Source organism: Andrographis paniculata, unplaced genomic scaffold, assembly GCF_009805555.1.
Source record: "Andrographis paniculata isolate CXL003 unplaced genomic scaffold, ASM980555v1 Contig74END, whole genome shotgun sequence".
Classification (NCBI taxonomy): Eukaryota; Viridiplantae; Streptophyta; class Magnoliopsida; order Lamiales; family Acanthaceae; genus Andrographis; species Andrographis paniculata.
Window position 1 is genome coordinate 4,340,953 of NW_026137611.1, and position 69,497 is coordinate 4,410,449.

The 69,497-nt window shown below is 30.3% G+C and overlaps 2 protein-coding genes across 3 annotated transcripts; one reads left to right on the forward strand and one right to left on the reverse strand.

Annotated features, from left to right (window-relative positions):
* Positions 1 to 33,754: 33,754 nt before the first annotated feature.
* On the forward strand, positions 33,755 to 48,360 carry LOC127265847 (histone acetyltransferase HAC1-like). 2 transcript variants are annotated; one of them, XM_051295864.1, is made up of 18 exons: positions 33,755 to 34,003; positions 34,786 to 35,074; positions 35,521 to 35,632; positions 35,805 to 36,090; positions 36,177 to 36,689; positions 36,947 to 38,595; positions 39,037 to 39,333; positions 39,416 to 39,694; positions 40,265 to 40,393; positions 40,544 to 40,744; positions 40,867 to 41,009; positions 41,102 to 41,414; positions 41,601 to 41,740; positions 41,872 to 41,950; positions 42,520 to 42,906; positions 47,288 to 47,505; positions 47,604 to 47,697; positions 48,209 to 48,360. In XM_051295864.1, exons 2-18 carry the CDS (start codon positions 34,908 to 34,910, stop codon positions 48,209 to 48,211), a joined length of 5,010 nt encoding a protein of 1,669 aa, XP_051151821.1. In that variant the 5' UTR covers positions 33,755 to 34,003; positions 34,786 to 34,907; the 3' UTR covers positions 48,212 to 48,360. The 2 variants fall into 2 exon arrangements, with proteins under 2 accessions (XP_051151821.1, XP_051151820.1); XM_051295863.1 differs by lacking the exon at positions 48,209 to 48,360 and having other exon boundaries at positions 47,604 to 47,859.
* Positions 48,361 to 48,590: 230 nt separating this feature from the next.
* Positions 48,591 to 50,356, reverse strand: LOC127265848 (uncharacterized). Its single transcript, XM_051295865.1, has one exon. It carries the CDS (start codon positions 50,308 to 50,310, stop codon positions 48,685 to 48,687), a length of 1,626 nt encoding a protein of 541 aa, XP_051151822.1. The 5' UTR covers positions 50,311 to 50,356; the 3' UTR covers positions 48,591 to 48,684.
* Positions 50,357 to 69,497: the final 19,141 nt, after the last annotated feature.

Genomic DNA, 69,497 nt, shown 5'->3' on the forward strand with positions numbered 1-69,497 from the left:
AATTAATAATAATAAAATAATAATAATAATAGTTATAGTAATAATGATGATGATTTTTTCTATAGTGCAGTCATGAAAATAGTCTCAAACATTGATCAAATGTTTTTTAAAATTAATAGATATTAATAGTTTATTTGGTTGTGGTATGAAATTAATTAGAAATTGAGTATTATTTGAGTTTTTGTTTAAATAGTATTTTGATGTAGTATTTTGTGGGAAATAAATAATATTTCCTTCGTCCCTTAGATAATCTCTTTTTATTTTTTGTTTGTTTCATAAAAGATTATCTTTTCTATTTTTAGTAAATTTATTTCACCTTAAATCTACGCAATAAATATAAATCAATTTAATTAAAATTTTAATTCTTACAAATTGAGACTCATTCAAAATCCCTTTATTCCTACATCTTTCCCGAATAAACAAATATTTTTATCTATATTTAAAATTCTCGTTTTTTTTTAATAAAATTAGTTTTAAGTTAATTATAAATAAATATATTTTTTAGTTATTTGTATTATGTAAACTTCTATTATCTACAAAACGATATCCATATTGCATGTATTTTATTGAGATATAATTTTAAAATATTTAAAGTACCAATAACACTACTAGTATAAAAAATGATAAAATAATATCATAACTTATTACTGATAATTTACCAATTTATATTACCTGTGTCCCTAACAAAAAGGCTCATCTTTGCCGAGACGGAAGAAATATATTTTTTTATTAAAAACTATACAAGAAAAATAATATTGGCTCCGTTCATACAATATTTTTAGATTAAATAATTTTTTAATATGTGATATAAGAATTTGTATCAAAATATAAAATATATTATGTTAGATTCAATATTTGTCTTTTTAATTTTTTTAATGACTTTTTGAATGAGTATTTTGACTTTTTCAACTTTCATATAAAACATTATTATTTTTGGGTATCGTTGAATAATAATGTTGTGAGAACAAAACGATTTTGATTCAAAATATTTTTAAAAAACACTCTAAATGACGTGCTATAATTTTTCCGATATTGCACGAAATTAGTACTTTTATTTATATATATATATACTAGATAATTCTCCCTAAATAATGTGCTATAATGTTTTTATAATATACTATAATGTGTTTGTTTGAGAGATTGGATTTAATTTCCACTCTTCGTTCCAATTTTTTCCCTAAAAAACATCAAATCAAACATCTATTTTTTATTTTTTATATTATACTAAAAATCAATTTTACATTCAAAATATCACATCAACACCTATTTATATCGTATCATACAACTATTTAAATTCAAAATTTTTACTATTCAAATCACAACTCAAAATCCAAACCCCCAAACAAACACATCCCTAGATATCAACACTATACTATTTTCATCCACTTTGAAAGTTTAATTTGTTTTTTTTGTGTGTTGATATTTAAATATTAATTATTATATCAAAATATTGTACAAATCAAAAGAATAAATGACAAAAATGCTTCTATTAGTATCATAAATACTAATAAAATGATTTATACAAATATAAAAATATTTATAATATTAAGTACAGTGACGCAAAAAATAAATGTAAACTTATTAAGTGGACGGGAAGAGTTTTTAAAATATCAAATTTTATTTATACCATATCAAATCATTATTAAAATTCAATTTGTTCGGTTGTTATTTGAAATTATTTTAAAGTAAGTTGTTAATTTTAATTTTTGTTTAAATATTATTTTAATGTGAAATTTTGTAAAAAAAAAATATATATTTTTATTAAAAAGTACGCATTATTAGTATTAATTGGAATAAAATGGTAAAATAATAAATCCAAAATTTTACTATTTCTAAGTAAAAGAAATTCAAACCTCCGACAAACACTCTAAATCATTGGATTAGATAGTTAACTAGTTTAAATTAATTTATATAATATTAATAATATAGTATTGTTTTAATTATATTTTTATTGGATGGAATATTGAAATTTTAAAAAATAGAATAATATTTTTTTAAGATTTTAATATTAAATCTTTTATATTTTGAAATTAATTTTTAAAAAATTATTGTAAAAATAATTAAATTAACCTTAATAATCTAGTTAACACAATATAAAAATAAGTCACAATTATAAATTTTGTTATCATTTTTGTTTTACTATAAAAGATTCAAGTATAACTTGTTAAAACCATGCCAAAAATAAATAATACTTCCTCCATTCAATATTGCATTTCCGAATTACTGTAAACATGATAATTTATGATAAGTATAATTATTAATAATTAAAAATGTATTAGTGAAAATAATTATCCTATCATATAAATAATTATAAATTAAGATTAAAATAACTAATTATTTTAATTAAAATTGAAAAAAAAATAATTAGAAAATTTAAAATAAAATTAAAGTGTGTAATCATTTAAAAAAAAAAAAAGAAAATGATATGAGAGTTGGGACGGACATAAATGACAATGTGGACATGGTAGGTGGAACGGATGAAGTATTATTTTTCAATAACAGATAAAATATAATATAAATATAAAAATAAAAATAATATTTAATTTAATATCTTTTTCATTTAAAATGTATAAATGATAAAAATCCGAATGAAAAATCTACGAACAAACACATCCAAAATAATTCACAAATGAAGCAATAAATTTGAATTGAATATATTACCTACAGTGGAGGCATTTAAGGGTCACATATAATACTTTTTCTATTATTAGTTTTTAGGAATATAAATTTTTTTGGTTATTTGATAAGCCACTTCGATATATCATGTGTGTTTAGTTTTTTTTTTTTTTTTTTTTTTTTTTTTTCTGTATTATTTATTTTTTTTAAAAAAAAAATTAGTATTTTTTATAAAATATTATATTAAAATTACTATTAAAAAAAATTAAAATAAAATAAAGCACTGATTAAGCAAACAAACAAATGATATTTTATTTTTGCTTTGTTCTCCCAATATTATTTTTTAATTGCAAAATAATAATAATAATAAATACAAAATATTTTATGCAAAAGTAAAAAAAGAAAACTTTAAAAACTAATTATAAAAAATAAAAAAATCAAATATTCAATTTAAAAATAATATTTTATTTTATATTTTTGATACAATTTGTCATACTATAGATTAATAATCATTTTATCTAAAAATGCTGGATGAACGGAAATATGTTGTGTTGGTCTAAGGTGTGTTTGACAATTAAATGATAATTGTTAATTAGTTGATTTGACTAGCGGGATATTAATAGAAGTTTGTATTAGAATGTTTGATAGAACAACTATTCGATATTTGTTGTTTATATATAAAATGATAATTAATAATATTTTTTTATATTTTTAGAATCTCTATATACATATATTATGTTGAATATTGATTCATTTATTATTTTACTAAATTAATATTTTTAAACAAATTAATTTATTTTATTTATTTGTAATATAAAATTTATGCGAAAAATTTATATATAAAAGTAAATTATTAGTATTTTAATCAATTTATATATTTTATAAATAAAATAAAAGAAAAAAATTAATGGCTTTAAATTTGGAATTATTAAAATTATTATTTAGTTAAATAAAAAATATATTGAAATAATTATTAAATTTTACAATAGCCTAAAAGAAATACCATGACACAGAATAAAATAAAATAAAACACATAATAGAGGAGAAAGAAAATTAATATGGAGGGTTCGAATTTGAAAATTAATATGTGAGGTTGGTTATGAGTATTAAAAAATTAAACTTAGAAGGATTATGAATTTGCTCAAAAATCCGTCCTAAACCAAGTTAAATCAATAATTTTAAAAATTAATAATAATATATTATTATAATTATTCATATTATCGGAATTTATAATTTCATGCATTTCTCATTTTCATTGTTTTTTATTTTTCTATTTCTTTAATAATTTTATTTATCTTCTAACACAATTATTTCATTGCATGATACACTAATGTTACCGCATTAAAAATATATTATCGATATTGTGATTGTAATTTTTATAATTTTAAATGTTTAATACTACTTTTTTTTAATTATATTACTTAATCTTTTTCACTTCATTTGTCTACTATTACTATTTTCACCTTAACAAATATAATTGATATAAAAAATTGAAGTTTTTTTTTTTTGTTGAGTTTGAAAAGAAAAAATTGATTTGAATTTGATATTAAAATAATATTATTATAAGATATTTTGTAAAAGAGAAAAAAAGTATTATTTTTTTAAAAACATAGAATCAAAATAGTAAAATTTAAAAAATTTTGGAAAAAAAAAAAAAACCACAATTTCTGTGATGCTTTGGTTTAGTTTTAAAACTAAATCCCTACTATTGTTTACAATAAAAGTAAATTATTTTTTTATATAATAATTATATTAAAATTCAAATAAAAACTTTAATTTCAAATTCAGACAAACTATTGTGTGTTTGTTCGTGGGTTTTAGATTAGATTTTACTATTTGAAAGTTTTCTTTACCCAAAAAATCAAATAGAATATTTATTTGTATCTACTGTGTTATATTAAAATTTAATTTTCTAACAACATATATTTATACCGTATCAAATAAATAAATATACACACTCATGTTAGTTCCAATAAAAAATAAAATAAAATAAAAATTTTGAAAATATTACTCCCTTCGTATAATAAGAAGAATGTCATTTTTCATTTTTTTTCGTCTAAAAAAAATGATATCATTTCCTAATTTAGTAATTGTACTATATATTTAACATAATTGATACTCTTACAACTTCCAATATATAATTACTTTTATATCACACAATCTAATTTGGGAATTTTTAGCATTTTTACTGTAAACTAATATAATACTAATATTTAAAAATCTGCATAAAAAAACAAATTGTTTTTTTAGCAGGACGGAAATAGTTGGTCTGTTCATCCAACAAAAAAGTTGACACACTCCTTCGTTAATATTACAAAAATAATATATACATACTCTTGCACTATAATGTATATAAAAGTTCTCTTTATATAGATATTTTTAAAACTTTTAATATTGTTTATTTACAATATTTTTCTTTTTAAACAATCAAAATCAAATATTTCTTTTTCATAGTAAAAAATTACAACAAATACTAATTTTTTACTGTTTTAAAAAAATTCAAAACTTCAAAACTCTCGGAATCATACTATATTCACTCACAAAAACTTTCATAATTTCTCGGTCACAAATTTACCGTTCATACAATTAGATCACCCTTTAACGAACCTTATGAAAGTATATTCAATACTCCATCCTTTTTTTTCTTTTTTTTTTTCATTTTGGTATGTTCAATATTAATATATTTGTTTTATATTTTATTTTATTTTTCACTTAAATTAAAAAAAATATATATCCTTACACTTGACACAATATTATAAAAATACCATAAAAGAATATTAAAATCAATTGGTTATGGATATATTTCTATCATTCTATTGTACTACTTATTTAGGTCATCTTCGAGTCACGAATTTTATTTACGTAGCTTTAATTTCAAATATGGAATTGCTATAGCATTTTTATTTCAATCCACAACTCTATTTCTTATTCCAAAAAAAATATTCTTTAAATATTTTATTTTATATTATTTCATATAACTTTTAATATTTATAATTCACACTCATCTTTTATTAATATTTATAGAATGATTTATAACTATTATAATAATATGTTTTTAATATAAATATTTAATATTTTATTATTAACAATTTTTTTTTACAAGTTAAATACAAAAACAAATATTATATTAAATACAAAAAAATAAAAAATAGTAAACTAAAATAAACATTACGTTAAATATGAAAATTATACAATACTAATTAAAACAAAAATTACATTAAAATATGAAATTATATAATGATAAATTAAAACAAATATTACAATAAATACGAAAATTATACAATGCGATTAATTATTTGAATTACTATATTGCTTTCATATATGTTCAATTAACTCATTACAGAGTGATATATTAGCTTCTTTATCTATAATTTGTGTGGATCGCTAGAAAAATCTTTCACGTTAACGATGTTGGCCTATTTCCAGCTAACTTCAATAGGTGGTGCACCCGTTCACTGATAGAGACACTGAGTTCGTGTTCTTCCTCTATTATCATTATGCATTATAATACAAGTAGTCATTATTTCATGCAATACATATTTTTTTCCAAAAATGACCAGGTTCAACGATAATTCCCCAACGCGATTGTAAAACACCAAATGCACGTTCAACATCTTTTCTACACGACTCTTGCCTTTATGCAAAAAATTTCTTCTTTGGACCTCAAGAGTTATGAATAGTTTGTACAATCGTTGACCACTTCGGAAAAAATACCATAAACTAAATAATAACATATATTATATTATTTCCCTCAAATAACATAGTTTACCGGAGGGGACCTTCCATAAGTGAAATATGAAAATAAATATGAATGATCCAATACGTAGATATTATTGTTTGTCCTGGTAAACTAAAATATGTATGACAAATCCAAATATCGTAATCTGCCACTGTTTTAGAATAATAGTTGGTAAATCGCTTCGACTTACATATGCATATTTCCAGATAGTTGGACAATTTTTCCATTCCCAACGGATGTGATCTAAACTACCGAATATACCTGGAAAACCACGAGGTTCGTCAATATGAAGTTGTCTCGCAATATCATTAGCATTTGATGATTTAAGATATTGCTCATAAAAAACTTCCACCATAGCACGACAAGACATTTTTATGCTCTCAATGACTATTGATTTACCTATTTTAACATATTCTTAGTTGCCTTTGTTGTTGTACCATATGCTAACACGCGAAATACAACCGTTGTATTTTGATAAGGCGACAATCTGGGACGACTAAGTCCATCATATTTTTGATAAAAATATGAATCATTTTGTTTAATTACATCAGAAATATGAAGAAACAAACTTCGAGATATTCGAAAACGTCGGTGAAATGTTCGTTCATCAAATACTAGATTAGATGCAAAATAATCATTAAACAAATTACGAGCAGCTTCTTTGTAATTACGATTAACAACTCTATGGTTTGCTATAGACCCACGACGAGTCGATTGTTGTGTATCGAGAAAATGATTGAGACAAGTATTACTTGGCTCAAGAACTGAAGTGGCTAGTTCATATACTTTTGGGTATTTGTTACAATGTTTTGGCCCATTTCGTTGTCTTCTGACGAAGATGTTGATGAAAAAAACTTTCAGCTACCACATTTGAAGGCTCTCCCATGTTGAAACTCATTTTTACAATAGATTAAATATTTCGATATTGGATTAAGATATGTTACAAATGCCAAAAATGTCACAATTTATAAAAAGTAGATTATGGTAGGTTTGTAAAATGGTAGGTGGGGGGTAAGTTTGTAGAATGGTAGGTGGGGGGTCGTGTATCGTGGTTGGTTTTTGGAACGGTAGGTGGAGGGTAGGTGTATAGAATGGTAGGTGAGGTAAGTGGTTATACATAGTGACTTTTGCTTCATAATCCATACACTCCATATTTCTGTAAAATTCAACAGAAAAATATGTATTCTAAACGCTTTGTTGGATTCTCCCATACTAAAAATCAGTTTATTGTTGAGAAATTTCTCAAATTTTCTCAAGATTCAATTATAGGCACTGACCAATCATATGTAGAGTTTGGATCACGAGTGACTGAAGTCTATAATGCGCATAAGGATGAAGAATGAGTGGTACGCAGTGTCCGATCCTTAGAAACTCGGATAGGAAAACTACAAAAAGAAGTCAGACAATTTTTTATTTGTGTGAAAAAGTAGAAAATTTGCATCGCAGTGGGACGTCAAAATTGGATATAGTAAGCGGCTCTTTAATTTTTATTATTCTAAAATTTTAATAAATTTATTACACTAAATATAATTTTATATTTCAGTTGCGGGATGCCAGACAATTGTTTGCGGATAAATAACATCAGTTTCAAATATGATCATGTTTATGATCACTTAAAAGATTTTGAAAAGTTTAAAGATCACAATGAGTACGTGCCCAGTAGAAATATTTTACGAAAATATATTGCAACTCATGTTTTGTCATCATCGTAACATCCAACTAGCGATTCTCCTACGTTGTTTTCCTTTTTTATTCATTTGGATTATGAATGTAACATTGGGGAATCCTCTTTCAATATTCTGTATGTTGATTTTAAAACCCTACAAGAACATACACGTCCCACGAGAGTAAAAAAGTCTCAAATGAAAAAAAAGATTGACAAAATTTTGCAATCTAGTGTTGAAAGTAAACAACATCTCACAAGTTATCGAAACTATGTGTAGGCATTAAAAATTAAATGTCTAAATTAAATTAAATATTATGTATTTTGGAAGAAAATAAAATTCCAATAAAATAAATATATGATATTTAATTATGGATATATGTTAATTTTTGTACAATAAATATCAACCATTAATGTAAAAATTTGCTTAAAATGAAAGATATTGTACAAATATTATGTGTATAAATAGAGCCATAATAAATTTGACAGCAAACTAAATTAATCTTGTCAATAAAGGAAGTATATATAAATTAATATCTTCCGAAAAAGACAATGATATAAAGATCTTGTCAATAAAGAAAGTATATAAATTAATATCTTTAAAAAAAGGTAATGATATAAAGATCTTGGCGAAAAAGGAAGGTGTACAATCAAATCCGTCAAGAATGGAAAACGACATTTGATGGAAAAGGAAAGATTATAAAATCTTCCTATTGGCCAATCAGGACGTGCCACGTGGCACCATCCGAAAAGGAAGCCAAGGCCATCCTTTCCTATAAATAGGAGCCTTGGCCAATTCATTACACACCGAAGTTCATTTGAAGACTCACGCAAGGGTAAGTCTCTCTAGACTCTCTACAATGTTCTTCATTGTTCTTCGTGTCCTTTGAAGCGTTCTTTGTCGAAAAGTCACCGATTTGGACAAATGATCCAATCTTGGTTAACAAATCGATGAAGTTAATGTTCTTCGTCGTATGCCCAAGCCGGAGGAAGGATGAAAGCTCCCAAAGCCATTGAGGAATTCATCAAAGCCAAGGAAGAGCCTCCAAAGTCGCTCCAAAAGCTTCAAGACGTTCATCGCGTTCTTCATCAAAAGCGCAAATTCGGCCATTTTCGATCCAAAAGTCAAAGGGACATGCCGCCAAAAGCATTATGGAGCACCAAATCTACCCCTTCAAAGATCAAATTCCGACGGATCATCCAAATGAGACATCAATCCAAAGTCGACGACCAAAATCACCAACACGGATACCAAAGCCCTCCAAAAATCCAGAAAAAACAAATAAAAATGATAAAAGATTTCGGTAAAAAAAAATGTCCGAGAAAAAAAAAAATCTGACTTGCAAAAAAAAAAGAGTTAAAAAAAAGAATAGAGAATTTAAATATATTGATCAACAATCAAAATAAAGAGTACAAATTGATCTTAAACATTACGATTGTACAACTCTTCTTTGCTAATATCCAACAACTCTTCTAAGCTTTTTAAGTATTTTTTGTCTTGCGTGGGGACATCTTTTACGGCGGCGAGTTCATCCTTGACTTCAGCAATTTGAATGATGATATTCTCATTAACTATTTGACGTCACTTAATAAGGGAAATATTCTCTCTTTTTTGCTCTTGTAAAGGGCGAAATTTCACGTCAATATTCTCCACACATTTTTCTAACTCCTTGATAGCTTCGCACTCTTCAATATGCCTCTTCTCAAGGTGCGACAAGCGATCTTTAATCTCGGAAATCTGTTGGTTACGGGCCGCCAAGGATACGCGTCGATCGATTCAGAACATGCCTCATCAAAAGATGCAGCGTCATAAAAAAGGGCCTTGACTCAGTCTTCAATATGAGAAATCTCGGAGTACTTAAAGCTTTTCATTGATTGGAGCACTACGTCAACCTCGTCCTTAATCGAGGAAAGCAAATGAGCTGGTGTCCTCAAAAGCTTGCCCCGAAGATCCGACCATACTTTGCCTACATATTCGTGTTGGATCGCCTTCACAACGGACTGAACGACTACGGGCTTGGTTAGAGCATCCTTTACTTGCTCACTGCAAACACCTTTGCTTTCTCCAATCACCTCGGCAATGGAATCTCGGCTCGCCATCTTTTCAACCATACACGGGGTTTTTGCTCTAACTGAAAAGGGGATAAAAAAATAATTTCGTTAGAAAAAAAAGAAAAAGAAAAAAAAGATAGAAGTTACCTCTCTCGTGAAATCGCTCGAAGAATGGTGTCGGCTGAAACGAGGACTTGACGGGTTGATGATATTAGGATCTCGATGAGCTCGCTTCCAATGAACATCATGCTCACTACTGCTTCGCTCGGAGACAGAAGGTACAACCCGCTTTGAAGAACCGACATTGGGAGTACTTGAATTTCTATTGTTCCTCTCGGGAACACCCGGAATAAGTAGTGGCATCTTTCGAGCTTTATCCGATGGCTTGGTCTGATCAGCGGTCTTTTGTACCGGCAGAATATACTCATCCAAGAAAGACCCGCAAACTTGAGTCCACCACTTCTTGTAGACGTCGGAAGAAAATCCCCTCGGAATTGCAGGAATGCGTGGAAGTACAACTTCGGCTGAAGATTTCAAATGAGTGCTTTGGTGCCAATGTTGATAGTCTTCCTCAAAAGCGCAGCAACATACATCTTTCAAAAAAACTCTGGGAATCTCTTGGAAAAAAACCGAATTGACGGAAAAAGTGGTGGGGACTATACGGCTCCAAGAAGCATCGAAACCCATCCCGCAAAGTCAGAAAACAAGAGCAAATAGAGATGAAGTATTCTTGCTCGTAGTCTTCATGCTTCCCGTCATCAACGAACTGTACGTCGAAGTCTTTCTTGATCATGGTGCAAGCCCAACGAAAGTAGTTACCGCGCAAGATCTTTCGGCATGCAACATCTGCTCTATACGTACGAGCACTAACAGCCTCGGAGTGCTTCACCATCCCCGGACCGCAGATTCCCTTCCATACGTCGTAGTGGGTCTAAAAATACTCAACGATCCATCCGGTCAAAAAGTGGAGAGGAAGTGTCGTCCGAACTTTTCCAGGATAGGATGAATCCGCGATCAGGTTCAGCCCTCTATAAATGCTGGTCAAGACTGGAATGGCCAAGCTTACCGGAAATCCCGATGCTAGGACGCTTGCCATCTTGAAAGTTGAAGGACGTATCAAACCAACATCATCAAACGGAAGCACAAAGATGCAAAGCCAACAAGCAAGGAACACTGCGAGAAAAGTCACATCGAGGTGTTCCCGCCCAAATTTGAGTTTAGCAAAGGATGACTTTTGCGCCTTCGACCATGGCTCGTGGGCACCAATCTCTCCGGAAGGATTGTAAGTTGCATCAGGCCGAGAAGAACAAGTAGACTCCTTGCCGCGACGGATTTGAAGACCCTCGTATTTAACGGTCTTCTTGCACCAAAAGGAAATCCAGTCAGTTGCGCTGACACCACGTCGACCTTTGTCACGGTTGTGGAGAAGGTGGTAGGCCTGCAACAGATATCGGCACGAATGGGGAACCAGCTTTCTATCCTCTTTACTCCCGTATAGCTCCTTTGCGCTTGGTACCATCTCGTCGTAAAAAGAGTCAAGTATGGGGAGGCCCGCCAAGGATGCCAAGTCACGGAGAGAGATCGACACTTCACCGGCGACATGGTGTTGGTTCTGAGACACCGCGCCTCGCAGACGGCCTTGACGATCTCTAGAGAATAGTTGTAGGAGAACAATGAAGTATAGACCGCATCGTAAATACATCATTTCTTTAGCGGAATCTCTCATCGATCCAGCACATCCTCCGCCCATTCCCAATAGACAACTATTTATGAAAAGTTGTCATCAAAAGAAAGAAGATCATTCCAAGCGTACGCCCCCTCCATGATCCGGCGCCCCCAGGTTGGAAGTGAAAGAGTATCGTTCGGCATGTGTTGATTGAGTGAGAATTGCAAGGTATGTTTTCCGCCAGCGACATTCCGAGACCACGTCTTTGGAAAATTTGAAACCTCCAAGCGAGGGCGAGCAGCTCCGCGTCCTACGAGTGGTGGATGCACCAATAGATGAGTCGCCTTGTCCAACGGTTGACCTTCAAACTCGCAAATCACCAACTCAGTATTTCCAGAAGGGGAGGAGACATCCTTGAAATAAGCCATTTTGCCTACAAAAACAAAAAAAACACAAACAACAATCAAAAGATCAAAAAAAAAAAAAGAAAAAAAAAAGCAACACAAGATAAAGAAGCCTACGCTAGAATGAGAGAAATAAAAGTTGTGAGGAGTTGAGAATGACAAAATTCTCTTATGGTGAGAGGTTTATATAGTGTCTAAAAATTGAGACATGAAAAGACATGTATAAGAAAGGAAGAAGATAAAGAAATAAATGAGAAAATGAAATAATAATAAAAAAAAAGAAGGAAGAAGATAAGGAAAATACAAAAAGAAAAAAAAAAGAAAAAAACAAGAATATACATATATATATATGTATAAATAAAAAAAAGGGCAAAAAAAAAAACATATGCTATTAATAAATAAATAAATTGCAAAAATTTCTTTTTTTGGCAAAATCGCCATTTAAAAAAAAATTCAAAAAAAATGTGCAAAAAAAAAAAACAAAAAACAAAAATGGCAAAAAAATGCCAGTAAAAAAATAAAGGATTTGCCAAAAACAAAAAATGGCAAACAAACGCCATTATTTAAAAAAATAGGGAGAAAAAAAAGGCCTTGAAAAAAAAAATGAAAAAGATTTTTTTTTTTTTTTTTTTTTTTTTTTTATGTTTGGAGACTCGTTCACGCCTTAAACGCTTTGCGTCGGCTTAAACAAGTCTTGATGGAGTATTTTGTAGGCATTAAAAATTAAATGTCTAAATTAAATTCAATATCATGTATTTTGGAAAAAAATAAAATTTCAATAAAATAAATATATGGTATTTAATTATTGATATATATTAATTTTTGTACAATAAAAATAAACCATTAATGCAAAAATTTGCTTAAAATGAAAGATATCGTACAAATATTATGTGTATGAATAGAGCCATAATAAATTTGGCAGCAAAATAAATTAATCTTGTCAATAAATGAAGTATATAAATTAATATCTTTCGAAAAAAGTAATGATATAAAAATCTTATCCATAAATAAAGTATATAAATTAATATCTTCCAAAAAAGGCAATAATATAAAGATTTTGGCGAGAAAGGAAGGTGCATAATCAAATTCATCAAGAATGGAAAAAGGCATCCGATGGAAAATGAAATATTATAAAAAATTTCTATTGGCCAATCAGGTTGCGCCACATGGCACCATCCGAAAAGGAAGCCAAAGCCACCCTCTCTTATAAATAGGAGCCTTGGCCAATTCATTATACACCGAAGTTCATTTGAAAATTCACGCAATGGTAAGTCTCTCTAGATTCTCTGCAATGTTATTCATTGTTCTTCGTGTCATTTGAAGCGTTCTTCGTCGAAAAGTCACCGATTTGGACAAATGATCCAATATTGGTTGTCGAATCGATGAAGTTAACGTTATTCGTCGTATGCCCAAGCCGGAAAAAGGATCAAAGCTCCCAAAGCCATTGAGGAATCTATCCAAGTCAAAGACGAGCCTCCAAAGTCGCTCCCAAAGTTTCAAGACGTTTATCGTGTTCTTCATCAAAAGCACAAATTCGGCCCTCTTCAATCCAAAAGTTAAAGGGATACGCCGGCAAAAGCGTTATGGAGCACCAAATCTACCCCTTCAAAGATCAAATTCCGTCGGATCATCCAAAGGAGACATCAATCCAAAGTCGACAACCAAAATCACCAACGCGGATACCAAAGCCCTCCAAAAAACTGGCAAAGCCAAACCGAAGACCAAAATTCATTCAGATCAAAGAAGCCACTCAAATCCAAGTTGAAAAAAAAATGAATCGACCCGGGAAGAGAATCAAAGAATCCGAATAGAGAATAGGACTCGCATATATTTAAATTAAATATAATTTGTACGATTTTATATTTATAAAAAATATAACACAATTTTTTTGTCTACACTATGAACAAGTCATATGGACAAATTAACACGTATAAATGAAAAGTAGAATATAAAATACTTAGACGTGATGATAAAATATTGACAATGGATCTTAATAAAGTTTTATATATGAATCTTCGCATGTTATATTATAATGAACAACAAGAAATAATAAGAAAAAGAACAACACAGTATCAACAAAATTCGACTGTTTCATTTTCGTAATTCTTCGATGCTATTGGTGAAAGTGGTGGTGACGTAGATATGTACAAAGTGTTTGTAATATATTTTATTTTAATCCAATGAATAATGTCTAATTTCTATGTCATAATTTTCGTTGTTGTATTTGTATGTAATATATTACTCCCTGCTTCCCGCGAGGGATGAACCTTTTTATTAGGAATACGATTTTTTAGATAGCGTAAATTAGTAAGTTATTAATAATAAATTATGATATTAATTTATTATTTTTTATATGAATAATATTATTGGTATGAGAGAGATAGAAATAAAGGGGTTTTGAGTGGGTCCTACGAGTAAGATGTTAGAAGTTTAATTAAATTTATTTATATTTGTTAAGTATGTTTAAGATTGATAAAGTTACCAAAAATGGAAATGAGTCATCTTTTGTGGGACGTATTAAAAAGGAAAAGGGGTCATCTGTGGCGGGACGGAGGGAGTATATTAATTAAATCAAAACGTTAAATTAGATGTTTATTTTAAATATAGAAAAAAAAATATTTGGATGTTTTTGTTTTGTGAAATAGTTTTAAAAATATATATATATTTTTTATGTAAAATAAGAGAATTATATAAGTAATATAAAAATAATAATATTTTTTTCATAAAAATAACACACTATTTGTTTATTGATAAGAGATAAAAATAAAATAATTTTGAATTGATCATAAGTGTAAGATGTTAAAATTTTTATTAAATTGATTGAGGATAAATAAAAATAAAAAAAAAAATTGAGTAAGTCTCACATGTAAAATATTAAAATTTCTATTATATTATTTATATTTGTTAAATACGGTTAATATCAATAAATTTATTAAAAATATACATATCAACTATTATAAAATAGGTTAAAATAAAAGAAAACACTTCAACAATTATAAAATTATAATTCAATATAATGTATAATAAATATATTATTATGTAAAAATTATACAACATATAAGACAAGAAAAAATTATGTAAAAAATATTATTATGTAAAAATAAAATATTTTTATTGAAAAAAAAATTATTAAATTATTAATTTAATTAAAATTATAAATTATAAATTTTAAAATACGATTAAAATATATAATTATATTTCATGAAAAGACAATGACAAATTATATGGAATAAATAAAAATAAAAATATATAACAAATTAAGTGAAACAAAGTAATTATAATCTACATGAATGGAGGAAGTACTACTAAATTTTATAACTATTATTAATAATAAAAGTAAAATAGGAAAAAGGTCATAAAGAGTAATTAATTACAAATAATTCCGTGTAATAACTCCCACCAACCAACGAATTTGTTGGATTCATATTAACTATTTTGATAATAATAATAATAAAAAAATAGATTTCACATTTGCTTGTACCTATTTTGTGTGTGAACAACAAGAAAAAGCATAGTCGTCTAGTAAGCGATGCCCAGGTGCGGCATGGACTTGTGACCGTGAGGTCATGGGTTTAAACTCGGAATTTATTCAAAAAAAAAAAAATCATAGTTGTCCCGCCAGAATGACCCGGTGGTGTGGGAGTTCGTTAGCGGTTTGTATTAAAATTTTGATAAAATAACTATTTAACACTAGTTATTTATACGTAAAATAACAATTAAGGACATTGATATGTTATTTTTTAAAATATTTAATTTTGTTCATTTTGATTTAAAATTTATGAAAAATTTTGTTATTAATTATTGAAAATCATAAAACTATTATAAAATTTTTATTTTTATATTTTAGATTTGAGAAAAATATTTTTATTAAAAGAAATAAATAAAAAAATGAATTTTTGTTCAAGAATGAAATCTTATTGGGTTAGTAATAATTTTTTACTAAAATTGTGTAAAATATAAAATAATGAATCTTTCGTATATATATTTTTATTGTAATAATTATTGTTTATTCATTTTTAATGTAAAATTTATATAATAAAAGAAAATATATAAACAATAATATTTTTTTATTTGATTTAATTTTAGTAGATTTATATATTTTACAAATAAAATAATTTATATGTAATAATTAATAATAGTAATTGTTTTAAATTTTACAAACATACTTAATAATTTAATAAATTAAATATATTAAAAATAATTAATAAATATTGCAATAAAAATATATTTATATGTATGAAAAAAAAATAATTTTTAAGGGTAAATAAATAATAAATAAAATTAATGAGAAAAAACTCTTCTAAAATGTTGGATAGATTAGTTTTTCAAATATTAGTTTTTTTGGTCCAAAAAACTCTTTCAAAAAGCTAATTTACTAAACACGTAAATTAGTTTTTTTACTGGTCAAACAGCTAAAAGTTGTTTAATGAGCTAAAAATTCTTTTAAAAGCTATTTATCAAATACCCTATAAATAATATATTTTTATCGAAAATTATGTAAACTAAATAGTATTATTATTTTTTATTTTATATATATATACTCCCTCCGTTCCGAAACTAAGTATCCATTTGCTTTTTGCACGTAGTTTTATAAATATGAGTATTATACTGGAATATAGTAGGAATAAAGTAGAAATGACTAAAATAACCTTATTAGTATGTGTGATATAAAGGTAATGGCATTTGTGTAATATATTGTAAGTTGTAAGGATATTTGTAATGTTAGGTAGATAGTACAGTTACTAAAAAATGAAATGGATACTTTGTTATGAGACAGACTAAAATGAAAAAATGGATACTTTGTTATGGGACGGAGGGAGTATATTTTTTTTTAAATTTTTTTTTTTACATATCAAATGGATCTTGCGCTAATGGTCCTCCGAATGGATCACAACTTGATCCCTCTGTCGCATCAGAATCGACTTGAGCTTTGTTTTGTTTATTTGTAATGAATTCCATGAATTGAGGGTTGCTACCGATTATTTCCATGAACTTGAGTATCTGTTGATGTTGTTGAGTATTCGGGTTTTTCTGAGCAGGTGGTTCCTTTGAGACTTCGGGAATGTTCTTTTCACCCAATGGAATTAATAGTGACTTGTTGCTTTGAGTAGTGGCTGACGGATTTTTTGAAATTTCTTTGAATGCCTTTATTAGCTTTTCACCCGTCTAGAAAAAATGGGTTACTGCTTGTTGATTACAAAATGGTGTTGAATTGGTTCCATCATTTGACTTTGAATTCTTGAACCAGTGATAATGGATTGGGTTTGTCGAAAGTCTGCAAAAATTTGAAAGACCAACAAAATATCCATGGAACTTTGAATTCGGCATGGAATAGTATTGGCTTCTGGAATTCTTCATCTTTGGACTTTTTGTTGAAGAGTTGAAAACCAAGTTGAACCTCAGGAGGAATTATATCCTTTTCTGGGCCGTAGAATACCCACCAATAGTAAAACCATATTGGGAAATTTTTTATACAATTTAAATGAAAAGTAAAAAACCATGAATGATCAAATGGTCGGAATAGAAAGGTTCTATACCATGCCATCCGATAGTCATAGTATGTATACCCTTTTGGAGAAAAATTTACAGAAAACATTTTTGTGGAAAAGGGGGAAGCCCATTCTCGTTGGGAACACACCTTTTTTATTATGCATTTTGAATAAGCTACGGGGTCTAGATTTTGAGAATCTTTAGTATCGGTGAGTTCAATTGAATCGGAATCTATTAAAATGAGTTCATAAAACTTTTGGGTTTTGATGGGATCATCTGTGCTCTAGTTACATCCCATTGGAAAAAGTCTTTGGGTGAATTGTTTAAGAGGATCTATGTCAGGGATTTCTTTGAATCGGGTTAATGTGATATGTTCAGTAATATTTTTTGTAAAATATGAGGAATTAGTTGGTTGTCTAGGTGGAGTATGGGGAGCTTGAGTTTTGTCCATAGGTTGATTTTTTGGTTTTGAAATAGTTTGATTTTGAGAAGATTGGGTGGCTTGAATATAGGTTAGTGGGGGAAAATTGTAAAACGGTTGAAACCTGTTGTTTGTAGGAATCACTGTTTTGGGATGAGTTCATAATCTTTTGTCTTTTGAGATGTAGGTTGAGTTGGAGTGTTCATACCTATAAGAAGGAAAATTATAGTTAGGCAATAAAATAATTTGATATATTTTTTAGTTCTTTTAATTTTGTACGAGCTTTTGAATTTAGGGTGTTTCAGTATTCTCTATCATCTTTTGTAAATAATTTAGGGTGTTTATTTATGAATTCTAAATTATATTAAAAAATTTGTAAAAAATGAATTAAGTGGGCTTTTTCTTCCCTGAGTTGGGATAAAAAATTTGTTTTTCTAAGCTTATATAAATTGAGGGTATGGTTAAAAGGAATATATTTAAGAGGAATAATGGATTTGGGTTTATGGTTTACCATTACCCTACAAAAATTCCCGAGTAGGAAATCAGACAATGAATTTAATGAACCATTAATAAATTCAATTTCAAAATCAAAGGCAGATAGGATAGCTTGCCATCTAGCAAAAATTTGTTTTGAAACAAGATTTTGAACATCTTTTTGTAAAATTTCTTTTGCAGATTTACAGGCAATTTTTAATAAATTTTTTTTAAAATAGAAATCATCTTGAAATTTTGAAATACATAAGACAATGGATAAAACCTCCTTTTTAATTGTTGAATAACTCTTTTGTGGTCCAAGCCATATCCCTGAATGAAATCTAACTAACTGTTCTTTTGATTCTATTTTTTGTTTTAGTATTCCTCCATAACCTATGTCAGATGCATCTGTTTCCACTATCATGAATGCCTGAGGGTTTGGAATACCTAAAAATGGTAGGGCTTTAAATTTTTCATTTAAGACTTGAACAATTTTAGTGTGTTGATCGGTCCATGGGGAGGGGGGGATTAGTTTGTAATCTTTGAAATAAAGGTTGACAAATTTGTCTCATATTTGGAAAGAAATTAGCTACATAGTTTAAACATACTAAAAATCTTTATAATTGGTTTTTTTTTCTTTTATTTCATTGGGGAATTTGTCTGCAAATTCTATGGCTCTAGTTATTGGTTTAATAGTTCCTATATGAATTTTATGCCCTAAGAAACGAATTTGAGTTTGGAATAATTTCATTTTAGATGATGAAACTGCTAAACCATTTTTTCTAATTATGTTAAAAAATGTTTGTAAATGCTTAAAATGTTGATCTATATTTTTTGAGAAAACTAGAATATCGTCTATATATACTATTGTAAAAGTGGAGTAGGAGTTGAAAATATCATTCATTATGTGTTGAAATTCAGAAGGAGCATTTTTTAATCCGAAAGGCATTACATTCCATTCATAATAACCAAAAGGGACTGTAAAAGCAGTTTTATATCTATCCTCTTCGGCTATTTGAATTTGCCAATATCCAGATTTTAAATCGAATTTTGAAAATATTTTTGCATTATATAACCTTTTTAATAAATCTCTTTTATTTGGAATAGGATATCTTATTCATTGAAGAACTTTGTTTAGGGGTTTGTAATTAATAACTAACCTTGGGACACCACGTTCTTTTTCTGCATGATTCATAACATAGAAAGCAACACATGACCATGGTGACTTTGAAGGCCTAATGAGTTTTTTATCTAAAAGACTTTGAATTTCTTTTTTGCATGTTTGTAATAATTCTTGGTTCATTTGAATTGGTCTAGTTTTGGTTGAAATATTTTTTTCTGTAAAATCTTTTTCATATGGGAGATTAATAATATGTTTTTTTCTATCCCAAAATGCATTTGGAATATCTGCACAAATTTCCTTTTTAAATAGATTTTCGACTTCTAATATTTTCTTTTGAACTATTGGATCTTTTATTTTTTCTTCTATTGATACATATGATTATTCTTCTTTTAGAAACATGATTTCTTTTTCTTTTTGTTGTATTAAATTTATTTGTTTAAATATAGAAGATGTTTGAAGTAAGGATAATTCTTTTTATTTTACGGAATGTAAAAACCTAAAAGATATATTTTTTCCTATAATATTAGTATAAATACCTTGACTGTCGATGGTAAATGAATATATTTGAATTAAAAAGGGAGTTCCTAAAATTATATCTTGACTTATATCATTAATTATAAAAAATGAATTTTTGAAACAATAGTCATTATTACATATGTATCATTTAGATAGTTTATATTTTACTTTTAAAGGTGCTTCATTTACTGTTAATAATTGTTCATTAGTTTTATCACAATATTTTGTTGGAATAAGACCAGTTTTTATACAATTTTGATTTGACCCGCTATCTATTAATGCAACAAAAGTTTTTTTAAAATCATCTATTGCTAGAGTAATCATAGCATACCATTTTTTAAAATTAATTTTTTCTGTTACTTGTAAAAATTGAGATTCGGAGGGGGGGGGATTTGTGTTCCTATTTTTATTTCTGTACAAGGCGGATTTACTGAAGAGGTATCTTCATTAGTTATTATAGATGCAATTCTAGCTTCGATTTCTAGATCTTTTATCTGGAGTGAATTTATTTATTCTTTTATTTGATTTTTCAATATATTTATCTCACTTTGAATATCTTTTGAAGAATTCTTTTTGGCTAAAGAATTTCATGAATATTTGTCTAATACTTTTGATAAACTAAAAGGTTCAACTAATTTAACAGGTTCTTCTTATTTGAGAACTAAATCTTTTAGTCTTTTTAAATATTCTCCTTTGATATTAGGATCTTCAATTTGATCTATAATATCAAAAAGAAATTCTTTATCCTTCTTTTGAGTAATCACGTTTATACATATTCTAGACATAATATTACATAAATTTTCACTACTTGAATCAGATTCTTCTCTTTCCTCATCAGAACTTTGTATTAATAATGAAGCCATTTTTTCTTTTAAATCGGTTTCTTGAAAAATTACATTAATTTTCTTCTTTAATTTGCATTTATCTGCTTTGTGCCCTATCTTTCCATATTTTCCAACATGTTATTATATTTTTATTATTCTTTTTGTAATTTTTAAGATAAGGTTTTGGTTTTCTGTATTTATGATGAGATTTTTTATGGCGTTTGAATTTTAAATGTTTAGATTTTTGACGTGAATGAGCTTTTATTCCACTTATGCCAAAGGCTTGACAAAAGGATCCTACTTTTCTATGTTCATATCCATATCTAGCTTGTATTTTAAGCTCGGAACATAAGGCTAACCCTTCTTTTTTAATAAAAGCAAATAATTGACCAAAAGTTATTGTTTCAAAGTTTATGTATTCGCTTCCTAGCTCCTTTTGAAGATTGCTCATAATTCGTAGTGAAAATAAAGTAGGTAGTCCAGTTATGAATTTTTCTTTCCAAAAAGATGCATTGCAATCAGGTCTTCTTAATATATATGTTAAAAACATATCCTTATACCACCTAAAGTCCGATAAGGTTGGATATCTTAAATTGGTTAAAAATATTTTGGATGAATTTGATTCCTCGGATGGATTTCCTACAAAGTACATGGTTATAGTAACTATTAAACAATCGGTTGAATCTGGTTTAGTTGTTATACGTCCTGATTCATCTTCAGTTTCTATTGTATGTTCTAAAATTGTAATTTTATTTTGAAGAGAAATTGTATTATCCGACCAATATTTTAGTTGTCCTGTAAATCCTTGAATAATTAGACATGTAGCGTTTTTTTCTTCTATGTTTTGAATTTTATATACTAACCTAGTCATGCCCATTTCCTGAAGAGTATTTAGTATTTCATATTCAGATTTACCATCTATATTCCATTCGTAGACTGATTGTCCATCATACCTACTAGCATTAAACTTTGATATTTCTTCATATTGAATGTCTGGCGGTGTAGGCCTATTATAGTAATTTCTTGTTTTTGCATTTTTCCATTTTTTGGTTCTTTTGAATTTATTTCTATTCCTATATATTTTATTTATTTCATTATCATCTTGGAAGTTGTCTTCTACAGTATTAATATTCTCTGATAATACTGATTCTATTTCAGACTCTTCTGAGGATATCACAGACTCGGTTTCTTCTTGGTTAGGATTACATTGATCTAGACAACCGATTTTATGTATTGAATTTTTTGACGAACTAGCTAAACTAGCTTCTAATTTAGTAAGACTTTGAGTAATTTTATTCAAAACCATATTATTGGATGAAAATTTTATTGAATCTTCAATGTCTTTAGGTAGACTGCGTGGTTGAAAATGAGGGTTTGATACATCGTTAAAAGGTTTTGGATTTTGTTTAGGAATTGAATCTATTTTTTTTGTAATAACTTCTAAATGATTAGCCATAGTGTGGAGGATTTGGTTTGAATAATTATTTTGTTGATATATTTTTCTAATATCTTCTATATCTATAGGTTCGCCATTTTCTTTACCTTTTTTAAAAGGGGAAGCTTTTATTTCACCTTCCGGAGTATCAATTTGAATTGATTGACGGGGTGGATATATACTAATGATAGTAGTTCCTTTAGTTAAATTCCATTTTTTGTATAAATTTGTTTGTACATTTATTTGAGGGGTAATATAAGGATCTATAATTCCTATTTTACTTATCCAATATGAAAACTATATAAAAAATTCAATATTTATTTTTTTTTTTATGCATTTCTTGAATCCATTCATCTTTCATTTTTTCTTTGCAAAAAAAATCAAGTTTTGAAAACCAATTTCTTTTTTCTGCATTATCTTTACTATTAAATTCTTCTTCTAAATCATCTAATTGAATTTGAAAATCAGGATTTATAATTACATTTATTTCACTTTTCATTTGGGACGGGGTTGGTGATGACGGTGGTGAATTTATAGGTTCTGGAATAGGCGTTCTATAACTAAATCGTAATGGATTTTTTAAATGAATTGATCTAGTTCCTTCGGAAAATGATTACCTAGGAGGTTCATTTACTTTTAAAGAAGATATAGTAGATGAATAACTTGTTGAAGGTATTTTTCTAAATGAATTAAATCTAAGAAGGATTGATCCATTAGGTTGTTCAATTATTTCATCAATCTCTTTTCTTTCTAAATTTCTAGGTATTTGAGGGGCAGGAATTTGAAATTCGTCTGGTATTGTTATTTCATTCCATTTTAATCTTTTAGGAATAAAAACAGAGGATTGTTCGGCTTCTATCTGTAATAGTACCGTTTATTATTTGTTTTTTGGATTTAAGGTAAATTTTGGATTTAATTGAGAAGTCATTAACCTGAAATAAATTCTATATATTATTGCAAAATTTTTACTTAATTTCTCAAATTCGTCTCCTTTTAAATGAATATCTAATACTAACGAATCTAATATTAATGGATCTGTTAAGTCTATTGAAAAGTTTGGTGAACAATTAAAATATATTGGACCATTACAAATATTAGTTTGAATCATAGCTAATAATGAAGTTTTGTAACGTTTTAATCTTTTATCTCTTAAAGCTAAATATATTGGAGTATCTACTCCTAGATGAACTAAGGGTTTTACTGCCACTTGAATTAATCCAAAATGTATATACCTATATCCTTTACTTATATATTTTTCTAAAGACGCTGTGGATAATAAAGGAATTGTTTGATATTCCTCTTGAATTGATTGAGTTTCTTCATGTGTTTTTATTTAAAATGCTGTTTTAAAATCGAATGACCCTATTGAATATATTGTTTCTATATTTTGATGAGGAATTGTCCAATTTGAATAATTAATAGGAGCATGAATTTCATGACTTTGAATAACACTAGTATTTTTTGTATTAGAGGAATTAGAAAATAGTTTCTTTAATTTAGCAGCCATTTTATCTTATAAGTTTTTTAATTAAATATGCTAACATATACGGGAACAACTTTTAAACCTTACAGGGAACACCTATGCTTGGCTTACCAACAGTTTTATAGGTTAACTTAAGTTTTACCAACTTTTATGCAAGCAAAATAATTAAAAAACACATATTAATAACTCCTAAACTAAAATCAACTTACCTTCCCGTGGCTCTATACCAGTGAGGACTTGGCGGCGGGACATTTAAATGGACTCTGTTTGAAAATAGTCCTGTAAGTAAAATTTTTTTGCTAAAATGATCCTCCGACGTGGCATTTATATGACGATGACATATCACTCACATCAGCGCCACGTCAGTAACGGTTGGCCAGTGTGGCCAGTCCAGCACCGGAGGATCATTTTAGCGAAAAATTTTTACTTGCGGAATTATTTTCAAACAGAGTCCACTTAAAGTTCTAAAATAATAAAATGGGTCAGATACGGGACTAAAAAAATAACTTACCCTAATAATAATAATTCAATATAGGACTATATACTTTACATAGATTAATATTTGTTAAAATATATTAATTCATAAAAAGAAATATGTAACAAGGCTCTACTATTAATTTACATACACTTCGACTCTGAGAGATGGTATGATTAAGAATGATTTGGTATGATATATCGAAAATATCGAATCATACATATTGTAGCAAAATTTTCAATATCATACATAAAATTTGGTATACTCACTCGCTCCTACGATATTAGTACTATCTTTTCATACCAAAATATCAATAGTAAAAGTAATTTTATAATTTTTAAAAAATTTAAAATAATAATTTCAATATAATGGAGTATTGAATTATCGATATATAATGATATATCCAATACCAAAAAAACAGTATACAATATAAAACCATATATCATTACCGTAACAATAAAGTTTTGTACTTATCATGTTGTAGCACAATTCGGTATAACAAAATTTGATATTATTTTATATTTTTTAGTACGATATGAATCATATTTTGATAGTTAAGCAGTTTTTTCTACTCCTAAATGTCACGATGGTGAAATGACTGACAAAAACAGAAACAAATAATTGAATTTGAAACGATTGAAAATTATTTTTAGTGCATAATAAAAATTGTTATAGATAAATTAATTGAAAATAAAAAAATTATTTTTTTTTTATTTCTCAGTTCTCAAATTTAATCAAACAAGAAAAATAAATGTATAGAGCGTGTTTGATTTGTGAGATTGTTGGAAAGAAAAAAAAAAATTATATGAGATATATAAAATTATGTAGAGAATATAAAAATAATGAATACGCGTAGTGTATTAATTTTTTTTTGAAAAACACGTATGGAAAAAAATAAGTAAAGAACAAAGTTGTATTTTTTCTCGGTCTTCATTTCTTGATACCAAACACCCATAGGGTATATTTATTTAATTATTAATTTTTATTTTTTTTTCCAGCAATTTCAAAAAACAAATACACTCAAAGAAGCACTTCTCTAGGATTTTATAAAATTTTGTAACATAGTAAGAATTAGTATTTAATGTAGTATTTTTTGTGATGAAATAAGTATGTCATCAGATATATCTTTTAAAAAAAAGTTACACTATTAACAAATAGTATATGTTCCACATTTTATATTTTTTTTAAAAAAAAGAAAAAATTACATATTTTAATTATATTTAAAAAAATTTAATTTATAATATTTTAATTTTAGTTAAACTAACTAATAATTTTAATATTAATTTATAATTATTTGTATTACATAGTAATTATTTTTATTAAATATATACTTTTGATAAATTATCGTATCCACGGTATATATGAGTCATGACATAAAGATGGTGGAAAGGAGTACCAGAGTGTGTTTGTTTTGTAAATTATTTGAAAGAATATTTTTTTTTATGTGAGATATAAAAGATTATATGGGTAATATGAAATTAATTAATGTATGTGATATAATTATTTTTTAAAAAATATGTATTTTATTTTTACAAAAAGAACAGCCATAAAACTTTCAAATCTTTACATTTAAACAAAGCTTTATATTAATTAAGTATTTTTTTTATTTTACGGAGTAATAATTTAAATATAATATTTTATGATTAAAAATATTTTTATAGTTGTGGATGGTGTGTTTCATTTTTATTTTAAATAAAATTTTCTATTATTCACTTTTCATATTTTCTTAAAAAATATCAATTAAAATATCAGTTATAGAAAAACAACACACGAATTAAACAAACTAACAAATATGTATATATATACACTATTGCACTGAGTTATATTTATATTAACTTATATATTGATTTAATATTTTTTATAAATAATATTTATATTATATATATACTATTTCCTCCATCCCAGCTAAGGTGTTCTTTTTACTGTAGATACGAAAATTTAGAAGGAGTATAGTTAGTAAATAATTAAAAATGTATTAGTGTTACGGAAATTCCTAGGAAATCAAGATGAAATAACAAAGACAAAAGAATACAAGAATTTGGTAACCCAGTTCGATCACGATGATCTACGTCTGGGGGTGCTGTCAAGCCATAAATTTTATTATAAAGTACGCAGGCACATGTTAAAGTGAGATTACATAGATATTTATAGCCTAAACCTTTGACAATAATATCCAAATCATATCTCTAAAATCTAAAATATAATATCCAAATCATATTCCTAGATTTTAGGATACAATCAGGCTTCATATCCCAACAATCTCCCACTTGAAGACTGATTTCATCTTCCACTTCAACATACCTCATCCAATCTCCACTCTCCACCATTCGGTGTTCTGATTCGAATCATTCATTACCTACAATTTTCAGTGTCTCATCTGTAAGATAGACAACACCAAAATTACATGTAGTATAGGATTTCATGATTCCCGAATCACTGCATGAGTGGAATAACACTCCTGAGACCAAAATCCATGACTCCATTGGACTGCTGACGCTCAGAATCAGCGCATCGGATATCTCATCCGTTGCGTTTGCTGAACCCTGATCCTTCTCCGGCGCCCTGCACTGTCGTTTCAAGTGCCCATTGCAGTTCCAATATGCCACCTGACTTGCATCTTCCTTGTCCGTGTTCTTCGGCTTCAACTTTGACCATTCTTGATCTTCACCATTTCCTTTTGGCTCCGATCTAAATTCAGGCGAGACATTCTCCTAAAGGGTTAGTCGAACCGCACTCATCGTCTTCCTGTCGATCTTCTTTTACTCGACTTCATCCATCTTGACTCCCACAAACAAACCTAAGGTTCACTTGATATGAGAGCACATCGGATATCTCCTCCGCTGCATTTGCCGAAACCCTTATCCTTCCCTGCCAACTTTGCACCGTCTATCACAAAGGGACTCGCTGCCTGACCTATCAGTCGAGACCGACTCAACACCGTCAGGAGACTTTCGACACAAGGCATCTCCGCAAGTCATAAGGGATTCCCACAACGACCCAATGTCCGATTCCTCTCAATCCACCCTACCAACGAACTAGGCTCTGATACCACTTGTTACGGAAATTCCTAGGAAATCAAGATTAAATAACAAAGAAAAAAGAACACAAGAATTTGGTAGCCCAGTTCGATCATGATGATTTATGTCTGGGGGCGCTACCAAGCCAGGAATTTTATTATAAAGTACGTAGGCACATGTTAAAGTGAGAATACATGGATATTTATAGCCTAAGCCTTTGACAATAATATCCAAATCATATCTCTAAAATCTAAACTATAATATCCAAATCATATCCCTAGATTTTAGGATATAATCAGACTTTATATCCCAACAATTATAAAGCTCTGATACCTCTTGTTACGGAAATTCCTAGGAAATCAAGATGAGATAACAAAGATAAAATAACACAATAATTTGGTAACTCAGTTCGATCACGATGATCTACGTCTGGGGGCGCCAGGAATTTTACTATAAAATACGCAGGCTCATGTTAAATTGAGAATACATGAATATTTATAGCCTAAGCCTTTGACAATAATATCCAAATCATATCTCTAAAATCTAAAATATAATATTCAAATCATATCCCTAGATTTTAGGATATAATCAGGCTTCATATCCCAACAATTAGTAAAAATAATTTTAAATTGAGATTAAGATAACTAATTAATTTAATTTAAATTTAAAAAATTAAATATTAAAATTTTTAAAATGAGATCAAAATGTATAATTCTTTAAAAAAGAAAAATGACACGATAAGTAGGCTATATGAAAATGAAAATATAGACACGGTAAGTGGGACGAATGAAGTATAAAATATTACTCAAATCAATTTGAAAATAATATACACAATAAATTTTTTATAGAAAATAAGAATAATAAAATACATAATTAAGAAAAAATAAATACACAATCAGGATGAGCTATTACAATAAATCTACAAATTTTATATGTTAAAACTTATTATAATTTTCTATATGAATTTTTCAAATATTCTTTCAAATCAAAATATTCAAAATTTGAACATAGTTTATAAAATTAAATATTGTATTAGAATATTTTTCTCAAAACCAAGTTAATTTGGAAAAAATATATATACAATAAGAATATAAAAATTGATTAGTAAAAAAATACAATAAATAATTAAAAATATATATGAAATTTATAATAATTAAATTATGTGATATCACTCCCATGTTAAAGCGCGTTTTAAACATTTTCTGTTAAGTATTAACAAAAAAAGGTATTTTTACAACATTTTAGAAACCACGAGTAGTTATAGAATTTTAAGACCATATGGGGTTTTCAACAAATTCAAGAAAGCATTGGGATTTTTATACTATTTTGCCTTTTAAATACTCTCTCCGTCCCAATACAATAGTCCTATTTACTATTTTTGTCCGTCCCAAAACAATAGTCTCATTTCTATAAATAATCATATCACTATAAAACTACCCTTGCTTTTTCATTATTATTACACAATTGACATTACTTTTTACACTAATACACTCATAAGGGCAAAAAAGTCTTTTACCCGTACCTTTTATTCATTACCAATATAATATCAATATTCCTTAAATCTCGTGCCAAACACAATCCAGACTATAGTTCTGGGACGGAGGGAGTATGTAATACCCAGTAGTTGCTCTAGAGCTAGACCAGCTCCCATGAATGTGCAGATGACGGCTCATCTAAGATTGAATAATTAAATAAATTGAATAGACTATTTATGTTAATAATGTGTACATTCTTTTTTCGGAAGTCTCTTAGTGTCGCGTGAGTAATGACAGAAGCGCGCTGAAAGGACTCGTGTTGACTTATGGGTCAGTCTATGATCCGGACATGCGCGACAAAATATTTCTAGCATTATATATCTCAATAAAATATATACAATATTAATCTCATTTTTTAATAATAAATTTATAAAAAATGAAGAGTTTTAAGTATAGAAAAAAAATATTTATTTATTAAGGAGAGACATAAAAATAAACGAGTTGTTGAGAATTTTGGCCGTTTGAGGCCTAACTCGACAAGTTTATCGATAATAAATAATTAGCTGACTCACTCCTTAGTCCGACCCACCGGATCGGCACAATCCTTTAATCCTAACCCAATCCGTTTGTCCAAACCCACATTACCCTAAACACAATTTGTTAGGTTGATGGTTTTGTTATAACCGTGAGTGACTTTGTTATAGTAAGTTAGTTTGATAGATATATTAGAGTTATATTAGTGTGGGTTTGGGAGAGAGTTGGTCTTATAGAGAGAGGTGAGGGCGAGATTAGAGATATAGGGAGAGGGACAGACTGTACTGACGGAGAAGAGAGAAACCGCGAGTCTTGGGGTTTTCCGATGAAGTCGAACCTTTCCGATGACCGATTCCGGTGGGTGTCGAGGATTGAAGTGACGAGCTGATCTCCACCTTAAGGACGTGATTAACTTGGGCCATTATGCACCATAGACTGAGCCGAAATCTCTCGTCCTTTCGCCGAGAAAGATAGATCGATGAAGATCGGTGTGAATTGGGAGTCGTCAGAAGGACCTCCTGCTCAGCGCCGCCGTTGTTCCTGTGGGGCCAACCGCGGGTCTGTCGTGAGTTTGCCGGAGGTGCGTTACCGGTTGCCGGAAGGACTGCTGCCGGAAAAGATAACCTGAGACGCCTTCATCCTGTTGGTTATCTACTAGATTGGAATTAAGAATCACACCAGAAAAATCGAGGCAAATTCTAGGAAGAAGGACAAGATGAACACTATGTTTTGTGTTTTTCTGAGATTCACCTTTTTTACGAATGAAAAATACAATAAATAGAAACAAATGTAAAATAAATATATCAAATAAAAACTGCTAGACATAAATGAAATTGTGAAAACGTGTCCACATTCAAACTCCTAATTATTTCTCAATCAATCCCATCATTTATGACCAAATAAATTCTCCTTGACCATATTCAAAATATTCAGAAAATATCAGAATTAATTCATCACCTGTCCTCGATCACCGCGGCTTGGATCTCAGAACCGAAACAGGAAGCCTTCTTTCCTAATTTTTTAAATTTCAGTCCTGCGTCGTGAATTAGAATTCCAAGTTAGGTTGTGTTTCTTCTCATTTCCAGAATTATCTTGATTAATGCGTTTAATTTTTCTTTTCGGTATTAATTTAATTTTAGTTTTATTCAAATTTTGCTTCCGTTATTAATTTATTATCGTATTTTTTAATACAAAATTTGTTCGATAAATCCAAAGATCCATGAATTACCGGAATTGGATATTTATCTAACACGGTCACCTTGTTCAACTCATGAAAATCAATACAAAATCTCCTTTCATCTTTCTTCTTTACCAATAGCACCGGACTCTGAAATTGGCTTAAATTCGGTGAATGACCCCTATTGTTAACCTATTCTTCACTATGCGCTCAATCTCTAGGAATAAATTCACAATACGAGTTTTTGAGTGGATCCTATTTATAGGAGGTTATAAATTTAATTTAATTAATTTATATTTGTTAAGTATATTTAAAATGAATAAATATATTAACAATAGAAAAATATCTATCTTTTATAAAACCAAAAAATAAAAAAAAGTCATATGTGACGGATCAGAGCGTATCACATTAACATCTTATTTTAATCAACATTAAAATAAAAACCTCACTTCAAAATAAAACGAAAATAAATGATGTATGCTGGATGTAGATATTGTTTTTAAAAAAAATAGATTATATAAATTTCATATAAATTAAAAATAAGAATACTCAAATAAAACAAATCATAATGGTGTGTTGGTTGTTTCTATTTTGAGTTAGTCTGATGGTTTGTGATTTCGATATATATATATATATATATATATTTACTTTTTAATTAAAATATATTATTTTATTGTACAAATTATAATTTAAAATATTATTTAAATAAAAATTTAGAAATTCAAATACAAACCTAATAATGATTTTAAATTTTGATTTAAATGATAATTGAATGCAATATTTTATAAAAAAAATTACTCCAATATATTTTATATGGAATTATAATAGGTGTGTTTGGTTTGTGTTTTAAAAAAATTAATACCATTTAATTTACATAATTTTTTTTAAAAATAAATTATATATATATTTTTTACAAAATAATATATCAAAATACTCTCTTCGTTTTAAGTTAATTGATTCATTTCATTATGGTCACAATATTTAAGATAATAATATTTAATTAGTTAATAATAATTAATTATGATATTATTTTATTATTTTTTATATAATAATAATTATTGATAGTCTTAAAATAAAATTAATATATATGACTCGAAAAATTAGAATATGTATTTAAATATTTTAAAAATTATATCGCAATAAAAATATTTGCAATATGAATATCAATTTGTAGAGAATAAATTTTTTATAATACAAGTATATCAAAAATACTTTTATTTATTTATAATTAACATAAACTAATTTTATAAAATAAGTGAAATTTTGATGTAGATAAAAATATTTATTTTTTAAAAAGATGTAAAATAAGATTTTGAGTAAATCCTGTATAATGTATTATGTTATATGTTATGTATTTAATTAAATTGATTTATATTTACTAAATATATTTTTATTTAATAAATTTTATTCAAAATAAAAAAAATATCAAATGTATCCATTGTTATAGAACATTGAAAGAAAATATTATTTAAAATAAAATTCTAATAAAAATCAAATTCTTTGCCCGCACGCTAAAAATAATATTCTTGAACAAGAACCTAACTTAATATATTCTTTTATATATATATATGTGATTTTTTTATCACATAAAAATAATCTTCTCCCTCCCTTTATGTAAAAAAAATACGTCCATTTAGTTTGAATATGAATTTTAATATTTAGTTTTTTTTTTTTGTTTTTACAGTAAAAAAAATAGAGAAGTTAGTTAAAAATAATAAAAATTAGTACTCTCTTCGTTCCAATACAATAATTTTGTTTACCATTTTTGTCCGTCCTAAAACAATAGTCTCATTTTTATAAATAATCATGTCACCGTAAAACCATCCCTATTTTTTCATTATTATTACACAAGTGTCATTACTTTTTACACTAATATATTCACAAAGATAAAAAAATTATTTATCTTTATTTTTTACCAACAACCAATATAATATCAATATTTTTTAAATCTCGTGCCCAATACAACAAGACTATATTTTTGGATGGAGGCGTATAACTTTTTACTAAAACGTATATTTCTTTATTCTTTTATTACGGACAAGTAAATTTATAATAGAAAAAGTAGAAAATATATTTGCACTTTACAATAAAATATTGTATTTATTTTTTTGAAAAGTAAAAAAACAATTTAAATAATCCATGAAAATAATAATAAAACAAATAAATACATTCATGATAATCGCGATTCATTCAAGTAATAAGCGTGTTTGCACTCTATTTCTATTCTTTTATATTATATTTTAATATAATTTTAATGCGTGGCATAAATTTTATGTAGGATAAACACACTATTTATATTTTATTATTTGCATTTTAGCAGTCGGATCAAATTGATCTACACCGTCCCATGTGGAATGGAGTGATATATATAGACACGAATGAGCCCTCATTTGTAATGACAAATTTTCTTCCACTGTCTCAACAAAAGTTTATAGATCTCCCAAATTTTTCAAATTTTATTATTTCAATTATGTATTTTGTAAAAAAAAAATAATATATTTTTCTTTGATAACATATTTCGGTAAATATTATTTTAATACCAAATTCAAACTAAAATTTTTCAAACTAAAAAAAACACACAAAAAAACTACACAGTTTGTGATATGTTTTCCCCACTCTCTTTTATTTTTATTATTCCATTTATCGGTTGGATTTAGATAATAAAAAATTTAAATTGAAATAATTGTATGATATGTTTTGAATGTAAAATTAATTTTTAATATAACATAAAAATAAAAAATAAATATTTAATTTGATATTTTTGAAAAAAATGAGATGAATCAAATCTCCCAAACAAACACACCCTACTAATGTGAAGAGAACAATCTTTTTCTGAAAATTGTTAAATCTTCTATCAAATTTTTGTAGATCATATGGTGAGACATCATTTGCTTGAAAATTAAGTTCCAGAGAAATTGCTAGGCAGCACGAAAAGTGTTGAAATAGTTAATAGGTCCGTGACAAAAGTCTATTTAATTAATTTGTGTTTAAATTTTAATTTAAATAATATTTTTATGTAATATTTTTAATTTGTTATTTAGATTTTAGTTTTGTATATTTTTTATAATCATGTTTAAAATTATTTATGTAAACACACATTATACATAAGTATAAATTCAACGGGGTCAGATAAAAATTAGTTATATTTCAATGGGCCAAAGGGAAATTTCGAAAGGATAGTATGTACTATGTTGTTAGCAGACGAAATCCTCAGCGTGGTAAATACCGCGCATTCTACCTTCACAATTCGAAATCGGCACCTTCCCTTGTCTCGATTCGCCACGAGCACGCCGTAATCTTTGAGGCAACGCCGGTAATCTCGAGCACGGTCGCTGGTGTTGTGTTTTCTCGCTTGATTTCGTATCGGTTTGCTTGGGACTGTTTTCCCTGCGCTCACAACGTTGCCCGCGTTTTTTGAGGTTTTTTATTCTATCGAGTTGTTGGATTTTGATTGTTGTATCTCCGATTTGATGGTTGTTTGAAATAAAGTGTAGCCCCAATTGAGAGTGCAATACAGGATTGATCGACATTGATGCCCTAATTTGATTTCCCCCAATTTTGTTAAACCCTAGCATATATTCTATTTGTTTCATCCTGACTTGGACTTTTTGAGACACGTGGAGTTTATTTCGGCTTATTCGATACGTATGCGTGTGCAATTGAAATCATTGTTGCGTTTATGCATGTGATCACTTCTCTTCGGAATGCATTGGCAACTTGAAAGCCCAAATCTTAATAGCCAAACTATAATATTCATTTATATTCTTAATTGCAGTTCCCAATCCCACTTAACCAGGTGGCACATTTATGTAAATTGGATTGCCAATGTTGATTATAACTATTTAATAGCATTACAACACTAATGTATAGAGCCACTTTTTATGTTATTGGTACTGTCTAATGGAGAAGAATGTTTAACACAGTGAGAAAGAGCTTTGAGACTTTTCCGTGTTGATTTGTTTGTAGGAGGGTAAGTTAGTAAATGGAAAACTCTGACCTGGCTCAAAGTTAAAATTTAGGCTAATTACAGTTGTCTGTGTACATTTGTCATTCGGATGTTTACCTTATCCTTTTGAGTGTTATTCTTTCAATTGCGCAACAATGAACTTTTCAATATATTGATTAATTAATTAAACTCGCATTTATAGTCTTTGCTTGTGTGTAATTTAATTTATTATTGTTATTATATTTTTATTTGCAGGTGCATTTGCTAGTTTGTATATTGCCCTCATGCGTGTGGCATTATTAATGATAATCTCTGTGCGCGTGTGTGTTGGAAACCAAGTTACATGTTTTGAAGTGCATAATACCATCTGAAGTAAGATGATACCTGGACAGTTACCCAATCAGACTGGGTCTATGATGTCCGGTATTCCTCAGCAAACCAGAACTTCTTTTGCGAGCTTGATGCAGAGTTATAACGTCCATCATAATATCTCGAGTATGGACCCTGAAATAGCTAAAATGCGCAGTTTCATGCAGGAACAGATGTAAGATTATTTCTTGTTTAATGATTGATTGTATAACATTACTTCAGTTTCCAAATAGTAAGAAATATTGCAAAGCAGCACATAATTCAATATGCAGACACTTGGTTTCTTTGCAGGTTGCATTTTACTTTTATTGGATTTGCTGAATGCCCATCTAGTGCCTGGATGTTTGATGGGCATCCGTTGCCTTTTTTTTTTTTAATTTCCTTTGGATGTTCAGATATCCAATCTTTAAGATTTGAAGGACTTTAGCAGCTTAGTTATTGGAGCATTAATTTTTTTTGTTGGTTTTGGAAAAAATTTCATCCCATTTTTGCGTTAAAGCGACCAAGGATAATAGCAGATTCCAGTCCTGATGTTTTGCTAAAATTTTTTTGATTAACTTCTTCACTGGTTTTATGCTTAGCAGTGCATCCTTCTCAGATACACTAGTTTCTCTTTTGCAGCTGGGAATTTCTTATGCAGCGGTGGCGACAATCACAGGAGGTCCCCGCAAGGAGAATGATTGATATAGTAAAACGCTTAGAAGCGGGTTTGTTCAGGACTGCCAAGACAAAGGTGGTTATTTTATACTTTTATTACATACTATGCAGAACACATGATTCTTTTACTACCTAGTTTCCAACCCATTTGAATGAAAATATGAAGGGTCGATTTGGAACAGTTTATGTTTGTGAAGAATAGTTTGGTCCCGTTAAATGTTTATAATCTCTTGCATTGTTGTTATCAGGAGGAGTATATGAACCTGGGAACATTGGAAAGTCGTGTGCAGCAGTTGATTAAACGCCCTCATACAAATAATCCTGGCCAGCAGTTTGCGCATGCTAATTCTTCTCCTATTGGTACAATGATTCCAACACCCGGATATCAGCAAGCAGAAACTTCAAGCTCGGTTGGGACTTCATCTGCTGGTGGTTCTTTGGTAGCTACTAATGGATCCAGTGCAGTTGCATCTTCCACTATCAATTGTGGGAGTTCTCTGCCCCCTCGAAATGGTTCTTCAGGGATTTTGAATGGTGATTCTTTCTCTTCATCTGATGGTAGCTTGATGGTTTGTTGACTTAGCATATTTCTCTTGCCTGACAAGTTATTAACTTTGCAGGAGGTATGGCTAGTGGATATCAACAATCATCGCATGTTTTCTCAGGCAACAATGGGGGAAATAATCCACTCACATCTGCAGGTGTACAGAAAATGGCAGGCAAAATGATCCCTACTCCTGGAATCAGTAATCCTACTAACAGTGAGAAAAGCAGTATTAATAAAAACGCCACTCACATGAACTTGGAGTCGCCAAATTGTGTTGGTGCATGTGCTGCTACTGAATCCACCAGGATACCTCACCCAACGAAGCAGCTTATTAGGGGCCAAAGTAGTCATAGTTCGCATACTGTTGGAACGCATATGGATGATGGAAACCGACCTGCATTACAGCAGAAGCCTCTTGGATTATCAAGTGGACCATCAAATGGAAAGTTGGGGATGTTGGGAAAAAGTATACCTGCGGCGAATGGACAAGGAACCAAGGAGAGGCATCTGGAAGGTACTGTGTCTGGGAGCATCTCCAAGCCCTTGCACCAACAGTTTGACCAACATCCACGATCTGCTCTGCGAGGTACTTTTGCTTTTTCCTACTGGGCCCACTCCCCTCTTTCTTCTCTATATGCATGCATATGTGACCTGTGTGACTCAGCACTGCACTGCTTACCCTGCATCTGCATGTTAATTTGGTCTTGTGGAATGTGGAGTCACTTGAAATTTGATGATAGATTCTGAACCAGTTATGGCCGATGACAGACAAGTGAAATCTTGACTTCTAATGGACTGCTTAAAATTGTATTTTTGCTGATTTTATTTATTTTTTTCTGACAGGTGATGGATGTGGTGGTGTTGCAGCTAATGTATCAGGGTCTAGAAACTTGTATGTACCTGTCACCTCTGTAGGATTAACTATGAACAACCAGAGGTTGACTCCATCAGCTGAATCCGTACCAAAAGGAAACCCTTCCATGACGTCAAACAATTTGCCACAACACCAGCAACAGCAGCAGCCATTGCATGAGCTCCAGAACAGGCAACTTGCTCAGCATCAGGTTGGACAAATCAAGCAAATGCCAAACAAGCTTCCAATAAGGAGTAACACTGTTGGTCCATCGCAGCAATCATCTGATACTTCTGAGGCAAAGTCTGGGTTTGGAAAACACCATCATGATGAAGGCCACTCTCGAGTCCCCCACTCTGATATGCAGAACCTGAATTGGCAGAACACTAAGGAAGAGCATTCGAGAGCTACTAATCTTTTGTCGCAGTCATCTGATCCAAAGAATGCTTACTTGCCACCATATCAAACTTCAGATCAGGTGCAGCAGTCCTTGCATCCCCAGCATGTTGTTGCTGCTAAAAGTAATTTTACTAGTCATACTGCTGGCCTCCAACCTGATGCAGCATTGCGTAGTCAGACGTATTCAAAGTCTCAAGATGCGTCTCATGGATCAGGATCATTACCATTTGAGCATAATGTGCAAGATGAATTTCATCAGCGATTATCTGGTCATGATGTGGCTCAACTAAATAATATGCCCTCAGAAGAATCAGTGATTGGTCGAAGTGACTCCTCTAGGTCGGCACCCCCAAAGACAAATGATATAGTACTCAGATATCAGAGATGGCTATTGTATCTAAAACATGGGCGGAAATGTTCAGTTCCAGAAGGGAAATGTCATACTCCCAACTGCACTACAGTCCAAAAGCTGTGGAAACATATGGAGCGGTGCAGTGTGCCTCAGTGTACATACCCCCGGTGTCGTCCTTCAAAGATTTTGATCAATCATCACTTGAAATGCCAGGATGGAAATTGCGTTGTCTGCATTCCTGTCAAAACCCTTGTACAGGAAAAAGCACTCGCACGTTCCCATTTAAATTCTGGATCAAGTAGTTCAGCATCAGCCAATATATCATCTAATGCTCCTGATAATACTGCTGGCATTGGGGAAAGGTCAACGCCAATGAAAATTCCGGTGATAGCTGAAACTCATGAAGATCTGCAGCCACCCCTTAAGCGCATGAAAATTGAACAGAGCTCCCAGCCTCTTGTTTCTGAGCATGATTCTCATGGTGTCTTGGCTTTTAGTGGAAAAGATTGCCATAATGAACAGCGCTGTGATCAAACTCCAATGGAATTGGAAGAGTCTGAAGTGAAAATGGAGGTTGATGCAAGTCCTGGTCAATTAAACTCCAATATCTGTGGAAATGAAATCAAAAGGGATTCCTTGGATGCTCCCTGTGTTCAAAGTCCTGACACTAATGCTGCTACACCGAACAATCTGAAGGGAGTTTCGGCTGCCAAGGTCATTAACACTGAGAAACAAACGGAGCAGTGTAAGCTGGAAAGCATTTCTGAACTTCCAGAGAATGCTTCCAAGTCTGGGAAAACAAAAATACAGGCAGTTTCAATGGTAGAATTGTTTACAATCGAACAAGTCCAGGAGCACATTATGAGTCTTAGACAGTGGATAGGCCAGGTCAGTCTCCCGACCATATAATTCTGTTTGATATAAGTCCTATGAATATTTCTCAGCATTACGTGTGGATTTCAATAGATGCAATGTTGATCATCTTAAAATGTCTTCATGAAATTCATTCATGGATTTGACATGCATTTAACCAGGAAATGCAGTTGGTTAATATATCTTTGGGTTTTCTCTAATTGCTTTCTGGTTGGAGGTATAGCTGATCCGTGTCTCTGATTTATTGTTCTTACTGCTAGTCACGGGTTTACTCGTATTTGTGTTTGCCTTTTCATTTGGTGAAGATTGGTTTGGTAAATGACATTTTCTGTTTTTTAATTTGTTCCATCAGTGTAATTAAGACATACTTCTGAATAAGCAAGATATACCATAACACAAGTGTCTTTATATGTCGTTCATCACCACCCCTACTAAAGTGTAAGTTCTGTTTTACAGAGCAAAGCAAAAGCTGAAAGAAATCAAGCTATGGGACATTCAATCAGTGAAAATTCTTGCCAGCTGTGTGGAGTTGAGAGGCTCGCATTTGAACCTCCCCCTATATATTGTACACCTTGTGGTGCACGGATTAAAAGGAATGCGATGTATTACACCTTTGGATCTGGTGAGACTCGCCACTGCTTGTGTAATCCTTGCTATAATGAGGCTCGTGGCGATATGGTTGTGATAGAAGGAGAAAAAATTGCAAAGGCAAGGTTGGATAAGAAGAAAAATGATGAGGAAACTGAAGAATGGGTATACCTTTGCTACATCATTTTATTCGTATGGCATTCAGATTAATCTTGTTTATTTGACTGTAAGGTTTTATATTTTACAGTGGGTTCAATGTGATGATTGTCAATCTTGGCAACATCAAATATGCGCATTATTCAATGGTAGAAGAAATGAAGGTGGACAAGCTCAGTACACTTGTCCAAAATGTTATATAGCTGAAGTTGAAAGTGGAAAACGCTTACCATTGCCACAGAATGCTGTTCTGGGAGCGAAAGATTTACCTACAACAAATTTGAGTGATCACTTGGAGCAGCGATTATTTTTGAAGCTGAAGCAAGACAGGCAGGACAGGGCAAGACTTCAAGGAAAAAGCTATGACGAGGTGATAGTATGAGATATATTTTCATATTTAACTTGATTTGTGTGCTGTTACTACTTGAATTGTTTATTATGTGTCTGGGAAGATGCAGGGAGCATATATAGATGTTATTGGACTTGCCTAAGCGTAGACACTAGAACCACACTCAATGACTCAGCTACTCCTGTTTAGTTAGCTAATATGGATTACTTCTCAAATCAGTAATTTTCAAACTTTATTTGTTAACCTTCCTCTAAGAAGCCAGTTGGGCTGTCGGTTGTCACCTGCTATGTTTTCATTTGCTTTCTCTCTCTTGCTCAAATATGGCAGAGTTCTTTGAGGTTATATATTGAATATGAGGACTCAGTAAAAATAGGTATTTTTGCAATGATGATAGTGTTCGGTTAGATTTTGAAAGTTCAAACAACAAGCACTCAATCAGTGTTCATGAATAACAGGACACATTCTATCTTTTTTATTGCTCTAGGTGATCTTTATAAGTATCCAAATTTACTAAATGGCATGCAACTTGTGCTTTTCTAGTTAAGACTTCTTTGTATCATTGTTTATGTAAATATTAGTTCAAATGTCCAGGTTCCAGGAGCAGAATCACTTGTTGTGAGAGTTGTATCATCAGTCGAGAAAAAGTTGGATGTTAAGCCGCGCTTCCTTGAAATCTTTCAAGACCAAAGTTATCCATCAGAGTTTCCATATAAATCAAAGGTGAATTGTGAAATAATAATTGATTGGCAGGCTATCAAAATTGGGTTTACTGATTAATGCTTTAATTTAGTTTGTCTAATAAGTTCAACATAAAAGAAGTTACATGTGCGGTAGTTAAAATAATTTTAATTCATGTTTACTATTTATCAGGTGATATTATTGTTCCAAAGAATTGAAGGTGTTGAAGTGTGTTTATTTGGGATGTACGTGCAAGAATATGGATCTGAATGTCAGCAGCCTAACCATCGCAGAGTCTACCTGTCATATCTTGACTCTGTTAAGTATTTCAGGCCAGACATCAAAACCGTAACAGGAGAGGCTCTCAGGACTTTTGTCTACCATGAAATTTTGGCAAGTTTCTGGCTTCATTGTTCTCTAGTGACCACTATCAAGCTGATTATTCATGATAATTACTTTATTTGTTGCCATTACTAATTCTCGTAATGTGATTTATATTTTTTTTCTCCTTTCAGATTGGATACTTGGAGCATTGTAAGATGCGTGGCTTCACTAGCTGTTATATATGGGCTTGCCCTCCTCTGAAGGGTGAAGACTACATTTTATATTGCCATCCAGAAATTCAGAAGACACCAAAATCTGATAAACTCCGGGAATGGTAAGTTTGATGCATGAGTGAATGACAACAAGTGCTAATTGATGCCTCTTTCATTCATAAGTTGATAAAAGAATCATGTCTTCTGTTTTCAGGTATTTGGCAATGCTTCGGAAAGCTACAAAGGAAGATATTGTAGTTGATCTTACTAACCTCTACGAACATTTCTTTGTCACAAATGCTGAATGTAAAGCGAAGGTAACTGCTGCTCGGTTACCTTATTTTGATGGAGATTACTGGCCCGGTGCTGCCGAGGACATTATCTCTCAACTACAACAAGAAGACAATGGGAAAAAACAACCTAAGAAGGGAGGTATAAAAAAGAGTGTTGCGAAAAGAGCATTAAAGGCATCAGGCCAAACTGATCTTTCTTGCAACAAATCGAAAGACCTGATGCTAATGCATAAAGTAATGTTCTTACCGCTTACCAATTTCTTTACAATTTTTACTTCTACACTTATCATGCTTATGTAATATTTAAGTAGCTAGTAGTTATAGCTTTATTTAACTTGTATTTATTATGTTTACCCAAGTAATTATTACAAGTTTGTTTGCAACTTTATTTAAGTGGTACTTAATTTTCTGTTTCTAAAGCTTGGGGAGACGATCTCGCCAATGCGGGAGGATTTCATCATGGTTCACTTACAACATTCATGCTCACACTGCTGCATTCTAATGGTCTCTGGAAAGCATTGGGTTTGCAGGCAGTGCAAAAATTTCCAACTCTGCGACAAGTAAGAAGATTGCAGCCTATGTTTATCCTAGTAGCTTGATACGCCAGCTCTTTTCTTTTTTTTTTTTTTTTTTTTTTTTTTTCTGATGCAAAATAGCAGCGGATTAAATGCATCTATTCTTCGAATTTCAGGTGCTATGGTGATGAGCAATTACGTGATAACAGGGAGAAACATCCTGTCAATCAGAAAGACAGTCATCCACTTTATCCTGTGAGGCTATGCTTACTATGAATGCTCACATAATAGTATCAAGGCTTGTTTTTAATGATTAATTACTTGAAATTATTGAATCTCATAATAGTATTAAGGCTTGTTTTTTTATTATTAATTACTTGAAATTATTGAATCTCATAATAGTATCAAGGCTTGTTTTTTTATTATTAATTACTTGAAATGATTGAATCTCATAATAGTATCAAGGGTTGTGTTTAATGATTAATCAATTAAGTTGAATGTGATATTTTACAAGGAAATTGGAGAAATCGAATAATAAAAAATAAGGGAAATTTTAACATGAACCAACATTATGTAGTCTGATTAATTAAAATGTACTACTGATAATATCACGCATTTAATGTTCGTTTATAATTTAATAGATATCATGAAATACATTCGTAACATCTTGAATTATATGAGTTGTGTAGATAATCGAATTATGCATTAAATATCAAATATACCATATTATTAAAATATTTCGTCTAACATGGATTTTCGTAATATGCTTTTGCTCTTGCATTTTTTTAGTTACATTCTGAAGAACTTCATGAGTTTGTGTGCAGGCGGAGATCACTGGAGTCCCTGATGAAACGAAAGAAAACGAAATCCTTGAGAGTGAATTCTTCGACACGAGGCAGGCATTTCTGAGCCTTTGTCAAGGAAACCATTATCAGTACGATACACTTCGCAGGGCCAAGCATTCGTCTATGATGATTCTTTATCACCTTCACAATCCTACTGCTCCGGCTTTCATTACACAGTGTGCTACATGCCGTATGGATATAGAATCTGGGCAAGGATGGAGATGCGAGACATGTCCTGATTATGATGTTTGCAATGCTTGTTATCAGAAGAACGGAGGAAAAGATCATCCTCACAAATTAACTAATAAAAAATCAAGCGATCACAGCGCGCAGAACCAAGAAGCAAGGCAATTGCGAGTTATACAGGTGACAACTTATGCTTTTACTTTTCTTGTTCAGCTTTCTTGTTTTTATCTTTCTAAAACTTCTTTTTAATTCTAGTTAAAACCAGATAGATTACCTGCAAATAAACTTAGAATAAAAGAAGTTGCTCGTCTATCCCAAAACTATTATGAATTAATGATAAAAGTTGTTTCCAAGTGCTTGAACATCTCGGTGGATGTAACCGAGTCAAGCAAGGCCTATGCTTTTAGTTCATCAAAAAGTCTTCCTTTCTATGTTCTAATTTTAAACCCACAATCTAAAGTTTGTTTAGCTATAATAATATAATAATTATTACTAATCTTTTGTGTTTATATATGTTTTGAATCTGTTTTTGGGATTTTGAGTTGGTTTGTGAATAGTAAAATGCTGAATAAATTTTTTTTTTTGGTCTGATATATAAAAAGATATGAGGTGCAATGTTTTGAACAGAAACTAAGTTTTTGACGTTATATTTTTTAAATGAAAAATAGGGTTTGGATGTGATCTTTTAGAGAGAAATCTTGCTGAATACTGCTAAAATAACTTTGAAAACATAATTCATCAGATGCTTAAAGTGTTTGTTTAGTGTTTATAGTTTTAGGCATTTTGTTGTGAGCATGGTTGTTACGGCATTGCCTAGGCATCCTGGCGGTGCATCAGTACCACCAGGACAGATCGCCTTGCCGTTTGGCGAGGTCGGCATCCAGTCGTCGCCAAGGCGATGCCAAATGGCGACTCGAGTTGGCCCAAACAGTAGGTCAAGAAGACCCAGCCCTAATACGGAATTGAATCTAAACCTAGTTTAGGTATTTTTCTTCCTACCCTACCTGTGTCACTGCGTTCCCTCCTCTACCTTCTCTGCCGCTGCCGGTCGTTTTGTCTCCCTTCCTCGCCGTCGAAGTAAGTTAAGTTACGTTTTGTTTTGTTTTGTTCGTACTGTTAGGTGGTGGAAAGAAATTCTGGTGGAAGAAAGTTGAATTGAATGGATGAGAGTGCCTGACTTGTTAAATAATAATATATTTATATATCTGTGATAGTACCTTTTCTTTTCTTTTGTTTTTTTTTTCTTTTTATGTATTGTATTATTTATATCTTATATCTTAAGTTATTTAATCTATTTTATTTTATTGAGATTATTATTGAAATATTACGTTCTTGATTTTTATATTGTTTATCATATGTATTTATTTTTTCATGATAATATGGTATTTTTTTATTTTTTTAATATATTTTTTTCTATTTTTACTAGTTTTAATTCTATGGCTGAAAACAAAAGTATTCAAGATTTGTCAAAAGATCCGGCAAGAAAAGCTAAATCATCGGATCTGGGATGGAAGTATAGATTTTGGCCGGATTTGACTAATAAAGATTTAATTGAGTGCACTCTTTGCCATAGGCAAATGCATTCGGGAGTTAAAAGACTGAAACAACATCTAGGTGGCAGCTATGGTGATGTTGTCAAACACTATGGAAGAAATTCGCAAGGTGATACATCAATTTATGAGCAAAAAAGTGATGAACAAAACTTCATGAACTACTGAGTTTGATTGTTTTGAGGATAACGAAGCCAATGAAGAATTAGAGGAGGATCAATCTTTGGGTGTTACAAATTCATCATCCCACTCTTTTTTGCATCCGAGTTCAGGAACAAGTAGCAAAAGAAAGTTGGCTCAATTCTGAACCTCCGAGAGTTGGAAAACAAAGTAAGTTAATTCTGCAATGATTCGAAAGACTCTTGAAAAGATTGTTGAAGAAAGACATATGGGGGGTTATGTTCCGAAAACCATCAAAGCTTCCACAAAAGGAAAAGAGGAAACGAGAGAAGTGAAAAGGCGTATTGCCGACTTTTTCTACGAAAATGGCATTCCATTCAATGCTTCCAAATCAATTAGTTACGAGATTATGATTGAGGCTGTTGGACAGTATGGTTCCGGTTTAAAACCTACTAGTTATCATGAGTTGCGGGAACCATATCTCGAGGATGCCATAGATGTAACAAATAAGTTGAAAGAAAGGCACATGGAAGCAGTATAGGTGTTCCCTTATGTCAGATGGGTGGACAGACAAAAGAGGACGACATTTGATAAATTTTCTTGTCAATAGTCCAGAGGGAACTTTTTTCTTGGAATCTATTGATGCATCAGTGGAGTCATATGATGCAAGAATGTTGGTTGACCAATGGAGTCACAGAAAAAAGTTGAAGAAATTGGTAAGGAATATGTTGTGCAAATTGTGATGGATAATGGAGCAAATTATAAAGCAACGGGAAGACTACTAGAACAGTCATTCTTGGTCTTTTTTGGACACTTTGTGCGGCCCATTGTATCGATCTTATGCTAGAAAATATTGGAAAAATTAATGAATTTAAACTCTACATTCAAAAGGCTAGAGATATCACCACGTTCATTTATCGATATGGGAGACTTCTAAGTGCAATGAGGGAAAAGACAGGTGGTAGAGATCTGGTGAGGCCAGCGACTACTCGATTTGCTATTGCATTTCTCATTTTGCAGAGTTTGAACAAACACAGGAATGAAATGAGGCAAGTGAGTGATGATTGGAGTGATAATAAGCTTTCGAAAACGTCAAAAGCAAAAAAGTGATGGAAACCATTCTTTCATCAAAATTTTGGGATCACGTAGAAGATTGTTTCGGGCAACACTTCCTCTTTTGATTGTTTTGAGGATAGTTGATGGTGATGAAAAGCCAGCCATGCCCGAGCTCTTCTCGGCTATGAATCATGCGAAGAAGAAAATAACTTGATCTTTTACTATCAACAACAAAACAATATTGTTGGCCAAGTTGATGGAAATAATTGAGGATCGATAGAGCGATCAAATGGAGGTGAAGTTATATGGGGTTGCACTGTTCTTAAATCCTTCAAAATATTTTGAATTGAAAAGAAGTGATCCCGTATTTGCCCGTAAGCAACGTCAATTGTTTAACGATGTTCTAGAAAAGATGGTTAAGGATGAAGAATTGATGGATAAGATTAGTGGTCAAACAGATGATTACGATAAAATGCGAGGAAGCTTTGGCCGTCAATTGACAATCAAACACCAAATGCAAGAGTCCTCATAAGTTTTTTTTAACGTATATATTTTTTATTTTCTATGAAACTTAATTTCAAATATTGAATATATTTTTTATATATATATTAGTTGATTGGTGGGATGCATATAGTGGTGACAACGAAGAGCTTCGATTATTTGCCTTACGAACTACTAGTTTATGATGCTTTTCTGCCAGTTGTGAACGCAATTGGAGCACATTTGAATTTGTAAGTAAATTCATTCGAAATTTACTTATATTAATATTTTAGTAATAATTTTCAGTTTTTGATATAAAGTTTTTTTTTTTATTTGTTTGTTTTTCTTTTAGATTCATACTAAGAAAAGAAATAGACTAGAGCACAAAAGGCTAAACGATTTGGTGTATGTTCAATATAATCGGAAGATTGCACGGAAGAAGGAAACAATTTTAATCCCTTAGTTCTTGAAGAATTTCAATGGGACAATGAATGGGTTGATGATTCTCAAGATTTGGTTCATGAAGACGGAGATCTTGAATGGCATCATGTTGATGAAGCCGTAGGTGCTTCAAGTAATTTCAATAATTCCAACCTTCGTAGTAGAAGTGTTGGTGAATCCTCAGGTCCACCCGTCGTGTATGATCGTCGCCGTGGCTCTTCTAACAGATGTTTGGTGGATGAGAATGAAGATGATGATATGAACAATGAAGAGGGAAGATTGATGTGAAATTTGAGAAACGGAGGGTTCTTTTTGGTGTTTTGAAAAATTAATATTTTGAACTATTGGTACTTTAGTATTTTGATAGTTATGTTTAATACTTTGAAGTTTTGGTATTTTGATATTTTATTTGAAATATAATGATTTAATGTTATAATTTTATATTGTATAATTAAATATTAGAAACTTATAATAGGTAAGTCGCCGTATGGCCATATTACCGCCATTTCGGGCGCCGTGTCGCCTAGGCGATATGGCAGTCCGACGGCACCGTGCCTAAATCCTAGCCGTAACAACCTTGGTTGTGAGATATGTGAAAGTATTATAGGAAGTGATGTTTTATGTGTTTTTATTGACTTTTGTTGTTATGTATATATATTTTATGTTTTGGGTGATATTTTTGGAAAATCGTGTATGGTGAAAACACTCTTAGTTTTATAACACCTTTTGCCATTGAGATTCTTAAAAATTTAGTAGATAATTTATTTAGGAGTTGTGCTGTTAGATTTTACGATAGACCTCTTTTACTTACTTATATGCTATAATTTTCTTCTTTCTAAAAGTGCAAAATAATGTAATTTATACGATATTTACTCGCGGGCATGCGGAATGACTTACTCTGTTTGAACTTGCAGCTGCGGAAGATGCTGGATCTCTTGGTACATGCTTCTCAGTGCAGGGCATCATTTTGCCCTTACCCAAATTGTCGCAAGGTGAAGGCACTTTTCCGGCATGGTATGGGATGCCAAACCCGTGCTTCTGGAGGTTGTCCTTTGTGCAAGAAAATGTGGTACCTTCTTCAGCTCCATGCCCGAGCATGCAAGGAATCTCGCTGCCTCGTACCTCGTTGCAAGTATGATAAATCATCTCTCACACACACACACACACACGATTCGTTTAAAAAGACAAGTCTTTCCATTTGGGTGTAATTTAACGTTATTTGTGGCACAGGGACTTGAAATTGCACATGAAAAGGCTCCAGCAGCAATGCGAAACGCGACGCCGAGTTGCCGTAACGGAAATGATTAGGCAACGAACTGCCGAGGTTGGGAGAAATTCTTGACCCTTCACTTGTATGTGTATATATATTTATATATTTGTAGATGTAGCGACATTTCAAAAGTTCTGTTCTAGATTGAGCCCGGGGAAACTGTTTAAATTTCGGGAGAGTTACAAATTTTGAATGCATAACTATTATTGTTACTAGTATTATTTTTTAATGCATCTTTTGAACCCAAAATTTTCATTTTTTGTTAGCTACTAGTTTGAAAATGATTTAAATAGTATTTTGATATTATATTTTTATTAAAAAATGGACTAAGTAAACAGTGGTGATTTAAGATTAGAATTACAACAAAACCAGCTAGGTTCTTCAAATTTTATTAATAGAAAAGAGATTAATTATCTATTATTATACTATTTCTTTTGTCTGTATTTATGTTATTTCTTTTTAAAAAAATAATTGTATGTTTTATTTTTATATTTTTAATTTTATAGTTTATAATTAATTTTATTAATACATTTTTTATTTTTTTTTTAAATTTTCTTGTTTACAGTAACAATGAGTGGAACAGAGGGAGTGCTTGCTATTTGTGCATACCGGTTATCAAATTTGTGCATACACGGAGCTTGCCAATTAAGCTTTTAGGCTTTACCTTCCAACAATTTTATTATTTAAATTTGTTTATCAAATATTTTAAGATTTGCTTTATTGTAGTTTGAAATTAATTTAAAGTGAAATATTTATATAAATTATTGTTTAAAAAGTATATTATATTGATATAATATTTTTGTATCAAAGTGAATAATATTAATTTTAATTTGAAATATTAAAAAAGAATCCTTAATTAGGCTTGGATTTGAGGAGAAGTTGAACCACTAAGCCTTCACTATAAGCGTAAACCACGAATTAGGTAGCACCTGATAGAGATGGAGATAGTCACAAAAGTCCACTTACTTACTCCCAAGTTGTGTTGTAACCTCAAAAACAGCGTGCTTATCTATCCCCCACCCAAGGCAAGGCAACCAATCCTTACTTAGGGTAGGGGCACGGCCAATGTAGAAACTTAGATCCCTGTAGCGAAGGAGGCAAGTATGTTTGCTCCGCCGAGTCGGGATTGTCCGGCGGATAAACGTAGCCCTTACCGTACCCGAGTTCCTTCATAACCTTGGTCGGCGCATTCCTCAAATGCAACGGCACCCTCTCGTTCGATCCCTTCACCCTCACCGCTTCCCGAGCACATCCAATCGCCCGATATACAGCCACCGACTTGGGCGCCAACGCCAAATACGCCGCACATTGCGCCAAAACAACGTCGCACTCCGGCATGCCCAGAAAATGGCAAGCTTGGTAGCAAGACACCGCCTGCGACAATGCCTGCGGATCAGCCAGCCCGACGTCCTCGCTCGCGAATCTCACCAAACGTCGCGCTATGTAGAGAGGATCTTCGCCACCTTCCAGCATTCTCGCCAGCCAATAAATCGATGCGTCGGCGTCGCTACCCCTCATAGACTTGTGCAACGCGCTTATCATATTGTAATGCTCGTCGCCGTCACGATCGTACACTAAATGCTTGCACTGCAATGCCTCCTTCACATCATCAACACCAACAACAGCAACAACGCTATCGATGATCGAATTCTGATCGTTCTCGATGCGGCGCCAGACGGCTGTTGTCGCAGCAGCCTCGAGCGCATTGAGGGCGACACGGGCGTCACCGTCGCAGTGCATCGATAGGAACGAAATGGCGGCATCAGGGAAGTTGAATTCGAGGTCGAATTTGAATGTGTTTCTTAAGGTTGGGGATAATCCTTTTTGGGTGTCATTGATGGCTCTGTTGAGGAGAAGTGTTATATGGTTAGGGTTTAAGGGATTTAGGGGAAGGACTCTGCAGCGGGACAGCAATGGCGTGATGAGGTGGAAGGAAGGATTCTCGGTGGTGGCTCCGAGCAAGGTGACGCTGCCGTCTTCGATTATAGGGAGGAGAGAATCCTGCTGAGCTTTGTTGAATCGGTGGACTTCGTCGATGAACAGCAGGGTCCGTTTGTTAGCCCTAATTTTGAATTTTAGGGCTTCTTCCACGGTTTCTCGGATGTCTTTGACGCCGGCGGTGACGGCGGAGAGGGAGACGAAGCGGTAGCAGGCGGCGGAGCGGGCGATTGCTTTGGCTATGGAGGTTTTCCCGGCGCCCGGCGGTCCCCAGAGGACGACGGAGGGGAGGCGGCTGGAGGCGATCGCCGAGCGGAGGAGAGAGGTCGGAGATAGCAAGTGGTCTTGCCCTACCACTTCGTCCAGCACGCGCGGCCGCATTTGCTCGGCCAGCGGCGGTTGATTGGCCGCCGGTGGGTGGTTGGTGTGATTTTCGGAGGATTTCTGCCGCTTTTGGCGTGGATTGAGGTCTTCGTCGGCTTCGGAGGATTGTGATTTCGGAGCCTTTTTTGGGTGGAGATTGAAGAAGCGATCGATTTTGGGTTGAACGATCGGTGGAGACGAAGTGGAGTTGGATTGCCAACTTATTGGCTGAGGATTATCGGCGGTGGTGTGGCTGAGGAGGCAATCGGTGGCTCTGTGGAGGTCGCCGTCGGCGGCGGCGAGGGCTTCGGCGGCCAGGTCGGCGGCGAATCCCATGCTTACGAGCTCTTGAATCTCAGCCTCCATCGCTGCGATGATCCTGACCGTTGATTTTCCACAGTAAATGACTAGGTTTTGTGGAGGGCTTTTTTTCTGCGATTAAAATTTATACTAATTTCATTTTTACTTAAATATATTTATTATATAAAATACTACTCCTATAAATTATATTAGGTGGATACGAAATTTAATAAAAATGAACAATAATAATAATTTTTATTTTAAATATATATTTAATTATAAAATATAAAAAATCTATAATTTTTTGTTATAAAATAAAATAAAAATATTCTTATGATGATAATATAAAAATAATTTAAATAAAGAACGAAAAATTATTTAAAATAATATTTATTTTACTTTTGTTAATATATAGTTTACTAGGATAATTACATTAATTTATTTTTTTGAAATTTTCTACTAAATTTATACATAATTTAATAAATAACATTATTCAAAACTGTATTATTTTTATAAATAATAACAAATTTATTATTATTATATTTTTCCTTCTTACATCCTTATTTTGTTAACTCTTAATGAATTTCTAATAATACTATTCCCTCCGTCCCGAAACTAAATATTTATTTACTTTTTACACGTAGTTTTAGAAATATTAGTATTATATTGAATTATAGTAGAAATAAAATAGAAATGACTAAAATAACCTTATTAGTATGTGTGATATAAAAGTAATAGCATTTGTTTAATATATTGTAAGTTGTAAAGGTATTTGTAATGTTAGATAGATAGTACAATTACTAAAAAAAAAATTGATACTTTGTTATGGTTATGAGACGGACTAAAATAAAAAAATGGATACTTTGTTATGGGACGGAGGGAGTATTATTATTATTTTAATTTTCGTATCCAATTAAAAATGTATAAATATGTCGGAAGATTTTCTACTATTCATTCTTATTTTTTTTATTTAAAAAATAAGATAAATTAAACACATATATTTTTTATATTATATTAAAATTTTAAAATACAAAATTCAAATTCCTAAACTAGCACACCCCACAGGTGTATTTGTTTGGGAGATTGGATTGGATTTATATTATTCATTCAATTTTTTTCTCCAAAAATATCAAATTAAACATTTATTTTAAATTTTTTATATTATATTAAAAATCAATTTTACATTCAAAATATCACGTCAACACCTATTTATATCACATCATACAACTATTTAAATTCAAAATTTTTACTATTCAATTCATAACTCAAAATCTAAACCACAAACAAACAGGAATATTATGCGGAAGACTCCGCTCGAATTTTTGATCTAGTAATATTCGGGAATCCATGGCGGAACTCTGCAGAATCTTGCAGAACCTTTTGAAAGGCTATAGAGCCATGTAGATACTTGTATATAGTGCATTGCATATTCTATATTTTAGAACTAGAGTGAAAGGTAGTTATAAATTTTATTAAATTATTAAAATTAATTGTTGTTATTAAATATATATAAATTTTTAATATGAGAATTATTTGAATAAATTAAAATATTTTATACGATGAATTTTTAGTATTTTAAATATTCTTTTCATTCCGAAACTAAGTATTTATTTGTTTTTTGCACGTAATTTTAGAAATATTAGTATTATTGGAATACAGTAAGAATAAAGTAAAAATGACTAAAATAACCTTATTAGTATGTGTGAAATAAATATAATGACATTTGTGGAATATATTGTAAGTTGTAAGGGTATTTGTAATGTTAGGTAGATAGTACAGTTACTAAAAAAGAAAATTGATACTTTGTTATGAGACGGACTAAAATGGAAAAATGAATACTTTTTTATGAGACGGAGGGAATATTAAAATTAATAGATTTTATCGGTTAAACATATATTGCAAAAATAATGTCTATATATAATTTAGTGGTATCTATTCATATTTTTATAAGTAATTTTGAAAATTATAATTTAGTTAAAAATAATGTCGATAAAAAATTTAAAATATTTGAACAAAACAAAAGTCAAATTTCATTAATTTGTTACTGTAATTTTAGTATAATTAAATTATAAAATACTTTCTCTGATCGAAATAATTATTTCACATTTTTTTATCCGTCAAACTTATGCATAATTTATTTATAATAAAAATTTATCCATTCACAATTTTATTATATTTATTTAAACAAATAATGATCAAATTTGTCACGATTTTTCTACTTACTCCACTATAATATCCTTAATTTATTTTTTTTGTTATTTCACATTTTGCAATAAAAGACAATTACCTAAAAAATTATGCAAATAGAACAATAAAAAATGAGTGTATTATTTAAAGACGTCTATCTAATTAATTAAGAAAATCAAATATAATTTAATTATATATTATACTTTGTGGTGGGATCCACCATCTGAAAATTTTGAAAAAAAAAACAAAAAATAGTATATTTATTGTGAGATCCACGAAGAAAATTTTAAAAATTATGTGTTGCCACATGACAACACAAAATCAAGGGTAAATATATATATATTAGATACTGTATGTAGTCTTTAATTTTATTTTTGTTATTGTGTCATTGAGTTAAAATTATTATGTTAATTTGATGATATATTATTTTTTTGTCTAAAAGTAAATTTTTATTTTGTCATTTTAGTTTATTTATATTAAAAATTTTATTTTATTTTTAGTAAAAATAACTTTTAATTAAAATTCAAAATACTTATACTTTTTATTTTGTATATTCCCTCTGTCCTACAATAATAGAGACATTTGAGATTAGCATGAAAATTAATAAATAATAGTATTATATTGATAGTAGTGTAAAAGTGTTTTTAAAAGACTAAAATGTCACTATTTTATGTAATTATTGTGAAAAAAGTGAGAATAGTTTTATAAAAATGTGAAAAATTTGTAACAAAAAATAGAAATGAGACTATTGTTTTAGAACGAACGAAAATTACAAAATGATATATTATTTTGGGAATAACAAAAATAACAAAATGAAACTATTGTTTTGAGACGAATGAAGTATTACTTTTCAAGAGTAAAATATAGTATATTATAGTATTACTTTAGTACTTTACATATCTATAATAGTAATTTACCTTAGTCCACGTGCAAAAGTTAAATGAAAAGTTTATTAATAATACATTATATTATAATTTTAACATAATAAGTAAATCATGCAGCAACACAAAACAATATATATAATGCATACAATACATATTTCTATATAACATAACATATACTATCAATCTTGTAATGAATGATACGCTAACTTGATTAAATCTATCGCCTACTTAACCCTCAAAGGACTTGTACCTCTCATTTGTAATCATCTGAGGGTGTGTTTGTTTGGAAGATTTACCCCTAATTTTACTATTCATCTAATTTTTTTTCTCAAAAATATCAAATCAAACACCTATTTATCATTTTTTTATATTATACTAAAAATAAGTTTTATATTCAAAAATCACATCAATACCTATTTATATTACATCATACAACTATTCCAATTCAAAATTTTTACTATTCAAATCCCAACTCAAAATTAAAACCCCAAACAAACACATCCGCTTATCCAAATATTTTTAGTTTCCATATATAGTTACTCTTTTTTAGAAAATTATATTTTTTTATTTGTATATATAGTTACATACTCCATTCGTCCCATGAAATTAGTCCAGTTTATTTTGAGCACGCAGTTTAAGAAATATTGTGTTAGGTAGTTAATTAGTTTGATTACTAAATTTAATAAAGTGTTATGTTAAATATTTTTTATTCGATAAAATATTAAATTAAAAGTTAAAATATTTTTTATTTTAATTTTTAAATATTAAATTTTTTATTTACTGATATTATTTTAAAATAATAATAACAATTGTATTTATTATAAATCAACACATGCATTTATATTTAAAAAAAAATAATTTTAATAACTTAAATGTAATTTATACAATAAAAAAATGTAATAAAAAATATTATATAAACAATACATAAATTTTTTTTTTTAAAATTTGGTGGTTATTAAAGATAGTTCGTTATGATATACCAAATTTAATACCACATCGCATACGTATGGTACAAAATTTTTGGTATGATATTTTACCATACCGTACAAATATTTTGATATTTCGAATTTGCGAATAAAAAATACTAAATTACAGAAATAACATGCGTACTCGTAAAAAAAATACCGAAAAAATTTCAAAATTTCGATACGATATGACTTTTTTTGTATGATAACGATATACAGTAAGATATTTTCAGTGTATATAGATAATTTTAAAAAAAATTGTTATTTTTGTATATACTGATTATTTGATTTTTTTTAATAAATTAAAAAATTTGGTACGGTATATAATATATTTTGATATTTTGGTATATTATCTCAAACCATCTCTAACTGAATTGTATATACGGTATTAGAATATAATATTTTATGTCAAATACCGAAATTAAAAATAAGTTTATAATTTTGCATTATAAATAAGTTCTATTTTTTCATTTTTTTTAACCAAAAAAAATCAATATCAAATATATTTTTAATTAATTTTTCAGCCATAAATTTTCAAATCAAACATCAAGACGAATAATGGAGTGTAAGCTAGTGACGCAACTCGGGTTGGAGCGTAAGCTAGTGACGCAACTTCTGTATTTATTATTTGCCTTCATTGCTATTCCTCTAGTAGATATTGACGGTGGTATCTGCTATCAACAACATAATGGAGGCACGACCTCTTGCAGCAAATGCTTGTCAAAAAGCTTTGTAACAAATCGGCTCATGTCACGTCGAGGCATCGCAGAAGAAAAAACAGCAAAATCCGATCCAATCAACCATCGTACTGTAAAAATTGAATAGGTTCGATCTATAGTCATTTGATTAGGATCTCCTAAAACAATCTACTAAATTCATCGAGAAAAGAAAATGGATTCTTAAACCCCCTTCACGCAAAAAGGGATAATTTACACATTAATCGAGCATTTCGAGTCTCAATTAATTGAATCTCCTACTCTAAGTATTATTTCCTGGCAAAGAATTGGAATTGATCGATCGATTTTGCAAAACCTCGGAAATATTCCGCCATTGTTAGAGCAGTCAAACCTTCATTTTGCTGGTCAAGTCGACAAGGTTCATGATCCGCTGCCGAACTATTCCATACAAATGTAAACAACTAAGCTGAAATGGCATCATGCTTCAGAGATTCTTTCTAGTATGGAATGAGTCAATCATCCATTCTGCCTTTGCACTCGAGGGCCAATCTCCGTCCGGATATGTAATTATTGGAATAATTGTTGGAGACTCAAATGATGCCACTTTGCCGCCCACTGCTACTAAATCACCGACCGTAACGGATGTCAGCTCAATCCGAAGGTTGTTGTGGAATAAGAAACCTTTGTATCTTAATGCACGTATTTATTTATTCGAAGCTAAATGAGGAATCCACCCGAGGAGGGGCTTGCGTCTGATTAGCTAGTTGGTAAGAACCAACAAACTCTAGGTTCGAATGGCATTTCACCCCTAACCACGGGCATCCCACCATCATTTTATGGGATGACTGGGGTCTATACCAAACGCTCACTAATAAGTACTACATCTTCAAAATTGTAACCCAGATAGTTCGATAAGTCAATGATTTTTTTTTCCGTGTTTTAGAATACGGTTAACCAACCCCATCAGGGAGTGAAATAGAACATGAATCTTATAGCTGTGAATTGGATGAATAAAGAAATGAAAACAAAAAATAAGAGACCAAAGATACCAAAGTGTGTATGACATTGCCACTCCCTTTGGCAACATCCACCTTCTGCTTTGCACTCAAAGACCAATCTCGGTCCGAACCCTTTAATAGTTAAAGTGTCTCTCGGTCATATTCCTCCACTGGATATGTTTCCCGGAGTACCCTAAAAAAAGGAGCAAAATGGATCTTGTTTCATCTTTGATAAAAGATTTTCACACTCTTATAACATATTATATCAGACTTTACTGTAATAATTATAATAACCACATAAAAAAAAAATTAACAATAATAATACTAATAATCATTTGAACATGAGCTTAACTTTCACAATTAATTTATATGTTGTTTCATCCCCAGAATTAATCTTCACCGATAAATATCTATTGAATTTATTTAAGAGAGATATATACCACATTAGAAAGGTAATATAAATATTATTATAGTTAGTGTAATGAGATTTTTAATAAAATAAAATCTTACCATCTATACGATGATATAAACATAGATATATTTAAGTTTAGCCAGTCATTAAGATATTATTATTACTAATAATAATAATAATAATAAATAATTCAAACAGGAACTTAACTTCAAGAATTCGATCCTATTTACCTGCATCCCAAAAATAGTCTTGACCGATGAATATATACCTACTCTATATATCATATAGATATATATCAAATCATGATGATGATACAAACAATGATATATTTACCTAATCTTGAATTTAGTACTTTTGATTCCTTTGTATCTTTTTATGTATTTAGAACTTATATTCTTTACAAAACTATATGCAAAATAGAATATTTGAGAAAGGGCTATCGGTGATCAATCCCTTCCACTTCATCGGTAATCATTTCCCTTTCGGAACACACTATTATGTTTTTCATTGGAAGCCTTTCGACTTCTATATACAATTTCTCAATGGATGATCATTTCGGTCTCGTCCACTGGTAATAATTTCCTTAAGTGCACGCCCTATAATGTTTACATTGGTGGGCCTTGCTGCTAGGAGGTGCCCATTCAGACGCGCATTGGTGATTTTAATACTTTTATGAGTTTATGGTTTGAACTTGAGGATGCTTTCAAACAGGTTGCAGCAATAAATAAAAATTCAATATGTTCTTTTCATTATTATGCCCAAAAACATAATTAATTATAGTAAGATTTATTTAAGCGTTTTTCTATTCCGACAGAAATAAGTGCTCGTGGTTGTGAATAGTTATACATTAAGTGTTTAAGAATTGTTATTTATTTTATTAAACATAAATGTATAGAAACTTAAAATACTTTATTGCAGCAAGAAACAAAAAATCAATATATTTTTTTCTGTTATAAAATATATCAAATATAATATAAATATAAGTATGTATATAATGTATATAAAGATAACTTAGATAAATATATATATAGGTGTGTGTATATAATTTAGAGAGAGAGATAGAGATTGAGAGAGAGAGCCGAAAGAAGGAGACAAAGTGAAAGTAAATTCTTCATTCTATTTCCATTAAATACAAGGCTTATTTATAAGCTATTTTCAATTCAATTAGTCATCAAAATTAAACATATGTCATGACAATTAAATGACACCTACTATAGATAAATAATGAGTCATAACACTCCCCTTAGGTGTCATTAACGACAATGAATACGCCTCGTTAAAACCTTACTAGGAAAAAACCCAACGGGACAAAAATCCTAGTCAAGGAAAAAGAGTACGTCATTCATGCATTAAAAATATTTCCCTTGATGTGGACATCACTTGAAATATCGCTCCCCCTGATGTGGACATCATTTGAAATATCGCTCTCCCTGATGTGGACATCATTTGAAATCTTGCAACCGACGCATCCCAATGATCTTTACTAATTTCTCGAACGTTGTGGTCGGTAAAGCCTTGGTCAACAATTCTACTAAATTTTGGTCTGATCGAATTTGCTGCACATTTATTTCACCATTTTTCTGGAGATCATTAGTAAAGAAAAATTTCGGTGAAATATGTTTCGTTTTATCTCCCTTGATATATCTTTCTTTCAGTTGCGCTATACAAGCTGCATTATCTTCGTACAAAATACTAGGAGGATTATCATTTTCAGATTTCAAACCACAATTTTGTAAAATGTGGTGAATCATTGATCTTAGCCAATCACACTCTCTACTGGATTCATGAATTGCTATTATTTCTGCATAATTTGAAAATGTGGCGGTTAATGTTTGTTTAGTAGATCTCTAAGATACCACTGTACCGCCATAAGTAAACATATAGCCAGTCTGAGACTTGGCTTTATGCGGGTCAGAAAGATACCCAGCATCTGCATATCCAATCAATTCATGTCGAGATCCTTTTGGATATAATAGACCAAGATCAATAGATCATTGGAGATAACGAAAAATATGTTTGATTCCTTTCCAATGTCGTTGTGTTGATATCGCACTAAATTTGGCCAATAAATTTACAGCAAACGCTATATCTGGTCTAGTACTGTTAGCTATATACATTAGTGCACCAATAGCACTTAAATATGGTACTTGAGGACCAAGTGTTTCCTCATTCTCCTCTTTTGGTCTAAAAGGATCTTTAATAGGATCGAGAGTTCTAACGACCATTAGAGTACTCAATTAATGTGTTTTATCCATTGCAAATTGTTTCAATACCTTCTGGGTATATGCAGATTGATGTATCAAAATCCCATTTTCCAAATATTCAATTTGTAGACCAAGACAGAACTTCATTTATCTTTAATTTCAAACTCCCTTTTCAAATATTCAATAGCTTCTTGGATCTCTCCAGGGGATCCAATTAAATTCAAGTAATCCACATAGACAGCTATTATTACAAAATTTCTCCCATTTTTTCTTTATAAAAACACACGAACAAATAGAATCATTGGCATATCCCTCTTTCAATAATGATTCACTGAGACGATTATACCACATACAACCAGATTGTTTGAGCTCATACAAAGACTTTTGTAATTTGATAGAATAACATTCTTTTGGCTTTGATTTGTATGCATCAGACATGCAAAATCCTTCAGGGATTTTCATGTAAATATCATTATCCAGTGAACCATATAAATGTGCAGTTACAACGTCCATCAGACGCATATCCAAATTTTCATGTACTGCCAAGATGACAAGATATCGAAATATTATTCCATCCATTACTGGAGAATATGTTTCATGAAAATCAACTCCAGGTCTTTGTTAAAAACCTTGGGCAACAAGTCTTGCTTTATATCTGGCAATTTCATTATTCTCATTTCACTTTCGAACAAATACCCATTTATAGTCAACAGGCTAACACCTTCAGGTGTTTGAACAATAGGTCCAAAAACTTTTCGTTTTGCCAGTTAATTTAATTTAGACTAGATCACAGCTTTCCATTTTGGCCAATCTAATCTTTTCCGACATTCATCAACTGATCTAGGTTCTGGATCCTCGTCATTTTCCATTAGATCAAGTGCTACATTATATGCAAAAGCATTATCCATAATTGTATCATTTCGGTTCCAATGCTTTCCACTAGTAACATAATTTATTGAATTTTCAATAATTTCATTCTCTTTAGAAGAAATTCTATTATGATTAACATCCTCATCAAGTTTATCAGGATCAATTTCTTTAGAAATATGATCCATGTTACTACCTTTTTCTTGAGGGTTTTGATTAACATTCAAATCATCAACCCTTTCATTTGTTCCTCTTTTCTTTTGAGGATTTTTATCTTTGGAACCTACAGGTCTGCCACGCTTTAGCCGTGCATTTAATTCATTAGCACTTTGTATTTTGTTTCTAGGAATAACAATTTTAGTATGTATATTTTCAGCAACTATATAAGATCTAGTGACCCTGCTGGCATCACAAAAAACATCAGACAACTGATTTTCTATTCGCTGTAAATGTAAAATTCTTTGTACCTCTAATTCACTTTGATTTGTACGAGGATCAAGAAAACTGAATTGTATTTCCTAAGTAATTTCATTTTTCAGTTGATCAGTTTCTCCCCCTAATGTCGGGAAATGCGACTCGTCAAAATGACAATCAGAAAAACGAACCGTAAACGAATCACCAGTTAATGGTTCAAGATATTTAATGATAGATGGTGATTCGTACCCGAAATATATCCCCAATCTCCGTTGGGGGCCCATTTTTGTACGTTGGGGCGGTGCAATTGGCACATAAACTGCGCACCCAAAAGTTCTCAAATGTGAAATATTGGGCTTTTCATTGTACACTAATTGTATTGGGGAGTAGCTATGATAGCTTGTCGGTCTTAATCTTATCAATGTTGCTGCATGCATAATTGCATATCCCCAAGCAGAAACAGGAAGTTTGGATTTCATCAACATAGGTCTTGCAATTAATTGCAGCTTTTTTATAAGTGATTCAGCTAGACTATTTTGAGTATGTACATGAGGTACATGATGTTCAATGTCAATTCCAATAGACATGCAACAATCATCAAATGTCTTAAATGAAAATTCACCAGCATTATCAAGACGAATTTTCTTTATTGGGTGATTTGGAAATTGAACTCGTAATTTAATTATTTGAGCAAGCAACCTCGCAAATGCCAAATTACGGGTGGATAATAAACACACGTGCGACCATCTAGTAGATGCATCGATAAGTACCATAAAATATCGAAATGGTCCGCATGGTGGATCTACAGGCCCACATATATTACCCTGAATTCGTTCTAGAAATGAAGGGGATTCAATTCCCACATTTGCTGGTGATGGTCTAGTTATTAACTTTCCTTTTGAGCAAACAACACATATAAACTCATTTGTATTTAATATCCTTTGATCTTTCAAGTTATAGCCATTGGTATTTTCAATAATTCGTCTCATCATAGTATTACCAGGATGCCCAAACCGGTCATGCCAAATCATAAAATCTGTAGACTTCTGGTCTACCAGATATGTTTCAACCACATTAATCTTTGTGCAATATAATCCGGAAGACAATGAAGACAATTTTTCTAATATATATTTATGTCCATCAATGAATTTTGTAATCAACAAAAATTCATTATTTGTCTCACTTGATGTCTCAATATGATATCCATTTCTTCGAATATCATTAAAACTCAACAAATTTATTTGAGATTTACTAGAATATATTGCATTTTGGATATCAAGTTTTACTCCTTCGGGAAGAAACATTATCTCTCTTCCAGAGCCTTCAATTAACTTCACACAACCACTTATGCTATTTACCTCAGTTTTTCTCAACTTCAGGTTGGTGAAATATTTCTTATATTTCAAAATGGTGTGCGTTGATGCACTATCAATGAAACATGAACTGTCTTCCATATTATTCATTATAACGTGCTCAGCATTCATATTTCTTCTTCTGGGAGAAATATAAGAATAAATATATCGAAAATTTAGAGAAAATACATAGTTGTCATATCATTACAAAAAATAGAGAGCAAAAACTACATGTGTTACAAAAATATATACACATATCTATATGCATTTATATCACATTTCCGGGATTTTCATAGTACCCACCTTCAGGGTGTACTAGAAAATCAGATACATCTAGCTGCATATTATCATTACATTTATCACCCCCACTTCCACTTGAAACGTTCTCTGAAAAATTAATTTCTAGGGATTGACATTTTCCGGTGCTTTAACTAATTCAGGCACATTATCTTTCCATTTCAGGGAATTTTGGTACAGCTCAACGAAATAAGAATTGGAACGACAATTTATGAACCAATGTCCTGTCATTCCGCAACGATAACACTTATCTTCGTTTTTCTTTGAACTATGACCAATATCATTCTGAGGCCGCTTCATAGGCCTATTTGATTCCTGCTCATCAAAATATCTCTTCCAGTATTAATGCGAAACAAACCTGCCACGGCCTAGTCCATGGTCGGCTCCACGTCCACGACTCATTCCATGTCCACGACTAAATCCACGTTCACTACCTTGTCTGCGACCTCGTCCGCGGTAGAATCTAGGCATATTATTTAAACACTGAGTCGCATTCACTTCAGGGAATGGACTTTCACCAGTTGGCCTTGATTCGTGATTTTTTAATAATAACTCGTTATTCTGTTCAGCAACAAGTAAACAAGTAGACAAGTAATAAGAACACAATATTTATTAAAATCCCTTTCTCGATATTGTTGTTGTAAAACTATATTAGAGACATGAAATGTGGTAAATGTTTTTTCCAACATATCCTTATCAGAAATATTTTCTCCACAAAATCTTAACTGGGACGTGATTTTGAACATCATGGAATTATAATCGGCAACTGTTTTAAAATCTTGCAAACTTAAGTGTTGCCATGCGTGTTTCGCTTTTGGTAATATCACAGATTTCAAGTGTCCAAACCGATCTTTCAAATTTGTCCATAATTCAAATGGATCTTTCACCATTTAATATTCCATTTTCAGGGCTTCGTCAATATGATGACGTAAGAAAATCATTGCCTTTGCACGTTTTTGATTTGTGCATTCATTTTCACTAATTATTGTTTTCAAAAGCCCCATGGATTCGAGGTGCATCTCGACATCCATTACCCATGACATATAATTATTTCCGATAATTGCCAGTGGAGGAAATTCAAATTTTGCCATATTAGACATTGTTAAAAGAAAGCAAATAAATTTACCAGAAATTCCGCAACCTTCCGAGTAATACAAGAAAACAACAAAAAAATAAGTTATCTTTTTTTATATGCACTTCATCGGCAAAGCCTCGTACTGATAACGTGTTATAAAATATATCAAATATAATATAAATATAACTATGTATATAAAGATTACTTAGATAAATATATCATTACAAAAGAAATAGTATATTTGTAACGGAATTCCGTTCCTAAAGTTCACGTAGCTAACGTAATTTCATCTTTAATTCCGTCTCTAATATCATTAGTAACGGAAAAATTGAATTTAGAAACGAAAAAACTTCGTTAAAAATTTAATAATTTCTTGTAGTGTATATATATAGGTGTGTGTATATAATTTAGAGAGAGAGATAGAGATTGAGAGAGAGAGCCGAGAGAAGGAGACAAAGTGAAAGTAATTTCTTCATTCTATTTCCATTAAATACAATGCTTATTTACAAGCCATTTTCAATTTAATTAGTCATCAAAATTAGACAAATGTCATGACAATTAAATGACACCTACTATAGATAAATAATGAGTCATAACATTTTTATTATTGTGCCCAAAAATATACTTAGTTCAGTATAGTTAGATTCATTTAAGCGTTTTTCTGTTCCGACGGAAATGAGTGCTCGTGGTGGTGAATAGTTATACATTGAAAATTGAAGAATGACCGATGTGAATAACCAGAAGGTCTGCCCATGCACACCTTACTTCTCTGATCATCTAAGATAACACATAGAAGGCCAGTGAACCGGGCAGGGCCCTCGAAGAATGGGGGGCACACGTCGCAAGTAAGAGAAATTGGCCCCGCGGAGCTTTCAACAAAGCAAGGACCTCAATTATCATTAGGAGGTCAAACCAAGGACCTATGGAAGCATTCTCTCAACAATAAATAAAGCTCGCCCCTGGTCAATATTGGATCAAACAATATGAAGACCACATACGTTACCTGTAATCGTAATTATTATTTATATATGATCACAAATCATATTCTTTACAAAACGATATTCTCATTAAAAGATGTTAAACCGCTCATCGAAAACCCTGGACGCTAAACCGCTCAATTTATATTTATAGGTACTCCATCGGTGTTCAATTACTTATCCTCCATCGAGATTCCTTTCGTTACTGACTCACACTATCATTCCCTCACCAGTGATTCTTGATGCAAGAGGATGCTCATTCTTACGCGCATTGGTGATCCTAATATCTGTATGAGTTTAATGTCTGGGTTTGAGACATCATTCAACACGTGGCATCATAGTACTCAGGATAAAAATATATATATATACTTTCTTCATTGTTGTGCCCAGCAATTACACATAATTTTCTCTTCATTATTTGAGAATTTTTTTATTTATTTTTTATTTTTTCCCCTTTCTTATTTTTTTATATAATCGGAAATTATAGTATTTACAAAATGATATCCATATTGATATATTTCCGTAAACTTTTTCATGAGCAAACCTCTCGATTTAAATACTAAACAAAATATCATTTTTATTTGCATTTTTTGTTGTACATGCTTAAAAAAACAAAACACCTTCCAAATCGGACAAAAAAAATGATCTGGATCGGTTATAACATCCCAAACCCCAATAATGAGAAAAAAAAGAAAGGAAAATGACAATTTTAGTCATGGAAAAGCTCAGGGTTTACTATTTGATACAATTAACACAACGAAGAAACACGGACAATTAGAAACAAGAAATGGGTAATACGGTAAGCTCATGTAGCCATCCATACAAAAGAATACTATTTCATCCGGGTTAATTATGTCATTTAGTTTAGACACAAACTAAGAAATAATACGCTATTTGTCTAAAATAATTTTGGTTCATTACTGTATATACAAAAATTTAAATAAAGCATAATTAATAAAAATAATTATATATATATATTATTTTTTTTGTGAAAGCAGAGGAGATATATTGAAACTAGAAACCAACAAACTAGGGATGTCAATGGGGCAGGTTCGGGTTCTGCAGGCCCCGAGACCCGCCCCGCCCCGCTCCACCCGTCCCCAGGACCCGCCCCGCCCCGCCCCCAACCCGGCAAACCCGTTTTTTTTTTAAATATATAATAATAAATATTTTTTTAACAATCGAATACTAAAACAAATAGCATTAAAAGCACAAAAAAAATCTAAAAACAATCAAATATTGATCTATAAAAATAAGATAAATAAATAAATAATATATTTTTATTATATAAATATACATATATTAGGTATAATAATTTTAAAAAATTATTTGAAGCAGACGACTAATTGAATTTTATATTTAAAATTATTTAAGTAAATAAATAATATATTTTTATTATATAAATGTACATATATATTAGTTATAATAATTTTAAAAAATATCTGAGTTCGGATCCGGGTCCGGGTTGGGGCAGGTTTTTAGTAAAACCCGTAACCCGCCCCGTAACCCAGCCGGGTTTAAAATTTTAAATCCACAACCCGCCCCGAAACATATTATTTAGACCCGAACCCGCCCCATTAAGAGCGGGTCCGGGGCGGATCCGGGGCTAACCCGCCCAATTTGACATCCCTGCAACAAACCAAAGCAAACAAAACACAACACTGATGCCACAGTGCTCCATCCTATCTGCTGATTGCACATAAATATCAATTAAACTAAAAATTATAACAATTTAAAAATAATCATAAATTAAAATGACAATAACTAAATAATTTAATTAAAATTTTTAAAAAATATAAATTATAAAATTTTATATATGATTAAATATATAATTATATTTTTAAAAAAAATACTATAGAGACATACAAAAATATAAAATATGAATAAATTATGTGAGACAAATGGAGTAATATTTTAATATAAAAATGAGATAAGTAAAATCTGATATCCCGGAGTTGGGCCGTTGCTTGGCCAACTCCCACGTGTGGTGGTACTAGGCCATCCAAGGTTGAATAAGAGGTTAAATTGATTGAATAGACTACTCATGTCTGTAATGTGCACATTCCTTTTTCGGGAGCCCTACTGAAAGAACTTAGATTTAAGTGTGCTCGCCTAGAGTAATTTGATGATTGGTAATCCCACTGAAAAGTCTCTCGGGGTGCGCATGACTGAGGACAGAAGCGCGCTAAAAGAACTCGTGTTGACCTGTGGGGCTAGTCTACGATTTTGACATGTCCGACTTTGTGTAGCTTGACCGAGGTATCACAGTTGGTATCAGAGTCGACCTGCGACCTGCGACCGCCCGTAGTCGTTGATCAGACTGTTGGCGGACCTAGCGGTTGATAGATCCTTGGGGGTGCAACGTAGACATTGTATTTTTAAGTAGGGGGAATGTAATAACTCTGAAGTTGGATCGGTGCTAGGCCAACTACTGTGGATGAGTCGGTGTCAGGCTATCCGATGATTAATATAGGTTAAATAGATTGAATATAGTACTCATGTGCATATATCTTTTTGGAAATCCTACTGAAATAATTTTAAAGTTAAGCGTGTTTGCCTTACAGTAATTTGAGAATGAATGAGAAGTCTCTCAGATCGCGCGTGAGTGAGGACATAAACGTTCTGTAAGGACTCATGTTGACCTATGAGATTCGATAAGTAGAAAAAGTAATGACCATATTTATGAACGTAAGAGTAAGAAAACTGTGAGTGAATAAAATTATTTACTATAAATAGATTATGAATTGCAAACAAAGTTTAACTGACAACCAAAACATAAAATTTGACATAATTATAGCGGATGGATGAAGTACTATTATATATCTTTAATTTTATTATTTTAAAAAATTTAAATTAATTAAAATATATTATATAAAAAATTAAATATAAATATAATTTTTAAAATATTAAAATACATATTTTAAATTATTTTAATTATATATTGATTCTTATTTTAAAAATTACTAACAATACCATTCATATAAAAATAACAAAATAAACATCATAACTAACTATCCTTAACTAAGAGGTGTATTCAATCAAAATTCTATAGAATTTTGGTGGATTTTTCAAATTTGGATGTATTCTAACTCAAATTTTCAAAATTTGAAGGTATTCAATCTATTTTTTTCTTTTTTTTTTTTTTAAAAAAATCCTAATGTATTTAGCAATCTATAAACTTTAAAAGTATGTGAATTTTAATGTAAAATTATGATAAAATTATGTGGTATAATTTTTTTCATGAAAAAAGAGATTTTGATGGATTCATAAAAATATTATTATTATTATTATTATTGATGTATAAATAATAAATATTATTATAATATTTTAATAAAAAAATAATAATTTAAACTTAATATATACTAGCGAATTATTATCATTTTTTTTCAAAAATATGTGTTGTTATATTATAAATACAATATTTAAAAGATATTACTATTTTATCATAATAAATATGTATTACCGTTGTTCTTCATTTTCAATTGTCAAAATACATTGTATTGTCATTTCGGTGAAAGTAGACTAGATATTTATATTTTCTTTGTTGAACCGTTAATTCATATATATTTATTTTTCTTAATTTTTCTTTTTTATTTTTAAATTTCAAATATTTGTTTGCAAAAATTTTGATTTTGACCTTCATTTATTTATATGTTTATTTTTATGTAAAAATTATATAAATAATAATAAATATAAATTAAAATAAATTGATATATTGAATTATTATAAAATAAAATTTTTTAATATACAAAAAGTATTATGATACAATAGTTTTACATCATTAATAATTATAGAAAATATATCTATCGGATGAATTTTTAATGGAATACGAAGATCAAGATTTCTTACATCTTGATATAGAAGATGAAAATTAAATTTTTTTTCTTAAACTAAACAATAACAAATAACGACATGAAAAATGAGTATTGCTATATGGAAAATGATATTGAAGTATAATGAAAATATAAAAATGACGAGAATGAAGATTAAAATAATAATTTATTTAATCGATAATAAAAAATTATTTTGTCTTAAATTATTAACTTTATGTAAGATAATAAAATATACTCCCTATCCACTAAAATTATATAATTATTCATTTTTTGATTGTCCATTAAATGTATACAAAATTTATTTGTAGTAAATAATTTATCACTCATACTTTATAAAATAATAATTTATTTGCCACTAATTTTTTTACTTACTATAATAATTTTTTTTTTTTTATCAATTAGTTAATAAATTTTATGTAATACTTCTACTTTCTTTTTTTCTACCTTACTTTAACATTTTTATTTTTATTTTTATTTTTGTTTTTGTTTTAGCAGTCATGCTCAATCAAATAACCGCAATTTTACCGGATAGAGGAATTATATTATATATTGTATAAATATATGCATGTAAAACATTTTTTAATATAAACTGAAAATCATATTAGATAAAATTAATTGGATAAAGAAAAATAAATAAATAAATAAATGGGTAAATTATATACCCTTTGTATTTTTAATAAAAAGACACAAAAATCTCGTATTTTATTTATTGAGTAAACCTCTCTTGAATTAAATTAAAGTTTACACAATATTCATCCAAAATTAATATTTGAGAGTAAATATGAATCTAATTATAAAAATTTTATACAAATAAAAAAAAAACCAAAAATATTACATAGTCTTTTTAAATAAAATAAATGTATAAAAAATTTATTAATCCTTCTTTTTCTAATTTTTTTAGAGATAAAACTGTTAGTTGATTTTTACAAAAAATTATAAAAACGAAGGATTGACAATTATATATTTATTTATTTTATAAAAAAACAAACTATTTAAGATATTTTATTTGTATAATTTAAATCAGTATTTACAATCAAATATAAGTTTGGACGAAAAGAGTATTTTGTGTAGATTTTAACCTAACATAAAAAAAAATTCTAAGAAATAAATAAAATATAAAGTAATTTGTATATTTTTATTAAAATATAAAAAAATATTTATAGTTTACTCAAAATAAATACATGTATAATCATAAATATATTTTTCTTTCTTTCTTTATATTCTTTAGTGTATATATAGTACAATTTAAACGTGCCATTATTAGCTACCTCATTTTGATTATAATAGGAAGCTTACATGATTCATAAGTCAACTAAATAATATAATATGATTTTTCCTATTTTATTATGTATAGTAACTCTCTCTCTCTCTCTCTCTCTCTCTCTATATATATATATATATATATGATTGGTAGCATTAGGGAAGCAAAGTGTGAGAAGTTTTGAGTGAGAGAGAGAAGAGAGAGAATGGGTGTGAAGTTGTTTTTTGTGCTTGTTGTCTTCGTTCTCTACTCTACAGGTCAGATCTTCATATTTTAAATGAAAATTTAATTTTTAATATTTTTATATTACATAATAATAATAATAATAATAAAATAATAGCTCCTATATGTATGTATGTATGTATGTATATACAGATTTGACGAAGAGTGGAGCGTCGTCAAGAGATTCGTTGGCATTATTAATGCCGGACGGAGTTGGGAATGGAAATGAAGAGAAAAAACAATGTCCTAATACGTGCAAGAGTGATGCAGAGTGTGTTCAGACCAACTGTGGTGTCCGATGCCTCAGGATTACCGCTCTCAAATCTTTATGTTCCGATATTTAAACAAATAAATCAATAAATAACTATTTTATTTTATTTTTTTCAAAAGTCTTGCTTTATTAGTTTTGCTTTTTTCTAATATCAATAATTAAATATTTATTTTTTATTTACTACTTTATTCGTTCCGCTTATCGTGTTAATTTTTTTTATTTTTATTTATCCAATTTATTTTGTTAGAAAAGAATTACACACTTTAACTTTAATATCTAAATAGTCAATTTCACTTTAAAAGTCGGCAAGCCCACACCGGCTGATTAGAAATTTCTTTTATTAAGAGAAGAAATATT

Coding starts and splice junctions, on each gene's coding strand:
- LOC127265847 (XM_051295863.1), top strand. CDS start 34,908: ATGATACCTGGACAGTTACCCAATCAGACTGGGTCTATGATGTCCGGT. Junction 39,334..39,415: donor ATGAGGAAACTGAAGAATGG/GTATACCTTTGC, acceptor TATATTTTACAG/TGGGTTCAATGTGATGATTG. Junction 39,695..40,264: donor AAGGAAAAAGCTATGACGAG/GTGATAGTATGA, acceptor TCAAATGTCCAG/GTTCCAGGAGCAGAATCACT.
- LOC127265848 (XM_051295865.1), bottom strand. CDS start 50,310: ATGGAGGCTGAGATTCAAGAGCTCGTAAGCATGGGATTCGCCGCCGAC.